This window comes from Nicotiana attenuata, unplaced genomic scaffold (genome assembly GCF_001879085.1).
Source record: "Nicotiana attenuata strain UT unplaced genomic scaffold, NIATTr2, whole genome shotgun sequence".
NCBI classification, from domain to species: Eukaryota; Viridiplantae; Streptophyta; class Magnoliopsida; order Solanales; family Solanaceae; genus Nicotiana; species Nicotiana attenuata.
In genome coordinates this window covers 59,009-114,000 of record NW_017672013.1, presented here as the reverse complement: position 1 = coordinate 114,000, position 54,992 = coordinate 59,009, and the positions used below count along the sequence as shown (strand labels likewise).

The 54,992-nt window shown below is 37.6% G+C and overlaps 2 protein-coding genes and 1 long non-coding RNA gene across 6 annotated transcripts; 2 read left to right on the top strand and 1 right to left on the bottom strand.

The window, feature by feature from the left end:
- Positions 1-13,720: 13,720 nt before the first annotated feature.
- Positions 13,721-20,474, bottom strand: LOC109211335. 4 transcript variants are annotated; one of them, XR_002065685.1, is made up of 5 exons: positions 20,274-20,474; positions 17,332-17,492; positions 16,293-16,608; positions 15,957-16,204; positions 13,728-14,503 (listed from the first exon to the last, which is right to left on the bottom strand). It is a non-coding gene; the product is annotated as an uncharacterized LOC109211335 (long non-coding RNA). The 4 variants fall into 4 exon arrangements; XR_002065684.1 differs by lacking the exon at positions 20,274-20,474 and adding an exon at positions 17,814-20,260; XR_002065686.1 differs by lacking the exon at positions 20,274-20,474 and having other exon boundaries at positions 13,721-14,503; positions 16,956-17,807.
- A 972-nt stretch (positions 20,475-21,446) lies between these two features.
- On the top strand, positions 21,447-23,381 carry LOC109211334 (gibberellin 2-beta-dioxygenase 1-like). Its single transcript, XM_019374868.1, has 2 exons — positions 21,447-21,844; positions 23,015-23,381. The coding sequence occupies exons 1-2, from the start codon at positions 21,447-21,449 to the stop codon at positions 23,379-23,381; spliced, it is 765 nt and encodes a 254-aa protein (XP_019230413.1).
- Positions 23,382-23,696: 315 nt separating this feature from the next.
- On the top strand, positions 23,697-27,273 carry LOC109211333 (gibberellin 2-beta-dioxygenase 1-like). The gene is made up of 3 exons (XM_019374867.1): positions 23,697-24,155; positions 25,407-25,758; positions 26,995-27,273. Exons 1-3 carry the CDS (start codon positions 23,758-23,760, stop codon positions 27,271-27,273), a joined length of 1,029 nt encoding a protein of 342 aa, XP_019230412.1. The 5' UTR covers positions 23,697-23,757.
- Positions 27,274-54,992: the final 27,719 nt, after the last annotated feature.

Here is a 54,992-nt window from a genome sequence, read left to right as displayed (position 1 = left end):
AGACTAAACGCTGTCTCCATCTGCATTTGCATTGCATAAGGCTACTATTCTGCCTTCTAATTTGCATAAGGCTACCATTCTGCTTTTCGAGACTAAACGCTGTCTCCAGCTGCATCTTCATTGCATAAGGCTACTATTCTGCCTTCCAATTTGCATAAGGCTACCATTCTGCCTTCCGAGACTAAACGTTGTCTCCATCTGCATTTGCATTGCATAAGGCTACTATTCTGCCTTCCAATTTTCATAAGGCAACCATTCTGCCTTCCGAGACTAAACAATGTTTCCATCTGCATTTGCATTACATAAGGTTACTATTCTGCCTTCCAACTTGCATAAGGCTACCATTCTGTCTTCCGAGACTAAACGCTGTCTCCATCTGCATTTGCATTGCATAAGGCTACCATTCTGCCTTCCAACTTGCATAATGCTACCATTCTGCCTTTCGAGACTAAACGATGTCTCCATCTGCATTTGCATTGCATAAGGCTACCATTCTGCCTTCCGAGGTTAAGCTCTACCTCCATCTGCATTCGCATCTTTTCATAAGGCTACTCTCCTGCCTTTCGAGGCTAAGCTCTGCCTCCAATTTTCTTCGAAACTAAGCGCTATCTCAAGCACTATTTATCTCGCTTCTCTTACGGGCTAAGCTCTACCCTTCAATTAGCAAGACTAAGCTATGTCTTGTCCGCACCATACTACTGCATCCTTCATGGGCTGAAATATCACCAACTCATCCAAAGGCGTCATCATTCGAAGGCACCATCTTCATAGCCCGAGAACACCATGTCATAGCCTGAGGATCTCTTTCAATCTTTTGCATATCATTATTCAAAGGCGTCATGGTTCGGAGGCACCATCCTCAAAGCCCGAGAACATCATTTCATGGCCCGCTAATCCTGCACCAAACAACCCATGGCCCAGGACATCATGGTCTGAGGACGCCATTCCTAACCGTCCAAAGACAGCATTCATGGTCCGACGAGAATTTGCATCATGTTTAAATTTATGCACAGTATATGCTTGTATTGTTCATTGGCAGGTAACCCAGTGAGCAATGGCTATCCCAACAGAAGCGATCCCGCTCCAGTTTCCCAGCCATATCAAACCTCACCATTCCCGTAAACCGTTCACTCCCCGGCCCTAGATGTTGTGTCCGCTCTTGAGATAACTTCACCGGTATACTTCGCCGATGAATCCAGAACTTCATAGGTCTTGATTCTTGTAGAACCAGGGGTATGTAGGCAGCTCAGAAACCAGGGTGCGGCCTAATCTCTCAAACCGTTTCGCTTGGTCAAAATTGGTCATCATTTCTTTACCCGAAAATTCTTTCATCCTTCTCGGGTAAAGAGGGGCAGCTGTTGATACCCAATTTTTCCCTATCTATTTTAAATATGCAAAATACATATATAAGCATGCCCAAGATTTTTATTATTTTTGTTTCATAATTTTAAGGATTTAAATTGATTTATTTTCTCCCTTTTTATCCATAAGACCCCCAATAGTTATTTCCAAAATTATTGTTTTAATAATTCATCTATTGGATTTCTATATTTATGCAAAAATATGGCTAAGGTAATTTTTATAATTACTTTTGGTATTTTTAAAGCTAAATTGCACATAATTGCAATATTAGCCCTTTTAAGATTTAATTATGTTCTATATGCATAAAATTGGACCCTGTATTTTTAAATTGTTAATTATGTATTTTAGATCATTTTGGCACCATAATTTATTTTCCAGAAATTGCCTATTATTTTTTATAAATTAAATGGGGGAAAATTGGCTATTTAAATAACAGCCAAATTTGGCTTTCAATTATAGCCAAAATTGGACACCTTTCCAGCCCAATTTCACACCCAAATGACCCGACCCATACCCTATTAACCCTTACCCAAACCCGGAACCCACCTATCCTTTTTAATCTCGACCATTGATCTCCCAGATCAACGGTCCAAACGTACCCTTTCCTTTTTAATTTCACCCGACCCCTAACCCTAGTCTCATAATTCAGAGACAGCCGCCCTCAAACCCTCTCATCTCCCCTCTTCTCTCTCGACCTAACCCTAATCATCTTCAATCGCTGCCTTATTCTCCTGCCTTCTCCGGTGACCAACACCTCAACTCCTAAGCCTCCAATGGGTCTCTCATCGCCTTGCTCATCATCTCTAAGATCTTCAAGGGTCCTTGTCCATGCCGATTTGGATCTAGGGTTTCTGCTTTCCTGTTCGAGGCTTCTCTGGTGTGATTTTGAGCAAAATCACACCATATGTGTTACGTTTTGTGAAGTTTCAACAGGTTCTTTCAATTTTATTTTGGATTTCCTTTGTGAAACCCTAACTCTCGTCTGAATCTTTCAAGAGCTGTGCTATTTTTTATGCTTTAGGCATGTTCCCTTCTACGATTTGTTCGTTCGCGAGCTTCTTCTGAAAGATCTTTTACTTTGAACCGTTTTACTCTCTCTGAAAACTATGGGTTTCTCGGAGTTTTTTTACGCATGTTCTAACTTATTTCTTTATGATTAAACCTTTTTACTTGTTTGTTTTGACCAATTTTGTTCTCCTATTGCTTTTAACTTGACTCTGTTAAAAGCCCTATTTTTTTTAAAGATATTCTTTACTTTGTTTCTACGAATGTTAGCATGATTTTCCTTACTTTGCTTCTATGAGTGTTAGCATGCTTTCTTTACTTGGTTATGTGTGTTAGCCTGCTTACTTGAGTCCTGTGATTACCCTGCTTTGAATATGTTTTTCCTGAGTCCCTAGCCTACTTATGTCGCTTCTATGTGACTATGCTCGCTTTGTTTGTTCATCTCTTGCTTATTTTTTTGACTAAGCTTCGAATATGCTTTCTTGCTACGTCTGTGGACCTCCTCTATTTATATGATTGATAGTGCAGAGTCATGACTCCCTTTTGAGTGATTCTGGTTTTCTTAATTGATGGTGATTGAAAAATTTTCTTTCAAAACCCTAAAAGCTTTGCCCTGTCTGTTAAGCTGACTGATTTCCTTATCATATTTGCTATGATACTTATCTCTACTGAGTTGTGTCCTTAATCAAGGATTTATGAATTTGGTCCTAATCGATTACTCTATGCTACTGAATCTCGACTCCTACCTTTCCACTTAATTTGATTAGCTGCCTGCCTTAATTAATTCTCTCTTGCCTTGTCTGCATTACTACTTAATTCTTACTGATTGTTTCCTTAGTTTGAAAACTTAATGAACCTAGCCTTAATTACCTATTCTATACTGGTACTATTTTGAAATCTTTCCTTATTTGTTATACTCCAGCCGTGTACGATTTCTTTCCTTACTTGCCACCTGCTCTTTACCGTATACACTAAATCCCTTAATTAAAGGGAGATTCGAACCAATTTTTATACTGAGTTCTATACTTACTGAAGAATTGATTCTTGCCTTATTTTAACAAGTTTTTCAAACTACTATATAAATGACTCTCTTCTACAGTCTTAACACACGAACACAGTTCAGAACACACACATACATTCAAACTATCTCTTCTTTCTTTGCTATTTGTGCTAACTGTTGGCCTAGCCGGCTGAAAGCCAAGGCTAGATAGTGGAGTTGCACCTGTTTTACATTCTGCATTTTTCTTCTTTAACTGGTATGTCTCTAGTTTAAATTTGAAACTCAACTTTATGTGTTCCACGCCTATATATCCATGATTATTCCTGTACTAGTTATTCAATTGGTTTCTGTGTTTGTTGTTATTAAGCATGTCTACGTTCTGCCTTATGTGTAATCATCATATCAGACTTTACTTAGTTCTTTGATACTTGTCCAGCATGTTCACTTAGTTCCCTTACCTCTCCCTTAACTGGTATGACCATGTAGTTACTTAGTCTTCTAGTGTATTCTATTAGGCTCTAATGGTATGCCAAACTTTGTTCAACAAAACTCTTGTCTTCAACATGATCCTGCTGCATTCTTCCCTATGTTTTAAATATCTGTTACCATGACGGATTTGTTCAATAGACTCATAGTTGATCTGTATATTTGCTGTATCAAATGTTTCCCTACTTATGTGGTTTCAAACCTATATGTTCCCAATCCCTTCACCCCTGTTTGTAAGTTTGCTCGTCAAGTAAATCTGGGTATTCTATGGTTAATTGGTTTGTTCGCTGAGTATACTTTTCTCAAAGATTGATTTCAAAACTGCTGCTCCTACTCCTAGCATTCTTCTCAAAATCGATAACTCCTAGTTTGTTTAAAAAAAACTATTTCTGAACTTTTTCACTTCTAAACTGCTTTACTAAGTCTTTCATCATTATTTCAAGCACTCTCACCTTACTCTTAGACCACTGAGTTCTGCCCCTTTTGTGTGAGCCTTGCCTTGGCACCCTTGAGCTCCCTCTGAACTTGGACACACAAAAGCTGGCCTTTCCATACTGCACTTACTCTTTCTTGGCTATGAAATTTGGGTGTGAGCACTGCCCGGGATCCCTTGAGGTCCTTAGGGAACTTTGACACCCATATATGAGAAAGGCTATGAAACAAACTTGGCATTTGAGGTGTTGGAGTTAGATTTTATTACATAACTCAAAGAGGAAGTCCAAATCAGGTGTTGGAAATCTGGGCCTATTTTCAGGCGCTCTATAATGTAATGTTTTTTTATTTTTTCTTTTCAACTTATGTAATTCATTTCAGTATTGGTCTGTTATAATCTGTTGCAAACAAGTATTGGGGCTGGCTAGTGAAAAGGGGAGGGTAGTTAGATATGTTATCAGCATCAATGGGTAGAAACCATATCTTAGGTTTACATTTCCTATATGTGCATTAGAATCCATGCGTAAGATCAACCCATTCAAAGCATATCATGCAATAGATACCATGTTCTTAGGTTTACTGTTTCAGCATCCCATTTGGCATCACTTTACCACTTAGAAATCCTGCTTTAGGCTAAATAACAGCATTAACGTAAAACTGTTGCTCCTGCATGTCTTGAAGTCATGCTGTAACTCTTTTGCCATTTAGAAATCATGCTTTAGGAATTCTGCGATCATTCTGCATTTTCATGAGTGCACGTTGGATACCCTGTTTTAGGATCTTGTTCACACTCGCTCAGTCACACCTAGTTAAACTACTGATGCATGAAAAATGACATAAAACAATCTCGTGTTTGATTATCTTGTTTAAGTGGAACTGGTCACAATCCCTGCATGTCTTTGCAACATTTAGAACAACATGCTTTAGGTAAAATAACTTCCAAACTGTTTTAATAATTCTTGTAAATGCTGCATATTATATTACGCTTAGACAAGTCTTAGGCAATCAACTTTAAAATAAGAACCGTCTTTGTGATTAATGTTTAATTGTCAGCATGTTAAAATTAGTAGGCAAGCTTGATTAGGACTTCTTCTCTGAGTCATGTGATCAATCTGACTCTGCTGTTATCACTTAGATATCATGCTTAGGATCTGGATTTAGATCTTGGTTGTGTATAAGTCATGCTGTTTATGTGTACTGTGTGTGGAGGTATATCTAAGCCTTTCATTTGTCTTCCATGCTCCCCTTAATTGAATTCCTACTTGTTTATTATATGTCGCCTTAGTATTTTACCTTTAAACTTGAGTGTCTGCCTAGAACCCCCCTCTTATAGGATAGGAGTCCTAAATTCCTCCGGGACTGATAGGAAGGGACGGGTAAAACATACAATAGGGGTCAAGACCAACCCTCGCTTCAATTACCTTCAGGGGTGGGAAAGGGTAGATATGGATATGATGACCGGTGCATTAATACCACGTGTAGCCCCTCTTAGAGGAGTGTCATACCGGGTATTGCATTGATGTGATCCTTGTTACAAACAAACCTAGGATACCCTTTACATTCCCGAATATGCTTAGATTGTAATTCATTTCAAAATCTCGTTTTTCCCTAATTTTTTTTAAACACCTGTGTATTTAAACATAAATCCCCTACTATTTGAGCCATACTTGTTTATTTGCTAATTGTACAAATTCAAACAAAACTGTTTGGCCGGGAACCACACTAGTGGATCCTGAGGGGTGCCTAACACCTTCCCCTTAGGATAATTTCAAGCCCTTACCCTGTCTCTGGTTACCAAACCTAGTTATAAATGAACCCTATAGGTGCCCTAATGCACCTTAAATCGTTAGGTGGTGACTCTTCAAAAAATGCAAACCCCCTTTCCCAAAGGAAAGAGTTGTCCCAATCAAGAATGTCATAAACCCGATTTCGCAAGAAAAGGGGGGCGCGACAAGAACCATCTCAACCCGCCTGGCCACATTGGCTGCATCCTGGAAAGAAATCTCGCTCCCGGTCTCCTTAGCCATCTACAATCGAATAGGCTGAGCGAGTCCCTCAATGAACCTCCTCACTCTCCCTCTATTGGTGGGGAGTATAAGAAGAGCATGACGAGCCAAATCAACAAACCTAGTCTCATACTGGGTGACAGTCATGGAACACCGCTGGAGGTGCTCAAACTGCCTCTAATAATCCTCTCTCCGAGTGATAGGAGAAACTTTTCCAGAAATAACTGAGAGAACTGATCCCATGTAAAAGCAGGCGACCCGGCTGATCTAGCCAAACAAAAATCCCTCCACCACTTCTTGGCGGAACCTGACAGGCAAAAATCAGCAGAGTCGACCTCATTGGTCTCCACTACCCCCATGCTCCGCAGAACCTCGTGACAACTATCCAAATAATCCTAGGGATCCTCTGAAAATGTACCGCCATAGGTAGTAGTAAAAAGCTTGGTGAACCTGTCCAGCCTCCACAAGGCATCAACAGACATAGCTGACCCATCACCGGTCTGTGCTACAACACCCGGCTGAACTACCCCAACTGGCTGAGCTGCTAGAGTCTGAAACTGGGGAGCCATCTGCTCTGGAGTGCGAGTAGCAGTAGTCTGGGCTCCTCCTCCAGCCTGAGAGACAGCTGGTGCTACAGGGAATATGCCTGCATGAGTGACACTCTCCATAAGGCCCACTAGATGGACCAGAGCGTCCTGGAGTACCGGGGTGGCGATGAACCCCTCTGGAACCTGAGCTGGCCCCGCTGGACCTATCTGGGCCGGAACCTCATCATCGAACTCAAACTGAGGCGTCTCACAACAGGAAAGAATAGATGTGAAGTTTTTCCTAAACTCTGTAGCCTATGGGGGACAAGCATAGGTGTCTCCGTATCGATCCCTCAGACTCTACGTAGCTTGTTCGTGAATTGTGAGACCTAGGCAACCTAGTGCTCTGATACCAACTTGTCATGACTTAGATTTCCCACCTTCGGGAGTCGTAATGGCGCCTACTCGTGAAAGCTAGGCAAGCCAACAGTTACAGTTTTACCACCATTATTATTAATCAAACAGGAGCAGATAATAATGAAAAACAAAATAATTACGAAATGCGGAAGTGATATAACAGTGCCACAACTCAAGTACATAACTACCCCATAGATCCGGTGTCACAATCCACGAATGACTAAGATTTACTACAAATATAAGTCTGGAAAAAAAAGTCTCGAAATAGAAGATACAGAAGAAACTAAAATAGGGAAAGGGGACTACAGGCTCTGCGAACGCCAGCAGATCTACCTTGGTCTCCTTGGACTGAAGGCAGCAACCTCGAATCTACTCACAAGGGTCCAGCACCGAAATCTGCACAAAAAGTGCAGAGTGCAGTATCGGTACAACCGACCCCATGTACTGGTAAGTGTCGAGCCTAACCTCGGCGAAGTAGTGACAAGGCTAGGACACGACAACCATATAAACCAGTGCAGTTAAATCATATACGAGCAGAATGATAATAACAGAAAATAATAGATAAAGATGGGAAGGGGAACATGCAGCGGGGAATATCAAATTCAAATAGTAATTCAACAGACAAGCATAATGAACACCATATTTGTATCAACGGGGATAATGAAACAGTAACACGTGCATGGCATCACCCTTCGTGATTTTACTCTCGTCCTCACTGTATGAAAAAATAGAAACGGAACGGCATCACCCTTCGTGTATTAACACTCACAACATCGGCACGGCATCACCCTTCGTGCATTAACTCTCAAATATCAGAACGGCATCACCCTTCGTGCATTAACACTCAAATATCGACACGACATTACCCTTCGTGCATTAACACTCACTCACAATATCATGCACGGTATCACTCTTCGTGCTTTATACTGTTCCTTACCCAAACATTAAAAACAATACATCCCAGCAAGGGAATCAACAATAGAGACAATAACATCACGGCAAGGGAATCAACAATAGAAACAATAACATCCCGGCAAGGGAATCAGCTATAACTTGCCTCGTTTCAACAGTTAACTCAATGAAATAAGTCTCAACTTGAGTCAATACTCAACAATGATCAAATACTCAATAATATCACAAAACTTGCTCAACATAGAGAAACGTCATTTTCGCATGAATAGTACCTGATAAGTGACATAACGGTCACAATATAAGACTCACGTGCATGCTCAATATCAATGTATAGATACTCGTCACCATGACTATACGTCGAACTCAGTACTAACACGTAGCAATTAAGACACAACAGCTATTCCCTCAAGCTAAGGTTAGACCAAACACTCACCTCAATTCCATAGACAAAAACGAGCCTCAATTACCGCTTTACCTCTCGGTTCCACTTCCAATCCGCTTGTATCTAGTCATAATTTACTTAATAACATCAATAAATGCTAAATAAACCAATTCTAATGCATGAATATAGATTTCCCAATGTTTTCCCCAAAAGGTCAAAAACGACCCCGGGTCCGCTTGGTCAAAACTTGAAGTTCGAACCAAAACCCAATTTCCCATTTACCCACAAACTCAAATATGCAATTGGTTTTGAAATCCGACCTCAAATTGAGGTCCAAATCCCCAAAATTCGAAAATCCTAATTTCTACCCAAGAACACCCAATTTCCCATGAAAAACTTTAGATTTTGAAGTGAAATCATGTAAAAAAGATGAAATAGATTGAAGAAAAAGGAGTTAAGATTCATTTACCTATGATTTGGGGAAGAACTTGCTCTAGGAAAATCTCCCTTTGGAGTTTAGCTTCTGAAATTTTGAAGAATGAAGTGAAATCCCGTCCAATTGATGCTTTGATTAGGTGCAGATGTCGTAATTGCGACAGGAGCTTCGCAATTGCGAAGCTTGCAAATGCGAGACATGTTTTGCAATTGCGAACCTGCTGCATGTCTGCCCCTCTCGCAATTACGAGCAATTTGTCAGTGGGATCATTCACCCTCCCTGTTGACTTTGCAACCGCGAAGGGATGTCCGCAAATACGAACAATGCAGGCCTGGGCTTCTTCGCAATTGCGATAAAGCCCTAGCAATTGCCAAGCCTGTTAGGCTTGCAATTGCGAAGCCTGACCTCGCAATTGCGAGATCAGAGCCTGCAACAATACCAGATGCAGCAACAATATTTTCTAAGTTCAAACTCACTCTGTGGCCTATCCATAACTCACCCGAGCCCCCATGGCTCCAAACCAACCATGCACACAAGTCTAAAAATATCAAACGGATTTGCTCGCGCGATCAAGTCACCAAAATAACATCTTAAACAACGAATTTCACACCAAAACTCATGAATTCCTCTAGATAGTTCAAAATTTCTATTTCCTCAACCAAGGGTGCGATTTATATCAAATATCTTCCGTTTTTCACCAAATTTCACATATATGACTTAAATATTATAACAGATATGTACCGGGCTTTGAAACCAAAATACGAGCCCGATAGCATCAAGTTCCAACACTATTCAATTTCTAAAAATATTTATATTTTCCATCAAACAATTTTCTTTAAAAAATCTTCTCTCGGGCTAGGGACCTCGGAATTAGATTCCCAAGTCCCATATTTTACTACGGACCATACGGTACCGTCAAATTACGGGTCCGGGTCCGTTTATCAAAAATGTTGACCGAAGTCAACTTTAATCAATTTTAAAAGCCAAATTCAATATTTTTCTTAAATTTCACATAAAAGCTTTCCAGAAACGCTTCCGGACTGCGCACGCAAATCAAGGAGAAAGAACATGAGGTTTTCAGGGCCTCGGAACCCGGAGTCGGATTCTAAAATAAAAGGATGACTCTTTTGGGTCGTCACAATATATATATATATATTATATTATATATATATATATATATATATATATAAAGAACTTTAGATAAAAATTAGATAGATAAAATATGTTCTTATGGTTGTATATTATATTCTTCTTCTTAGATGATTTGATTGATGATATGGTAGTATTAAAATAATCAAATGAAGTTGTTTTCTGTATTTGTCTGAACAAATTCTCTTATTTTGTTCTATGTATATAAAATGTATGGCTAAATCTATTATAGAAAATAATTCGGTTTCTATGTCTAGTTTAAACTCTTCTAAACTTTTGTTTAGGCTTCTAGCAAATTCTTCTGGATTATAGTTAGAGACATTAATAGGCATTAACATTTTTCTTTTTATTTTATGGTACGGTAAAATTTTTAAGGTAAAAAGGTAAGAATATTTGTGGTAAAAATTTCTTTGTGATTAAAGTCTTATGTTGTAAAATCCTACTCGTTACTCTCTATCTCTTATTCTGTAAACCTATATTGTTACATTATTATCAAAATTATGAACTGAAATTACCCCTTCTATACTCTTTTTTTTAACAATTCACTCTGCTCATCTCTTCTTCACAACTTTTTAAAGATAAAATAAATTTCTTCTTAACTCTTTTTTCTTTAACCTCACCCTGGACACGGTTAAACATATATACCCATTTCTGGTTAATTTTGGGTTTGACCTAACCGGTTTCTCCTAGGAATTTATAGGTTAATCCATCAAAATTGTTAAGAGATTGGAAAGATAACCATATACTAAGAGTGATGTCTAGTTATTTACAAACTAATAATTGAGGAATAAAAAATATAAAGCTATACATAATAACATAAAACTGTAAAAACAGGGGAAATATATATATATATTTCTGCACACTATATTAAATAATAAGATAAAAACTAAGATTTATTAAAATAATATGATATATTAGATCATAATTTTATAAGATTAATATTCTATCATATTATTCGCGCATGGTGCGGGTTCTAACACACTCCGGATGGCATAAACTGCCTCGCAAATACAGAGGCGGATGCACCTTGGTCGAAGCGGTGTCATCCGACACGCTTCATCGGAAACTTTTAATAAATTTGTTTATCTAATTAATATGTAAATACCACTACAAGAGAAGTGATTTTTAGCGACGGAAAATCCAGTCGTTAAAAGCCCAAATATGGTCGCTATAGGTCATTAACGACCACGCAAAAATTGGTCGTCACCGGCCACTAAATGCACCGTCGTTAAAAGTTAACGACCGGATTGGAATTCGGTCATTAAAGATTCTTTAGCGACGACGTAATTTATAGTCGTTATTCTTACTCTTTTGCGACCGAATTTTTCCCTCGTTGATTTGTCATCCGGTCATTAAAGCTCTTTAAAAACAACCACAAGTTCGATTACTATAATTATTTTTAGCGACCGGAGTTCCCTTTCGTTAATTGTACGTTAGTTTTAACGATAATATTTTTAACAACCAATTTTTTCGCTAATACCTGTTTCACAATCTGACAATCCAATCATTAAATAATTGTAAAGGCCATATTTTTCTTCGCTAATATAAATTTTTAATAAATACAATTAGTAATTCATAATTTTTTCCCTGTGTTTGCGCAATAATATTTGTTATTCCATATAATTTTACACACACACATCAGAAAAAATAATAAATAAAACATGTATTCACATAAAATTAATCTGTCAATTAGAAAGAACTAGTAAAATAATACATTGCTAGAATATATACCCATCTAAACTGTATGACTTTCTCACTATCAATTCCTGAAAGAGAGAAAATGAAATTTCAACATATGTACAAATGCCAACATCCCTACACAACCACTAAGAAAGCTATAAAATCTAATATGCATCAATTTGCTTTGTACTTTCTTCAATGACATCTTCATTCTTCAACTTTTTAATCTGTTAAAAGAACAAGCTCATGTCAGTATAGTAAAAACTTCTCTAACTAATTTATTTAAAAAAATAAATGAATAAATTTAATCACCATGTTAATTGAACAACTGGAGTAAATAATTCAACCTTGGCGATTATAAATCAAATGCATAAGACACAAAAGTTTCTGCAGTTCAAATAATTTTGATTAAAAAGTCCCAAAAATAGCTAAACCACAATCAAATGTAAGCACCATCTCCAGTGATGATATGTCTTTGTTGACACCTTTTTCCTTTTTCCCCTAATAGTATGGGGGGTGGGGGTTGCGAGGAGACAACAACAATAAAGAGACAAGTTCCTAAAACCAGAAATTATTAAAAGCAAAAAAAAATATATCAGTACACATAATTACATTGAGAAAAAAATATCAAACAAGAAATAATTCATTTTAGCCACTTAAGCTGCTAAAAAGCCTTTTGACATGAAATCATTTTGGTCTTGAAAGACGTGATAGTATTTATTAAACTAAGAGTTATCTTTGGGTTCTATTGTTATGCTGCAGTTATACTTGAGAAAGAGCAAACAAATAGTGCAATAATTTGATGTTTCTGAGTAGAGAAAATATTGTGCAAGTAACCGGTAGCTCTGTGATGGAAAGGTTATGCTAACAATGTCTTTAGGGTCTCAAATGTTGTGGTACCCATTTTTGAGCTCGGGTTATATATTGTGTACCTGATGAAGTAGAAACCTAATTTAGTAGTGGAGGAAGCCGATTATCTAAAGTAAATAGGACACTTTTTTACTAAGCATTGCTTTCTTCATGATAAGTTATAGTAGATCGAAAAGATATGTGCTTTGCCTATGCTATATGAACTCGGGTAAATAAAGCAAGAATGCATGTTGAGGCGGTTGATTTGCCTAGGTCCCTTAATATGGATATAGGGATACCGAGAGTTGCTGCAAGGCTATTGATAACAAATAAATGCAGTTTCCAGTATGTATTGATTTACAAGTTTGATGATTAATTAGCATTTCTTTTGGGAGTTAAAAAGTTAGTAGTGGACTTGTCTTGTTTTGCATACTTATTCTAGACATTTAGGATTAGCACAAGGTTAAGTTATCCTTTTGTGTTCTCTCCATTTTAACCTTCTGGGGTATAGCCGATATATTTATGGCAATTATTGATCATGCCTGAAAAGGCTAGAGAAGGCACCTATGTGTGTATCTCAGAAGCTGATCTCAACCGTAGCATATCAAGTCATTTAGGAACCCAGGGTGTGCCAGGTGAATTTAACGTTCTCAGCCTGATTTAGCTCCTTTCTAATCCTGAAGTTTCAAGAAGCTTTCTAATCGTAGACAAAATACAGATAACAGGATTATTTAATCTTTTATTCAGAATCAAATGATGCCATGACACTTTAGTTTTCTGCAGTTAAATTGCATGACAATTGAGTGATGTTGTGATTCTAATTTAATCTAATTGAAGCGGCAGTGCCACTAACCTCTTTTTCTCTTAACACAAACTTAATCTTCATACATATACTTAATCTCCCGTAAAAGGCAGAACATCTTCTACTGTTAGGTGACAAGAATACAATGAAAGAAAGACATGGCAATAGAAAGTGATAAGGTGGCTAAATAAATGAATATGACATATGATAACTGTAACAAGTTGATAGATTTTCTTTTCGAGTTGCATTCAACTCATCCAACAGTGCAACCCTAGAGGAATTACCGCCTTTTAACTCCTTAGCGGTTATCCCGCCTCCAAATCCAACCACATTGCTCTTGCATTGAGGTCCAAAGCACCTTTCTACAACCTCAATGTTTGTAAGAGACGGCTCGGATTGCACCAATTCTTGAATTTCAGCCTAAAAGATTATAATCTTTGAAATAATGCAATACTTTGATAAAATAAAGGGTGTAAAATGAAATTTATCAATCAACATACATATTTTTCGTTGGTTTCAGGTTCGACAAGCTTATCGTCCTTCCTATGAGTCTCAAAGAAAATAGTCGCCATATCTGGTGGATTACCACCTTTGCCTCCCTTTGCATTTAAATAAACAAGTCAAACAATTTCTTTTAATCAAAGAGGGGGTTTCTTAATACAATAGCACGATTTACTTACCAGCTCATAAATAATCTCACTGATAGGCTTGCTACCCGTACGATGAGGCATAATCAACTTAGACCTATTCACTTAGTTTCTCGTACTTCTTTCCTATAACAACAAAAAAAATAGAAGGTGTAGTCTACCGCTTAAAAAAATAAGATGCTATAAATATTTATGAAGTCATACATTAAACTTTTCAGATAAGAAGTGCTCCTTGACCAACCATTCCCAATCACTCTTGTCGACCCCCTCTGACACATCCTTTAGAACATCGCGCAATGGCTTAGACTTCACAATCATGTGCAGCGTTCCTCTCCAATTGTTCCATAACCTTCTCATATGTTTCAAGACATTATCTCTTTAACCATTTATGTCAGCACGATCAAATTTGTCCTATAATATTTTAAAAATATCATCAAACATGTAATTCAAAAGTTTTAAATAAACAAAAAAGAAAAACTGAACCAACAATATAAAATAAAATATTTAAGAATTACTAGTGACAACTTAATTTATCTCTTAAGATGACGTGATTATTAAATGTGAAAACATGCTCGACATCATAATTTGGTCATATATAAACATTTCCAATACAACAGGAGAAGAGAGCAGATTCATCGATATGATTTGTAGATGTGTCCTTTATATTTGTCGGTTTCCATCTCTAGCAAATACTTTCACTGGGAGGAAAAATCTCATTCTGGATCTTAATTATTACTCAATAATGGAACTGATCTTTGGATGCTATCCTTAATCATTTCTCTATGTCCTCTAACTTAAAGACTAAATGAATGAAAGCATCAAATATTATCATTGGTCGATCAGTTTATGCACCAAACTATCATACAAAAAAATAATTTACTCAAAGCAATATGAATCTTAAGGAACAAATGTTAATAAATGAGAAAAACTCTATGGAAAGGAGAAGGCACATATTCATTAGTGGTTGTACAACAAGCACAACTTTCTCTACATACATTTCCACTCTATCTGTTGTAGGAAAGCAGGATGCTATAAGAGTTAGCAGCAAAGCCTTCTTTTACTAATTGACAAATTTGGTAGGCAAAGTATCAGTGACAAGTTTCCAGCTTGGTCCCTACATGCGTACTGTAAATGAAACTAAAAGACTGCACCTATATATGCTGAGGAGTTTCCACTTCTGCATATAGAATTCCTAGTGGCATTCAGTATTAAGTAATGTCGAATGTCAATCAAGTCACCTAAAATAACTATAAAGAATCATGTCACCTGAAATATATTCTAACATTGTACCAACTGACAGCTTACTATAAGTGAAATAGAAGACAATATGCTGATGAATTTCTACTTTCAGCTTACTATTCCTAGTGGTATTCGGTATGTCTTGCAAGGCCATAGTTGAATTACTCTCAATGAGAGTACACCATCTATAACTTATCCAAGAAAAATTGGATATGACTACAGAGAGTGAAGTCAAATTTATCTCATACAGTTTGTCCAAGAAAGTTTGATGTGTCATTACAAGCACATAAAACTTATCTTACACAATTGCTTGTCCATCTCCCTAAGTCTCACTTCCTGCCCAGTGAGGAGGAATTTCATGTTTTTAATTTATTTATCTTTGGATGCTAAAGATAAATGGATATTTTTCTCAATTTATGATGCAGAAGAAGTAGGATATTGGGGTTTTTCTAAAAAGCACAATAAACTATATGTTTCTACTCATTTAATTTTCTTTTTGAATTCTTACAAACCAGAAAAAAGAACTCGATAGATGCAATGATGTAAAGTCACTAGTATTTTCTTTTTATTTTTGAAAGAAGAAAAGGAAAAGGCAAAACAACAAGGTAATACTTTAAATTCTTACAGTAACAGCTTCCCACATATAGTCCAGCTTATATTCTTCGATGTCTGCCCATGAGTGTACCCGCAATGGGCACATATTACGGTCACGAACTAATATACCTAAGTGTCTCACAAATGAGGTTGAATTCTTCCCAACAACTCAATTGTGGTAGAAAGTGACGCTCAACTTTTCTCCAACTTTGAGTCCAAGAACATTTTTACACCTGTTCTTTCCTCTCACTTTTTTTGCCTTTTCAGATTCACATGGACCTGCTAATTTCAAATTTAAGTCAAACAATAAAAAAGTGCCACTGCAATAACAAAAAAAAATGTATTACAATTTGAAACAGTGAATTACTTATTTCGTTTCTCTGAGTGTCTTGCATCACTTCAACTTCTTGCGGGAGGGAAACATCATCTTCAACTGGATCAAAACCAGGAGGTGCAAGACTTTTATTCTGAGCTAGCTCGTTCAGATAAGAAACTGCTGCATTACGATTTTTACTTTTGCCAATCGGGAGTCTCTATTCAGCATTTACTCTTACCGAGCCCAAAATTTTGAAGCTTTGCCCTCGTCCCCTTGCTAAGGCGCCAGGTGTAACGTATGAATGCTTAACAGACTTCGAAGTTGATTCCATTTCAAACTTCTGAGATTTTGATGGATTCATCTCAACCTAATACAACAAAAGAAAGCAGAGTATTGTTAAGCTACCTCGACAAGAAAAAATAGTTTAGCAATTTGTCAATATGAAAGTGCTGCCAACTAGCACTCTAACTATTTTTGAGACATGGGCAAGCATCTCCTTTGATGCTGCTTCCATCCCTCAAAACCACTCGATAGGTATACATAACTTCAAGTTAGAAAGTATAGACTGTTCAAACTTTTGAATGTATAGCCAAATATTCTATCTTACTGAAGTTCTTTCTAGGCATGCCCAAAGTAGAGTTGCTACATTCAGTTTAAGACATAGGGATAGCAAGTGAAAAAGATATAAGAACAAATAGCAGCAGAATAGCTCACCTTCTCCTTTGTCGAACCTTTAACAACTGTCAATCGAGGTAGGGCCTTAGAAGTAGCCAAGTACTCAATTGCAGGTTCATAGTAAGACAAAAGCCAGACACAGAGACATGTCTCATAGAGAAGTTGTTTCAAAGAAGAAAAGTGAGTCAAATACATCATAGTTAAAAGTTGCAGAGGAACTTCTTATAATTTGGCCTAGGTATGGTAAGCAGGTCAAAGATGGAAGCACTAAACTTTTTGTCAACAATTACGGGAGTCGCATGATACATGGAAAGAAATGATAACCAACTCAACAGTCACTTCCCAGCGCTTCGAGAACAAATTACAGAATTTAGAAGTAGGTCTAACATGTGGCAGATTTTGTGTAAAGATGCACCTGAATGGACTGTTGAGTAGATGCTAGTGTTATTAAAGCAACAGCAGCTTCACTCCGTCAGGTAGAACAAATGAAGATCGAACAATAGGTTCCTTCAACAGAGTTGCAAGGCAATTTATTGCAATGGGAATGCTACAACTAGGATGAGAAGGCTTTCTCAGCTGCAGAGATATGGACAAATCAGGATTGATACAACAACAACAACACACCCAGAGCATTACGACCTAAATGTATTAACAAGAAATAATATTTGGAAGATATAAGGATATTTTTTCCGATAGACCCTCGGCTAAAGAAGATGAAAGAAGCACTGATAGTAAGTAATAACAATATTTACTCCTACATAAAATACCATCAATACTAAATAAAGCTAAAATACTATTGGCACACAAAATATTTAAAGTATGTTCGTTACTAAATAAAGTTAAAATACCATCAGCACACAAAATATTTACTCCTACATAAAAAGATAATGTGTTTACCAATGTTAAAAGACTAGTGATGTTTTTCCAACAAAATAATTTTTGTCCGCCTTTATTGTAGCGGAAAGAGAGACCCAAATATTCATTTTGCACTCTAAGCAAAGTGCATCAATCCCTTAGCAAGAGCATATGCACAAGAAAATGAACATAGGTAAACAAACATACTTGAAAAATGTTAGACGAAGGAAAAAAAAATACAACATTATCATGACACACAAAAGTGATGGAATAATAAACCTGAAGAAGCCCCTGACTAGTACAAGGAGCCTGTGAAAGTGAAACAATTATCCATTCGCGAACAGCCCATTGGTACAAAGAGCGAATAGTAGCAACACAAGCATGAAGGTGGATCATTGTGCACAGAAAATAACAGTGAATCTTGACAATTAAGAATCTATGAATATTCATATAGTTGAATTAATTAATTTAATAGATCAATTAAGAATTTATGAATATATCGGATTGTCAATTAACTTATGTCAATATAATCTAACACAACTTGCACTCTGTGTTATTCATATACTGTGTGTTATTCCTAATTTTTATCTTTGCCAGGTAGAGAACTTCTGCACCCTTAAATATTCATTTCTAATCCTCAAAGAATCAATCCTGAATCAACAATATATAATTAGTCAACAGTAATGATCACCTTTTATTTCATTTTTAGTTCTTACAATTTTTGTTGCAATTAAAACGACTTTCCATTAAATCGGGACAAGATTGTTGTTTCCACAATCAGCTCCATGATATTTCATTTAGCCATGGTCAGTAGCCTACTGTTATTGTAACCAAATGTATAAAATATTATGTTAGGTTCTTAGTAGCAGTTGTCAAGCTTTCCTCTTTTACTTCACATAGATTTTCACTTCTTTCCCTCATAGCAGACCAAGTCACTCTTCAGCATTGAGAACTTAATTCTGAAAAATGTCCAACTTTTGTGCTGTCTATTTTCAAAATCTTGTTGCAAAGCCGCGGGGCAACTACTTTTTATCATGAACTTTGATACTAAATAATTGTAGAAGGAACTAAGTTGTTGGAGTTTGATAAGAATCTAGCTATCTCAGGTTTGTATGACATAACAAATATTCTTTCTGTTTCTACATAAACTATCAACTTCGTATTGAGAAACTCAGATGCTTAGAATCACCAAAAGATGCAGCACATTTGTCACAATTAACTGCTGGAAATGACAACATTATATGTATTCTAATTCAAAAACTTTTAGGTATTGTCAATAAGTGCAGAAATTAGCCAAAAATACAGAGCAATCATTTCTAACAGTACCACAATGATGTCTCAAACATCCGAGTGCATAGCACAACCTAAACCATTTTACTGAATAGAACAAAAAGACTTTTTTTTTTTTTTTTGCAGCAAAGACAAAATTATATTGTTCCCAGATTTCAAATAGGTCGATTATAAATAAGTAGATTGTGAGAATGGAAAATAGCCAACTAATGCCTTGCAACCAAAACCTAAGAGCAGCAAAGCGAAATCACCAAAGAATTCTTCTACTAAACAATTACCACATTAGCAGGAACATGAACATAAAAAAGAACAACTGCTAGTATCACAATTACAGTTGCTTTAGATAAAAGATCCAAAATTAATAACACAATTATAATCTTAATTATTCTTGTCCTCCATTTCCCTTTTCTTTTTCATTTGTAAAATTTGAATAGCTAACTGAGATTGACATAATGAATTAAGTCTTTATGTTCCCAACATATACGAGAAGTAGTGCTTCGAGCTATCTTCGGCACTTTGTTATAGTAGATAGACATGGGACAGAAAATATTTAAAGAAATTAAACTAGATTTTCTATTTGAAAAACTATATAGCTGATTCTTGCCCATCAAATTTGCGAGCAAAATATTTTTAGGATTGTTGTTCTGTCCATATCTTATATAAAAGTCAAAGAGATAACACCATGTTTATCCACAGAAAGAGAACAAGGAAAAGGAAAATAACACAACAGGAGGATCCAAAATCAATGCAGAAACATAGCTTTGACGATAGAGGAGAACAAACCTGAGACCTGTTTTACAATACAATCACGACCAGATCCAAAAAATTGTTTCTTTTGTCTCCGGTTTATATAATTAGGGAGAAAGTTAGCAAATTCTTGTCTCACTAGACAAAGTTTATAATACAATCATGACCAGATATATATTGAGAAGCCTTTTTCCCCAACAACGATATGCAATCAAACCCAATTCCAAAAAACAATCTGCTCTGAAAATGAATACACATAGCTATTATATAACGAGCAAAATTCTAAAAAATAAAGAAACAACTTCTGCATATTCAACAGCAATACTCCTAAAACCTACATGTAACTATATATTTAAAGCATATGTAATTATAAGAAGAAACGCAATATTTGAAAAACAGGGAGAGAATTGATAACATAAAAAATTGCCCAATTTCACAATAATTTACTACAAGTTTAGAGCTTACCTTGTTGAGAAGGAGAAAAAGGAGAAAAAAAACCTAGGTTTTCAGAGAGGAACCCAAATTCTGATTCTTCGTAGAGTCCAATTTGTGAGATGTTAGCTATCTGCTCTGTAACTGTAAGTTATTGTATAGTTCTAAAACATAAGATACGTACTCTTTTGTTTTTTGGGGGAGAGGGAAGAGAGTTGAGGGGTGCGTGGGCTGATTGTGGGTGAGAAAAAAAAGAGGGAAAAAATAGCGCGCACTTTTTTCTATTTAACGTCTGGATTTTATGATTTTTAAGGACCGAAAATTATCCATTCGTTAATATTACTCTTAAAATTGGTCTTGATGACCGGAAAAAAAATTGATCGTCATAGATACACTTATAAAGACCGGTTTCAAATCCCTTCGTTAGAATTTGATCGTTAAAAGTCAAACTTCTTGTAGTGTACGAGATATAATACAAATGACACTCATGCATCTTGTAAACGGCTCTCTTATACGATCTTAGCTATATATAATATAAATATTCTTTTGACCAAAAAAAAAAAAGGGACAACGCTAGTGACAACTTACTCGTCAGCTCGCCTGTTTAATTGCCCGACCTTTTTATATAGAGGTCGTGAGTCTAGCCAATGGACAAAGAGCTCCCCTAAAATTCAGTTTAGACAACTTAAAACCCTGTTCTAAAAAAACTACTCTCTCGCTACAATTTGCAATTTCTGCTTGCTGCTTGCGTTTGCATTTTAAGTCACTTTGCTAATACTAATTTACTGAATCAAATGATTGTTGGTTTTCTGAATGGTTATTTGGCGCCTTTTTTGAAAAAAAAATTCTAATGAAGTTATTAAAAAAAAATTAATAGTAAAAACTCTGAATAGACTTATAGTAATATACTTGAATTGCATTTTATTATTATAACGGGTTTTGTTAATACGATGGCGTTATATAAAGATTTGTTTACTTATTTACTTTTTTAAATATCGACACCGCTTACGAAAAATTTTGCGTACCCACTGAGCAAATACATACACTCCACCATTATATACATCTGTCACTAAGCCAGAGATGGTTTTACTTTATATATAGTTTGTAACGCCTCCATCATTTGTACCCATGCAAGAAAACCAGCAATCTTTTTCCCATTCTTGTTCTTCCTCGTAGAAAAAGAAAAGAAATCTTGAAAATACAAATATGGTGGTTTCATCTAAACCAATTCTTGAAAATTCTTCTCACATTAAAACATGCAAACCCTATACTTCTGATGATAATATTCCAGTGATAGACATGTTAGACCCTCAAGCTAAATTCCATATTATAAAAGCATGTCAAGAATTTGGATTCTTTAAGGTTGTCAATCATGATGTTCCTAAAGAAACAGTGACCAAATTAGAAGGTGAAGCTGTTAGGTTCTTTAATTTGCCGCAGTGTGAGAAGGACAAAGCTGGTCCTGCTAATCCTTTTGGTTATGGCATTAAAAGAATTGGCACAAATGGTGATGTTGGTTGGATTGAATATCTTCTCTTTACTACAAATACTGAACTCATTTCAGAAAAATCCGTTAATATTCCTGGAAATTCTCACCTTTTCTGGTAAGTGCAACAAACTCTTGAAATTTCCGAATGTGTTTTATTTTATTTTTTTTATTTTTTGACAAAACAAAGAACGTGTTTTCTACTATGTATTTTTCCTTTTACCTAAGTATGCTATTTTTGTCCACGGGTATTGCCGTTAGCAAATCTATTTTAGCAACCATACTCTTTTTTTAGTAAAAATTACGAATAGCTCAATTTTTCACGTGTCATTTATTCGTATACTCACATATATACGACTTTCTTGAGTTGCTCTATGCTGGAAAAATTCGGTTAATATTTAGTGTGTGTCGATGTGTTTAGCCATGACTTCACTTGCGGACACCGCATTATTATTTGCAAGTTGAAGTATACAAAATACTGAATTTTAGTATTTAAAATATCATTGAAATATCAAATAATTTGTCTGAATTATATTTCAAGTGAAATAATAATGATTTTCACTCACAAAATTTTGAATTACTTTCGAGTGGAACTCATGTTAAAACACAACTACAACATTGATATACCTTCTTTTTCAAAAATAAAAGAGAAAAAAATCAACTTCAGATACAATTTTTCTTGGAATCTCATTTTTTCCCACTTTTTTAAATAGTAAGAGAGAAATTGAGTAAAATATCTTTTGTGTTGCAAACCTCAACCTCATATTCTGTACTCCCCTATTCTTGAAAAGATCACTATACACCTTGACCTTTGACTTTTCGTTCTTTCTGATGCAAACTTCAGCCAAATATCTTCAACACAAGCCTACTTATATCTTTTGAGGGAGAATGTTCCACCTTCTTTAATTTCTACATTTAGGATTCGAATATATAATATTATTATTCCTTGGGTTCTAGCTTGTGTGACACTCTTCTCTTTTTAGATAATTTGAAAAAGAATAAGACATTTTTATATTTAGTGCTAAGTAAATAATTTAAGTTTAAACTCTCTCTCTTATCCTTAATGTGATTATTTATGGCGACAGAAATAATTTATGCCTTACTTTGAGAACACAAGCTTCAAATATTATTCTTAAATTCCCTGCACAATAATTAAACATCATCACATAAATTAGGACGGAGTTAGGAATATATACTACTCCGCAAAAAGTGAACCCTAATTAGACAAGGAAAAGCACCATTTCTTTTATATTTTTCTAACTTTATTTTCCTTCCTGTTTGTATACAGGTCTGCTCTCAATGAATATGTGTCAGCAGTGAGAAATATAGCATGTCTTGTGTTGGAAATGATAGCAGAAGGATTAAAAATGGAGCCAAAGAATGTGCTAAGTAAGCTGCTAAGGGATCAAAAGAGTGACTCTTGCTTTAGGATAAATCACTATCGACCATGCACACAACTTGAAACATTGAGTGGAGGTAGAAATTTGATTGGTTTTGGAGAGCATACAGACCCACAAGTAATATCAGTTATAAGATCTAACAACACAACTGGTTTGCAAATCTGCCTCAGAGATGGGACATGGGTCTCAGTACCACCTGATCACTACTCCTTTTCATCATTGTGTGATCTGCAGTATAAAATTTCATGTCTATAAACCAGACNAGCTATCTTTTTTTAGATTACTAGTATTAATTGGTAACCTAGAATAAACTATAAGTCAATTTATTATATCTTATAAGTAACATGTTAGATTACATTAATAATATAAGAAATTATTTACACTATCAATATATATAACTTAAATCCAAAGAAAAATATAAAGAACGAAAAAAAAAAAGAAACTCGGCGCCAGATGGCATAAACTGCCTAGCAAATACATACACCAGTATATACATGTGTGACTAAGCCAGAGATGGTTTTACTTTATATATAGTTTGTAACGCCTCCATCATTTGCACTCATGCAAGAAAACCAGCAATCTTTTTTCCCATTCCTCGTAGAAAAAGAAAAGAAATCTTGAAAATACAAATATGGTGGTTTCATCTAAACCAATTCTTGAAAAATTTTCTCACATTAAAACATGCAAACCCTATACTTCTGATGATAATATTCCAGTGATAGACATGTTAGACCCTCAAGCTAAATTCCATATTATAAAAGCATGTCAAGAATTTGGATTCTTTAAGGTTGTCAATCATGATGTTCCTAAAGAAACAATGACCAAATTAGAAGGTGATGCTTTTAAGTTCTTTAATTTGCCGCAGTGTGAGAAGGACAAAGCTGGCCCTGCTAATCCTTTTGGTTATGGTAACAAAAGAATTGGCTCAAATGGTGATGTTGGTTGGATTGAATATCTTCTCTTTGCTACAAATTCTGAACTCATTTCAGAGAAATCCGTTAATATTCCTGGAAACTCTCACCTTTCCTGGTAAGTGCAACAAACTCTTGAAATTTCCGAATGTGTTGTTTTTTGACAAAACCAAGAACGTGTCTTCTAACTATTTTTCCTTTTAACTAAGTATGCTATTTTTGTCCACGGATATTGCCGTTAGCAAATTTCTTTCTGCAACCATACTCTTTTTTAGTACTTCCTCCGTTTCATATTATTTGAGGTAGTTTGACTCGGAATGAAGTTTAAGAAAAAAGAAGAAGACTTTTGAAACTTGTGGTCTTAAAAGCTTAAGGGGTAAAAGGTTTATGGGGCCATGCCATTTGTGTGACTATAAAAACATCTCATTAAGGGCAAAAAGGGTAAAATGAAGAGTTTAAAGTTGAATTATTTTCAAATTTAAAAATGTTTCATTTGTTTTGAAACAAACTAAAAATGAAAGCACCTCATTTAATATGAATTAAATGAAACGGAGGGAGTAAAATTAAGAATATTGACTGGAATAGCCCAATTTTCCATAAGTCATTTATTCGTATATTCACTCATGCGACTTTCTTGAGTTACTCTATAGTGGAAAACATCGGTTAATATTTAATGTGTGTCGATGTGTTTGGCCATGACTTTACTTGAGAACACCGCGTCATTATTTGCAAGTTGAAGTATACAAAATACTGAATTTTAATATTTAAAATATCAATGAAATAGTAAATAACTTGTTCGAGTAATATTTGAAGCGAAACAATAATGATTTTCAGTCACAAAATTTTAAATAATTATCGAGTGAAACTCATGTTAAAACACAAATGCAACATTAAATACGTTTTTTTTTAAAAAAAAATCAACTTCAAATACTATTTTTCAACTTCAACCTGATATCATGCACACACCTACTTATATCTTATGAAGGAGATGTTCCACCTTCTGCGGTTTCTACATTTCGGATTTGAATATATAGGACTATTACTCCCTCTGTTCCAACTTATGTAACACTCTTTTCTTTTTAGGCAATTCGAAAAAGAATAAAACGTTCCTATATTTTTCAATAATTTAATTGTGAACTTATCATTTTATTCTTAATTTGATGATATATAGCCAAATAAAAATTTTACGCCTTATTTTTAGAGAAATTTTAAATCATTCTTAAACTTCATGCATAATCAGATATTACATAAATTAGGACGGAGTTAGGAATATATACTACTCCGCAAAAAGTGAACCCTAATTAGACAAGGAAAAGCACCATTTCTTTTATATTTTTCTAACTTTATTTTCCTTCCTGTTTGTATACAGGTCTGCTCTCAATGAATATGTGTCAGCAGTGAGAAATATAGCATGTCTTGTGTTGGAAATGATAGCAGAAGGATTAAAAATGGAGCCAAAGAATGTGCTAAGTAAGCTGCTAAGGGATCAAAAGAGTGACTCTTGCTTTAGGATAAATCACTATCGACCATGCACACAACTTGAAACATTGAGTGGAGGTAGAAATTTGATTGGTTTTGGAGAGCATACAGACCCACAAGTAATATCAGTTATAAGATCTAACAACACAACTGGTTTGCAAATCTGCCTCAGAGATGGGACATGGGTCTCAGTACCACCTGATCACTACTCCTTTTTCATCATTGTTGGTGATTCCTTGCAGGTAATAAAAATTTTCATGTCTATAAACCAGACAATCCCCAAGTAAATTAATCACCAAATGTATTTTTAATTGGGGAACGTCAACTTTCACAACTTACATTCTAGTGATACTAGCATAAGGACAGTGCAATGCACAAAGCATTTCGCATTCATGCACGGTCTAAGGAAAGGTTACACCTAAAGGGGTATGATGTAGATATTCTACCCTAATACAAGCATTAATGACTGCTTTCATCGTTCGAACTCATGACCTACAAGTCACAAAATAACTATATGTCAGCTGTCACAACTTACAGAGTCTAGTGGTACTAGTAGAAGTATTTCACAATACGTTGAATTCTCACTATTTGCCATCCTTTTCTAATCCTTACAACAATAGTAAACCCAGTGTAATTTTAAAAGCGAGGTATTGGGGAAGGTAGTATGTACACAACCTTTTTCTTACCTTATGAAGATAAAAAAAGTTATTTTCGATAGACCTTCGCTTCACTATTCGATTTTCTTTTGTGATCCTTGTGTAATAAAAAGAATTTAAATTAAAAAATTATAAAATGTCTTAGCTTATCAAGAATTTTTAATCCTAGAAAATGCTTCTGTTTCTTTTTTCCTTTCCTCCCGACGTATAGCGTTTGGACATAGATTTGATTGAAACTTGAAAAAATAGTTTTTGAAGTTGTGTTGAATTTTTTTTTTTTTTTTTTTTTTTTTGAAAGTTGAAGACATGCATTTTATTTGAAGAAAAATTAAAGTTTTATGAGTGGATCGAAAGAAAAAAATTCACTCAAAATGGAACTTGAAAATTTTTGAGGTTTTTTCCCCAAAACATGATCATATTTTATAAACAAATAATGTTTCAATTGAAAAAATGAAGACAATCTATGGCCAAACTGGAGCTTAGTTGTTGCTTATTCTTTACATCCCATATGACGGTTTAGTTTCTTTCTTCTGTTTTTCTTTCCTTTCCCTCTTACAATAATTATTGTTTTAATTTTTATGCAGTAACAAAGCAAAAGATATTTATACAATCAAATTATTTATATGACAATTACAAGTAAATATCTATATAAGCACAAAATTTTGAAAATGGTATAAATGGTAGTGATCTTCTATAATTGGTTAATTTATACTGATTTGGTAAAATACTTTTAATGTTATCAGTGTATACAACTTAAATACTTTTATCTAATTGAAATTTTTGGGTTTATTTTAACTTTGTTTCTATGTGGTTTAATGGCAGGTAATGACTAATGGGAGATTTAGGAGTGTAAGGCACAGAGTATTGACGAACAGTTTGAAATCAAGATTGTCAATGATATATTTTGGTGGACCGCCTTTGAGTGAAAAAATAGCACCTTTATCTTGTATAATGGAGGAAGGAGAAGAAAGTTTGTACAAGGAATTTACATGGGGTGAATATAAGAAATCAGCCTACTTGACCAGGTTGGGTGATAATAGGCTAGGACTGTTTGAGAAGAAAATTAAAGTACGACAATATGGTCGTAGTTTGCTAATTTAGGGAAGATATTTTAGGATTTTGTCATCCAACAGACAGGTTTGGAAAGATTTTGGCCTTGGTTGGAACCCCTAGGTAGAGAAAACCAAGATTTTGTTTTGTTGTTAATTTCATCGCCTACTTCTTTTATTTTTTTGTGTGTGTTTAATTAAAAAAGATACCCTTGTATACTATAATAAATACATCATTTTATCATCCTCGTGTCGCTCTCTTTGTATATGTGGTGAACAATGTTTTAAAAGGCGGGCGTGAGGCGAGGCGTTTTACCTCTGACGAGGCGAGGCGTAAGTCCTGAGACATGGGGCGTAAGTCCCACGGATCTTTAAATTTTACTGATTTCAAGAATTTTAAGATAGTATAAAATAAAAAATAATTACAAAAATTACATTAAAATCAAAAAATTATAACAATTAATCTATTTAAAATATTTATAAAGTATAACTCAACTATGAATAATACGAAAAGTATGACATACATCATAATATGCAAATTAGCTGCAATGTCGTTGCAACTCAAATATCAAAAGCAATGTATTCGATACGAAATCTTATATGTATCTCCTAATCTTGAAAGAATTTCGATATTATAATTGGATATTTTTCTTAAAATGCTCCTTTTATTTAATATGCTTTCTATTTGAAAGAGAATTTATATAAAAATATAATTCATAATTTAAATATGATTCTCTAGCATCATTTATTTTTAAGTTTCAACAAGTTAATAAAGCGACACATAATTTATCATACAATACCATGATAACTAATTATTTGTAAATAGTTACTAGCTAATACCGAGCTATTAAATTAATAAGTATTGTATCTTGTAAACGTGAAAAAAAAATATTTAGAAAAATAATTATAAAAAATTATGGACTATTATATTGTAAAGACATAACAAAAGTTGATAAATAAATACCTTTTAAATGAAAGATTTATTAAAAATTAACTATCATAGCAGTCTTAGTGGATAACGTGCAATAATTTTTATTTTAATTATGACATAAAATACTCTCAACTTAAAGATTTATGATAAAGAAAAAAATAATTTTGAATAGTCAACGATTTATTAAGCAAATTTGAGAATTTACAAGGTTAGTTACATAGAATTGCATAAAGTTCTATTAGGCGAGCCCAGTACGCTGGGCGTTGGGCGTGTACGGGGCGTAAGCCCCGATGGCCAAGGCATAAGTCTCACAGAACTAAGCCCCACACATAAGTCCAGGGGCGTTTTACGAGCGCTCCGCCCCGAGGCGAGCCCCGGGCGAATCCCAATTCTGCCTTTTAAAACAAAGGTGGTGAAAGCTTTCGATTTCTTAGCTTGTTTAATTTGTACGCATGTTCAGTAAGTCCTACTGCAAATAGAAAGGATAAATTGTTGGCAAGAGAGAAGATCTTAGGCCGAACAAATCATCGGTTCCGAAAGCCTGAATTGATATCGTTAATTCTAATGATTCGCTTTGCTGCTGGGGTGCAATCACATTTTGTGACACTTCGAATGTACGTAATGTACAATCTTTTTCGCACCATAGAATTAAAATGTCTTACAACTTGTAAAAGTCCACGGTATGTGTCACGACCCCAACCCCGGTCGTGATGGCGCCCAACATACTGTTAAGCAAGCCCGACCATGTACACAACCTTAGCCAATTAATCTAGATAGATAAATAAATATTCACTAATAAAATACCAAATTTAAGTGCGAAATCTCTGAAATAATCTCTAATATTCGAAAACCCCCAAATAAAATACTAGTCAGCCCACAAATCTGGTGTCACGAATATGAGCCTCTAATACAGAATATTCACCTAATCACAAATCTGTCTAGGAAAGAAAATACGAATAAAAGGATAAAGATAGATGGGAGAGATCAAGGCTGCGAACGCCATGCAGCTACCTCGATACTCCCAGATCCTGCTGCTCAGCTAACAAATTCTCACTCACCCTGTGGTGTACCTGAATCTGCACACAAGGTGCAGGGAGTATTGTGAGTACTTCCAAACCAGAAAGTAATAAACATAAATAAGGGTTGAGAGTAAGAAATCCTGGACAGGCACAAAGGAAGCTATAATTACAGCAGCTCAATCTAGATAATATAAACTCAATAAACTAATGAAAACAATTATAGAATATCACAGCAGGTATATAAGTAAATGGCAATCAAGTATGCAATGCAACACATAAACCGGTACCTCCAGTAACCCGCTGCGGCCGTGCAGCCCGCTCCATTTATTTAACGTCGACGACGCTCACTGGGGGTGTGCAGACTCCGGGAGGGGCCCCTTACGGCCCAAGCGCAATAATAAGTCATCTCGTGGCATCAAACAGGCCCTTGGCCTCATATCAATATCATTATCATACCACTGCGCGCGTGCAGCCCGATCTAATAATCAGTTCAAAATCACATAAGCCTTTCGGCATAATAGTATAAAAATATTCAAGCCAAACTTTATTTAAAAATATTAATTTAGTTTCTGCTTTAAGAAAAAATGGCTGAGTTTACAAAACAGTGTCAAACACCAGGACTGAGTTTAACATATAGAAATATGGTAAGAAACCAGTAAAAATAATCCCCGAAGGATTCAAGTAATTGGCACGAAGCCCAATTATGACAATTAATCCATTTTTATAAGGATATCACAAAACTACAAATAATTAGGTAGTAATTTTATTAAGCGGGACGGACCAAGTCACAATCCCCGACGGTGCTCTACCCCACGCCCGTTATCCGGCATGCAAGTCACCTCACATAGTACTACATTGTGCAAATTCGGGGTTTCAAACCCTCAACACAGCATTTACATTTATTACTAACCTCAAGCCGGCCAAAGTCCTAGCTTGCTATGCCCTTGCCTTTCGAATTCACCTCTTCGCGCGTCGAATCTGACCAAAACCACAATGTATACGTCACAATATGCCAAGGGAATATAACCCAATCGAAAAGACTCGAAAAACATCGAAAATCACGAAGTTTGCAAAACCCGAGCCCCGGGCCCACGTCTCTAAAAATTACAAAATTCACATCACCGGATTCCTCGTCTCGCCACGAGTCTATACATATCAAATTTACCACAATCCGAGTCCAAATGACCCTTCAAATTCTCATTTTTGTTCTCTTAGGTTTCAAGCCCTAAACCACCATTTTTGACCTTATTTCCTTAAGTTTTCAGCCTAATTTCATGTATTTGCATGATAAAATTGTGTTCTAAGTCCAAAAATGCTTACTTGATCGAAGACCTTGAATTTCCTCTTCAAAATCGCTCAAGAACACCCCAAGTCCGAAGTTGATATATGTATTCTGTAAATATTTCGCGAAGGGAATTAAAACCCTTTCTGATCAGTTATTTCCGCTTCTGCGGTCCTTTGTCGCTTCTGCGACTACCGCATCTGCGGTAATTTTTCTGCTTCTGCGGAATTTCATTTAAAATCCAAGGCCGCTTCTGTGACATAATGTCCGCTTCTGCGGAACTAACTCTCCAGCACAAAAATCGCTTCTGCTTTCGCCTGTCCGCTTCTGCGGACTCGCTTAAGCGGAAAAAGTTTCGCTTCTGCGAAACTACCCTACTAGGCCATAAGCCGCTTTTGCGACCCTCCTCACGCTTCTGCGGAACCGCTTCTGCGGTCCGTTTCCGCAGAAGCGAAAATACCAGATATCAGATATGAACCTGCAATCTCCAACTTAAATTTTCATCCCGTTAGCCATCCGAAATCACCCCGAGGCCCCCGGGACCTCAACCAAAGACACCAACATGATCCAATACCTTATTCTAACTTGCTCCCATTATCAAAACACCTCAAACAACACTAAAACCATCATTTCTCATCGAATTCAAGCCTAAGTTCTTCTAAAACTTCCGAAACACGCATTCGATCAAAAACTCAACCAAAACACCTCTGAATGACCTGAAATTTTGCACACACATCGAAAATCACCTAACGAAGCTACTGCAACTCTCGGAATCTCATTCCGACCCTCGGATCAATATCTCACCTATCCGCCGGAATTCGCCAAAATACTAACTTCGCCAATTCAAGCCTAATTCTACACCGGACCTCCAAAATTACTTCCGATCACACTCCTAAGTCACAAATCATCCCCCGAAGCTAACCGAATCGTCGGAATCCACATCCGAGCCCTCTAACTCATAGGTAAACATCGGTTGACTTTTCCAAAACAAGCCTTCCTTAAAGAGACTAAGTGTCTCATTTCTTATCAAAACCATTCCAAACCAACTCTAACACATCAAATACTGATAATGAAACATGAAGGAGCATAACATGGGAGAAACGGGGCGGTAACTCACGTGACGACGGGTCGGATCGTCACAGTATGTATCTTCATGCACATTCATTTGCAAGAGAAATTTTTCATTTGCAAGACTCGACCTCAAGACCTGTGATGAAGGTCGAGGGAATCCTATCCCTTCCATCACAACCTTAGTATCTGTCGTACCAAAGAGTACATGATTAAGATGCCAGTTTCTTGCTTCAAGTGGTGGTGTGGCAGGAATTCTGTGAACCATGAAATAAGAAAAACATTGTGGATAAAACAAGTAAATTTCCATACTTGAGAAAGATGCTGAAAAACTCATCTTGATATTTCAATGTGCGACTAGATTCCATGAATGTTTGAGAGTTTAAAATATTCTCATAATACATAAACCCAGAAGAGGAATTGCTCAGATCTAGAAATGTATCTTCCCAAATCAAGAAAGAAGGTTTAACGACACAACGATCTGGATTCAAATTATCGTGGCAGGAGAAGAATTATGCCACTCAATTTTTTTAAGGATATAAATTGGTTTTGAGAAGCACAAAAATGAGGAGTGAGGTAGACACATGCCCCAGGCGAGAATGTAACACGCATCATGTTTAGGCGGAACATTTAGTTCCTACATTTTAGCCACCAAACCAAGAATCTGTGTTACACCAAATCGAACTATTAGCTGGCCAAGTGTTAGTTGAAAATAGAAAAGTTACACAAGTTTAGAAACTGTATCATGAGTTTGAAAGGCGTTAGTCCATATTCAGTGACTAAAGCGAAAAGGGTTGCTATTCGAAATTGAACAATTTTATTATTCGTTAAATTTTTGGCTAATATTAACTCCGATTAGTAAAAATTTTGTTTTTGCCGTTGATCCCTAAATGAGCTCTAATTTAAAGGTAACTTTAAACTATAGTCACAGTTAAGAGTTAATTTTTTCTTGAAAAATTTAAACGTACGGAAGTCTACAAGTTTTATGTTGGAGTTCACCTAATGATAAGGGAAATAGGGGACTATTCGCTAGCAAGAAAATGATGGACAAATAATATAATGAAGAAGGAATTAAAATTGAATAATTTCGAATAGTACGAGGACAACAAAACCTTAGACCACTTGTAATCTTGCCCAAGAAATGTCCTCGGGTTGAACGTCTTCTCTTGGTGTTGCCTGCATAGCGAGACACAAAGCAAGCCATGGCGGACTTTAGCTAAAGCATATTGACAGTCAACCTAAAAGTAATGAGACGTCCGAGGATTGATATATAGGAGGCCTTGCTAATATCTACACAAAATCTTGTTGAGATTAGTGCAAATGGTTAGTAGTATTTTAGTATTGGTAGTAGATAGTAGTAGAATTAATTCATTCTTTGATTCTTTGTATTGGGCCTCGAAGCCCATTTGTAATTATTCAGCATCTTGTAGTTAGAGATTAGTGTTTAGGCTATATATATATATATATATATATATATATATATATATATATATATATATATATATATATATATATAGAGAGAGAGAGAGAGAGAGAGAGAGAGAGAGACAGGCCCATATGTATTAGAGACGGACAATTATTTCATTTTCTTTCTAAGCAGTAATGAAAGGATCCCAATTCTCTCTCTCTCTCTGAACCTTTCTAACCCTAGCTATGGATTCTTCAATTTTACTTCGAATCTCAGTCTTAACATGGTATCAAAGCTAAGATCCAGTTAAAGCTCGTGATTTCCTTTCATCTGATCTTACCCTTGAGGTTTTTCATTGGAGTTTTCTGTTCCGATTCTCTTCGATGTGGTTGACTAATTTTGACGAAATTTATAGTTTTTCGTCAAAGTTATGCGTCTTTGATGCTCATTCCTTTTATACTCTGCTTCATCTCTTTGGATTTCCCCCGTTGATTTTGAGTTTCATCAAATTCAAGCCAAAGTTAGGGTTTGATGTTCGTGATTTCATCAGTGGCGTTGTTGCTTTCGCTTCACAAAGGAAATTTGGTAAACTTACTTACTTGTAGATTGCATGCATAGTGTTTGTTGATATCTTTTCCCTTATAATTTGAGAAAATGCCAGACAAAAATTCATCTACCCCTACCCCTATCCTCTCTGATTCTAGACCTGCATCTTCTCGTTCTGCTTTCCATGAGGATGACTATGCACATCCTTGTCATCCTCTGTATCTGCATCCTTCTGATGTGCTAGGAACCTCTTTAGTTTCAGCACCATTTGATGGCACTGGTTATGGGAGCTGGATACACATTATTCTAGTGGCACTTTCTGTCAGAAACAAACTTGACTTCGTCAATGAAGTCTCTGTTAAACCCCCTGATACCTCTCCTCTAGCGATAAACCCCCTGATACCTCTCCTCTAGCGAGACAGTGGCAGAGATGTAATGATCTGATGGTTTCGTGGTTAACCAACTCTTTGTATAAGGACATAGCTCGTAGTGTTGAATATTTTGAGCTTGCCAAAGACATTTGGGGGAATTGGAAGAGAGATATGGTTAGGGTGATGCTGCCATAATTTTTGAACTCAAAAAGGAATTAGCCCATATATCCCAAGGATCTCTTGACATTGCATCCTACTTCAATAAAATCAAGCAACTATGGGATGAGATTGTTGCCTTATCAGGTACTAGAGTCAGGAGTTGTAGTAATTGTGGTGTGAAGTCTGATTATCAGAAGGATGAGGATGTCCAAAAGGTTTATCAATTTTTGATGGTTTTAAATGATACATACATACATACTAGGAGCAACATCTTCATGATTAAACCTTTTCCTTCTGTTAGCACTGTTTACAGCATCTTACTCTCGGATGAAAAACAGAGACAAGTTTCCACTTCTCCTCAGTTTCTCCCTAGTTCTGCTTCAATCAATGCTGGTGTATCCAAGCAAGTCTACCCTTCCAAAGTCAATTTTGATTCTTCCAAGCCTCCAATCTGTATGTATTGCAGGAAATTAGGACATACCGTTGACAAGTGTTACAAGTTGCATGGGTATCCTCCCAATTTCAAGCTTACTAAGGGGCCTCCTCCAAGGAAAATTGCTGCTCATGTTTGCTGGAGCATGATTGCTCTTCCAATGCTATGGTTCGTGGTGGAGGGTCTCGATATGATACTTCTTCTGAGAGTGTTTCTAACTCACTGGTGCCTGGTTGTCACGATCCAAACCGGACCCGGCCGTGATGGCGCCTCTCGTGAAGACAAGGCCAGCCGACACAATTTCCCAAGTCAACCAATTTCCATTAAAAGTTATTTTTATACCATTTATAAACCGTTAATCTCATAATGAACATTTAAAAGAAAAATGCAGAATAATTACACAAGCCCAACATCGGGGTGTCACTAGTCATGAGCATCTACCAAGGTCTGAATACAATAAAAACAGTAAAATGTACTAAGTACAGAAATGAAAATGAGAGGAAGGAAGCGGTGTTGCGAACGTCGTGCAACCATCTTGCTAACTCTGATGACTCCGCGTTTGAGCAACCAACACCCGCTACCGGGTTCCGAAATACCTGAATCTGCACACGAGGTGCAGGGAGTAATGTATGTACTCCAACCCAGTAAGTAATAAGAGTAAATAAAGACTCAGTAGTAGGAAACAATGAATCCACATTTATGTTAAACTCAATAAGCACACAGGCTGGTAAATCAGAATACGAGTCAATCGCCTCTTTTAAGATCAAGCTTTTGATAAAAATTATTTAAATTGCCTTCCGACAGATTCAGTAGGGGTTCAATGCCATTTTTTAATAAAAGAGCTGAAAACCATAATCGGCCCTCGGGCAAAACATAGTTCATAAATAGCCCCTCGGGCAAAACAGGAGTCATAAACACCTCCTAGCAAGAAAATCTCAGTGGAAATAACAAAAGCCAAATCAGTGATTAAGTTCTGAACATCTCAAAAACCCCAACTTAAATGAAAGTTGCTTAAAAGCATTTATCTAACATTTTCGACAGAGGCTCAGTATAAAGATGAGTGAAAACAGTAATTAAATCAACATATTAGATAGAAACTCACTCTAAAGAGAAGTGAAAATCAATAAGTTCATAATCAGGCCCCTCAGGCAAACATCACTCATGTGCATGTATATAACTATCGCCCCTCGAGCTAGCCTCTCAGTCACTCGTGACTCAACTTCTTCCATTCAGCGCTCACACTCAGCACTCACGCTCAATAGGTACCATATAGTAACCGCTGCGGCGTGCAGCCCGATCCATATATCGCTGCGGCGTGCAGCCCGATCCATATATATAGTCGACTGCGCTCACTGAGGGTGTGCAGACTCCAGAGGGGCTCCTACAGCCCAAGCGCTATATCGCTGCGGCGTGCAGCCCGATCCAACATATCGCTGCGGCGTTGCAGCCCGATCCATATATCGCTGCAGCGTGCAGCCCGATCCATATATATAGTCCTCACAACCAGGCCCTCGGCTTCTCTTAGTCATTAACCTCACAATCAGACTCTCAGTCTATCTCAGTCATCAACCTCACAATCAGACCCTCGGTCTATCTCAGTCATCAACTCACGATCACTCGGACCATCAGTAAAACAGGGAACCCAGCCCAAACAGTTGTCATATTTTTAAGAAATATAGTGGTAAAACCAGATTTAAACAATAACCAGGTAAAAACATGACTGAGGATATGCTTTCAAAACAAATAGAGTGCGGAAAAATAGTATAAAATTCTCTTAAGGGTCTCAACAGGTCGGCACAAGGCCTCAAACATGGCATACAACCCAAAAAAATAATATCAATCTCTATAACATGGAATATCATAAGGTTTCAAATGAAATATGCGACTTAACAATCGTACGGGACGGACCAAGTCACAATCCCCAACGGTGCACAACTCCACGCTCGTCACCTAGCGTGCGCGTCACCTCAAAATAACACAACGATGTGTAATCCGGGGTTTCAAACCCTCAGGACAGTATTTACAATCATTACTTACCTTGATCCGGTCCAAACTCTAGCCTGCGATGCCTTTGCCCGTACGAATCGACCTCTGGATGCTCCAAATATAGCCACAATCAGCACATAACCATTAAAATATGCTAAGCGAACAAAGCCCACTCGAAAATATCCAATTTACATCAAAAATCCCGAAATTGCTCAAACCCGGACCCCGGGCCCATGTCTCGGAACTCGATAAAATTAACATCAATGGAATCCTCATCCTCTCACGAGTTCATACATATCAAGAACATCAAAATCGGACCTCAAATGGCCCCTCAAATCCCCACTCAATGGTCTCTTAATCCCAAGCCCTAATCCCTTAATTTCCTCTAATGCCATGATTTAACAATGGAAAAATAATCATAAACATGAGTAATTAGGCTTAGGGAACTTACTCAACTGTTTCACTTCGATTCTCCCTTGAATTCGCTGCCCTAGCTCGCTTCCCGTCTTCAAAAATGGAGAACTTAGCAAAATTTCACGAAGGAACATTATATACTTTCTGGCCCAGGTATTTCCGCACCTGCGATACCAAAAGCGCACCTGCGCTTTCGCTTCTGCGGAAAAAGACCCGCTTCTGCGGATTTCACTTACTCCTTCAGGTTCCGTATCTACGACCCAGGTACCGCACCTGCGGTTCCGCAGATGCGGTCAAAGTCTCCGCTTCTGCGGCCATCACCGCTTTTGCGGTCTCCTTTACGCACCAGCGGCATCGCACCTGCGGTCACCAATCCGCAGGTGCGGAAACAACAGAGGCAGCAAATTTTCTACTGCAAAACTTCAAGTCCGACTTCCCGATAACTATCCGAAACCATCCCGAGGCCTCAACCAAAATCACAAACATATCCCATAACCTTATTCGAACTTGTACCAATCTTCAAAACACCTTAAATAATATCAAAACCACAAAGAGGCATCAAATTCAAGTCTAAGGTTCTAAAATCTTTCGCATTTCGCTTTTGGTCAAAAAGTATACCAAACCACGTCCGAATGACCTGAAATTTCGCATACACATCCCAGATCACATAACGAAGCTACTACCACTCTCGAAATTCCATTCCGACCCTTTTATCAAAATCTCGCCTACCAACCGGAAATCGCCAAAATCTCAATTTCGCCAATTCAAGCCTAAACCTTCCACGGACTTTCAAAATGCATTCTGATCACGCTCCTAGGTCCCAAATCACCTAACGGAGCTAACAAAATCATAAAAATGCCAACCCGAGTTTATACACAAGCAAGTCAAATCTTGGTCAAACCTGTCAAATTTCAAGCTTCAAACTGACAACTGTTCTTCCCATTTCATTCCGATTACCTTGAAAACCAAAACCAACAATTACATGAGTCATAATACACCACACGGGGCAAGTTATGTCCGAGAACTGACGAACAAAGTGCAAAAACTCAAAACGACCGGTCGGGTCGTTACATCCTCCCCCACTTAAACGTACGTTCGTCCTCAAACGTGCCCAGAGTTGTTCCAAAAGCCAACCACTCGCTGAATAGCCTTACCATGCATATACCCGGGGGTGATCCCACGTGACCCTATCTCATATAGGTCCGATAACACATATAAACTGAAATTTTACAATACAATCTAGCCCATAAACCATTGAACCACATTTCCACTTCTGAAATCCTCGATGCAATCAGAATCTCACATTTATACTGCGTATAAGCCCGAACAAGCTGTAATAACCCATACCTGCTATCTCAGGTGCAATCACATGATATACCACATAACTCAAACACTTGTAGTGTTAACTTCTAATCACAGCAGCTGCACACAACACCCGAATACCGATAGAAAAACTCTTATCACTAAAGTCTCATTCCAACACCTCCATATGCTGCCAATGATAGCTAAAACACGCAGTAAGCCATAACCATTTCTCAGATTCACCATTCCTGAAGCCACTTCTCCTTTGGCAAAGGCCATAGCAACTTTCTGAGCTGAACCTCGATATTATCCTTCCAGCATGCTGAAATCAAATCCGTTCGTATTCATTAATGATCCTAACGATCTCCTCTAATCCAACACACTACTCTGGTGACATGACACATCAATACAGGCCTAAGCCATAACTTGCGCAATACGCGTACCAATAAGCAATGGTCCGAACATACTCGATCATGAAAATGACTCAAATGAAAGAGCTGTACTACAAGCTCACCAGTACCACTACAACACAAGGTCGAGGACCCGTCCCACATCATAGAAACCGATCACACGAATATAACCCGTAAAGTCATACCTCCACATAACTTCGCTGCACTGCGCGACCCTACCCAAACACTGCTCCACATGAAACACCTTAAGTCACTCTGCTCGAAATTGACGACCACGCGCAATTGATGTCTAGAACCAAAGTAAATCATCATAACCACGGTGAAGCAAATACATAACACCGCACAACCCGAAGGACATAATCGATGCTCCATCCGCCAAGCAATATCCAATACTCCTCCCGCTCGACTCCCACTATGAGACCCCAATAGAACCGCACCATATGTGCCTATAACCAACAAATCATAACACCTCGCAACATAGAAAGATGACTCATAGACCTCCCAGATTACTAATAAGCTCAATAACAATCGAATCAACACATCCCTCAACAATACAATTCAGGGTCAACAAAGCCGTCCCGATGCAGAACATGCATCCATATAAGTCTACTAATGAACCATACACCAACTCTAGTCACTCACAACAGATAAATAACCCTCCGAAGGTTCACATTGACTGAATTATAGCACATACTATCATCTGATTAACTTACCCACATCTTTACCGTCCTCAACCACGAGCTAACCTGCTTATGAGAACTTCCAGTTTCCAAGTCCATAAAGCACATGAATTACCATATCTGATCCCAATTTCGCCGCTGGAATATACAACACACCTCTAATACTCAATCATCCTACGAGAGGTACACCTATAATTCTTCTGTGCCATCTGGCAACTAGCATATCCTTAGTCGATAAGACAAGATAGTGCCGCAATATCAATAAAGCATCCATAACTCAAACACATCGCTGTTTCTGAAATGTATACCCTCATCAAGCCAAACCAATCAGTAGTACCTTTCCCTTATTCATCCAAAATTGCCCGTGCTGCCTAAGAATTTATGTCCTTCCTTTCAGAACTGAACCGTAGCCTTACACACGCAGATCTCAATCGTCCACACATGCCGCATATACCAAACCATCCTAAAATAGCATGAGAATTTCATATCCTTTCCGAGCCACAAGCAACTATGTACTCAGCCAAACAAGAACTTTCCATTGATCCCATTCAGAAGAAAATCTCTACACATTCCTTGCTTCTTACACTCGCAGAAAATACGCATCTCTAACCGCAGTAGAAATCATCAAGAACTCCCCGTCTCCCCTTTTGACGAAACCAAAGCTGACATGAATGAATCCTTCTAACTCAACCAAGCTATACAAGCCACCCAAAATCTAAGAGCAGTGCCGTGAAACACCTGTAGAAGCTCATTACCTCGCAAACATCTAAAGAACTAATCATATCTTTGCCATACTGGTTCGGCATACTACCAAACTATCCCATCTACCCGAGCTCCCTTCCGATTTTCCTTTAACCTGATACTGTTTCTTGCTATAACATCGCGATTCCTCAACCCAGGCTCACCACACGAGACCCAAGCATGATACCACACAGTCTAAGGCTCACAACCCGCTGAATTCTCTTTCAAATATTCCCCAAAAGCACCACATTCAGAATACCTACCCTGAAAAGACTGCGAATCTGAAGACATTATTTTCCTAATGCTGATGTATAGAATTCCATAATTGATGTAGAAATGACTCAAGTCTTGACACCCTCCAGATGCAAAATCTCAGTTTCTAGCCAAATTATACACCTGAAAATCTCCAATTGTTACATGTAAAACCCAGATTGCATTAGAATCATTCTCTATAATCATCCACTCTACCCAATATGCAATTAGTCCGATCAAAAGAACCGAACGACCTGTGCCTCATTAGCACTCCCGACACCGCGAAATGTCACCTTACCTTAGTCGAATTTTTTTTCCTTTACTCGAGCCATCCTCGAGCTCAATCTCCGCAAACCATAACTGATTCACCAGCACGCCTCGAACTGGGACCAACATAGCACATAACCGTACAATCAGATAATCAATAGCAAACTCCCCCACTTGGCTCGAAGCCATAGATCAAAACACACACAATAACCCATAACGCATATACTTAATTGCTGCCATAATACCACAGTGAGATTAACTCAATCCTTCATACGCTCGTGGAACACAGACCATCTGGTACTTTATAACTTCTGCAACTCTCGCATTTCCTCACGTAAAAACTAAACCCACCCTCTTAAGCGACCCTAACTAAATTTCAACACATATATTTTACTTGTAAATGGGATCTTCTAACGGACAACATAAGGATCACACAACTCCAGAACACTTCGCAGGAGATAACCCACCTGCTTCGCCTTAAACTAATATTTATGTATACCTTCCACCGTCATAACCATTACGCAGTCACTTAGTCTTCCTGAGTCTCGACTCATACCGTAACATGAAATTTACTTTACTCCCAACTAGGAAACATGAAAAGATTCTTCACACACCCATAACTCAGGGCTATACATCCAATCACAATAGAAATCAAACACCTAATAGATCATCTATCCTCCAGCAGATCCTTCTCGTCGCTTCCAAATCATATGATCACATCTCGCAGTCACATCACCCTCATCACGTACTAACCAGTCATCACTTCCCTTAATAGGGGCACAACAGCACATTTAGATCCAGAAATAAGTGCTCACGCAAGCAACCGCTCAGGGCTCAAGCAATAGGTAATAATCCGGCCTCAAGTCTTTCTAGACTGGCCCAACATCAACACACAGAGATCACATCTCGCCCCTCGATCAGGGAATCACAAGCCATCGATGCACATCTGATACTAAGCGCTCATGCGCGCATATTAACGCGTGGAAGGAATTTCAAGAGTTACTTTTCAAGCTGAATCAAGGGCGCACAATAAGAATTCAAGAATGTGAAGTTTTCCTAAAGGTTCTGCAGCCTCTCGAGGATAAATACAGACTTCTCCGTACCGATCCGCGAGACTCTACTAAACCTGCTCATGACTCGTGAGACCTATGTAACCTAAGCTCTGATACCAACTTGTCACGACCCCAAACCGGACCCGGTCGTGATGGCGCCTCTCGTGAAGACAAGACCAGCCGACACAATTCCCCAAGTCAACCAATTTCCATTAAAATTTGTTTTTATACCATTTATAAACCGTTAATCTCATAATAAACATTTAAAAGAAAAATGCGGAATAATTACACAAGCCCGACATCGGGGTGTCACTAGTCATGAGCATCTACCAAGGTCTGAATACAACAAAAAAAGTAAAATGTACTAAGTATAGAAATGAAAATGAGAGGAAGGAAGCGGTGCTGTGAATGTCGTGCAGCCATCTTGCTAACTCTGATGACTCCGCGTTTGAGCAACCAACACCCGCTACCGGGTTCCGAAATACATGAATCTACACATGAGGTGCATGGAGTAATGTGAGTACTCCAACCCAGCAAGTAATAAGAGTAAATAAAGACTGACTAGTAGAAAATAATGAATCCACATTTATGTTAAACTCAATAAGCACACAGGCTGCTAAATCAGAATACAACTCAATCGCCTCTTTTAAGATCCAGCTTTTGGTAAAAAACATTTAAATTGCCTTCCGACAGATTCACTAGGGGTTCAATACCATTTTTTAATAAAAGAGCTGAAAACCATAATCGGCCCCTCGGGCAAAACATAGTTCATAAACAGACCCTCGGGCAAAACAAGAGTCATAAACACCTCCTAGCAAGAAAATCTCAGTGGAAATAACAAAAGCCAAATCAGTGATTAAATTCTGAACATCTCATAAACCCCAGCTTAAATGAAAGTTGCTTAAAAACATTTATCTAACATTTTCGACAGAGGCTCAGTATAAAGATGAGTGAAAACAGTCATTAAATCAACATATTAGATAGAAACTCACTCTAAAGAGAGGTGACAATCAATAATTTTATAATCAGGCCCCTCAGGGAAACATCACTCATGTGCATGTATAGAACTATCGCCCCTCGGGCTAGCTTCTCAGTCACTCGTGATTCAACTTCTACCATTCAACGCTCACACTCAGCAATCATGCTCAATAGGTACCATATAGTAACTGCTGCGGCGTGCAGCCCGATCCATATATCGCTGCGGCGTGCAGCCCGATCCATATATATAGTCGACTGCGCTCACTGGGGGTGTGCAGACATGTACATGCTGATGCAAACTTGAACAATTAATGGAGTTTGTTTGGCACTATAGACTTGGGTACATTCCTTTTTCCAGAATGAAACATATTCCTCCTCTTGCTCTACATTTTTCTCCCAAACAGTCATTTCTTGCCCAATTTGTCCCTTAGCAAGGCAAATTAGACTGCCATTCCCTGATAGCAGCATACAAAATACAAAATCTTTTCAGTTAATACACATTGACACCTGGGGTCCTTATCATTCTCCCACTTAGAATAGCTCAAAGTATTTTTTGGCTATTGTAGATGATTTCTCTAGAGCCACTTAGACCCACCTAATGGGTGCCAAAAGTAATGTCTTTGACCTCTTAAAAGCCTTCATAGCCATGACTGAAACACATTTCCAGTTAAAAGTTCAAACTGTAAGGAGTGATAATGCCCTAGAATTAGGATAAAGCACTATTGGTTATGCATACTTCTCTAAGAAGGGGATCATACATCAAACATCATGTCCTCACACTCCACAACATAATGGAGTTGTAGAAAAAAAGCACAGGCATCTCTTAGAAACTGCTAGGGCCCTTTTCTTTTAGTCTGAACTTCCCATTAGATCTGGGGAGAATGCATTCTCACTGCCACCTATTTGATAAATAGGTTCCCTTCCAATTTGCTAAAATTTAAATGTCCCTATGAAATACACTATAACAAACTTCATGTTTATTCCAATCTTAGAGCCTTCGGATGTTTATACTACTCTACTATCCCAAAACCTCATAGAGACAAACTTCAACCAACGGCTACCCCCTGTATTTTTAGGATATCCCTTTGCAAAGAAAGGATACATATTGTATGATTTGAAGCACCATACTTGTTTTGTTTCAAGGGATGTTATCTTTCATGAACATATATTCCCTTTTATTCAAACAACATCAAAGGGTTCTCCCATGTGTAACATGCCTCTTTCTGCTTGTTTCAACCATTCTCCTCAATCTGACTTTTCTGAGCCTACTCGAATATACCATGCTTCTCCTAGTTCACCAACAACTTCATCCTCTATTGGTTCCTTTCCAACACTTGTCACCACTGATCCCCTGCCTTCTCCTTCTCCCTCCTTACCACCCGAGCCCATTTCCTCCCCTGTTTCTAGTTAAACAGCTCTTGTGGATAGAAGGTCCTCCAGGCTTCATAACCCTCCTTCCTATCTACAAAACTATGTCTACCATCTTCCTTGACAAGGCCTTAAATCTGCTAGCTCCACTTTGTTTCTACTCTTGATAAGCATACTGTTTTTGAGCCTAACACTTACTCACAAGCAGCATCTAATCCTGAGTGGCAGGATGCTATGAAAATGAATTTGAGGCCTTAGAGGCCAATGGCACTTGGGACATTGTTGAACTTCAAATGGGTGTAAAAGGTCAAATACAAAGATGATGGGACTATAGAGAGATACAAGGCTAGACTTGTAGTTAGGGGGGAAACTCAAGTTGAAGGGATAGATTTTCATGAAGCCTTTTCACCTGTTGTAAAGATGTCCACCGTTAAAACTCTAATTGTTGTGGCTATCAAAAAGAAATGGCCTTCGTTTCAATTAGATGTCAACAATGCTTTCCTACATGGGGATTTGGATGAGGAGGTCTTCATGAAACTTCCACCTAGGTTGTCTGTTTCTTCCTCTTCTTCTTCAGCTCCTCTAGTTTGCAAACTCAAGAAGTCTTTATATGGGCTAAGGCAAGCCTCTAAACAGTGGTATGCCAAGTTGTCAACTGCTTTGAATTTTAGGGGATATGTGCATTCCATAAATGATTATTCTCTGTTTACTTGGGGTTCTGGAGAGTCTTTTGCCATTTTGGTGGTGTATGTATATGATATAATCATCACTAGGACTGATTTAGCTGAAACCTCTGCTGTGAAAGCATTGCTCCGTGATCAATTTAAGATTAAGGACTTAGGCAACCTTGGTTACTTCTTGGGGATTGAGGTGCTGCATAATGAGTCTCGGGTTTTACTTCATCAAAGGAAGTTCATTCATGACCTTCTCAAGGAATTCCATTCTTCTGATTGTTCCTATGTTGTTTGCCCTCTTGATATGCATGAAAAGCTAAAGGCCACTGTGTCACGACCCTAAAATCGACCCGGTCGTGATGGCGCCTATCGTGAAACTAGGCCAACCAACTAAATTCCCAAACACTCCAGATTTAATTTAAAACTTAAGTAAAACCATATTTTAACAGAGTTCCAATAGAAGACATAAAGTAAAGATCAAAATAAAGCGGAAAATACATGCCCGACCTCGGGTGTCACTAGTCATGAGCAAAATACTACAATGGTTCGAAATAAGACAAGACTAATATAGTCTCAGAATAGCCAACAACAAAATGAAAGGAAGATAAGGAAGGAGAAGGCGGGACTGCGATCGCCCAGCAGCTACCTCGCTATCTCGAAAGAAGTCCGCAAATACAATGATCAGCAACCGCTACCGTGCCCTGAGATACCTGGATCTGCACATAGGGTTGCAGGGGGTAACGTGAGTATACCAACTCAGTAAGTAACAAGTCCAAATTATGGACTGACAGGTAGTGACGAACCAAACCTCAACAGGTCATATAAATTAAACTATACAAAAAAAGTAGACACGCTTGCAGAGTCAAATAATATCTCAGTAGTAAATAAATGCAGTCTAAACTGTACGAAGTATAATGCTCAGGAAATCTCTATGTACCAAAGCACATACAACACGATCAATGTTCCGTGTACCTCTACTCACAAGTGCTCAACTACTCGGTACTGTATATGGCCATCAGGCCCAGGGAAGATCCATCCCGGAATATATATATATATCATTGACCGCAATCATCCAGTACTGAGGAAGGCCATTCCAGCCTTATGGAGAAGATCCATCTCCAGGTATAAATACTCCGGACAAGATCCATGTCGAGGGAAGATCCATCCCTCAATATCATCAACTGCGCTCACTGGGGGTGTGTTACAGACACCGGAGGGGCTCCTACAGCCCAAGCGCTATCATAATCATCAACACAACCGCTGTAGCGTGCAACCTGATCAGATATACTGTCGCTTACAATCAGGCTCTCGGCCTTACTCAATCATCACTCTCCAGTCTCACTCACACGGGCACAAAATGTCATGATACTAGCCCGAACAATGATATGATATGTCAAATAACAATAATTGAGACTGAGGCATGATACAATATGCATGAACAGGACTGAGTATAACATATCAATAAAGCAAGTAAAATGACAGAAATAATCGACCCCTAGAGTCTCAACAGTATTGGCGTGAAGCCTTAACATGATAATTAGCATGATTTACATCTCATCAACTTAATCACATAAGTGCGACACAAATATCAGCAAAAAAAAAGTCACTAAGCGGGGCCATGGAATGATCCAGGACGCAATTCCCACGGTGCACGCCACACGCCCATCACTTGGCATTTGCGTCACCTCAATAGTAATCGTAAAACACATAGTTCGGGGTTTTGAACCCTCAGAACCAAGTTTGGAAGCGTTACTTACCTCAATCCAAGCCAAACTCTAGCCCGCGACGCCCTTGGCTCTCGAATCGGCCTTAACAAGCGTCGAATCTATCCAAAATCGGAATCATAACATCAAAATAGGCTAAAGGAACAAAACCCACTCGCAAATAACCAATTTACACCATAAATCCCGAAATTGACCAAACCCGACCCCCGGGCCCACGTCTCGGATTCCGATAAAAATCACAAAACTAGAATCCTTACACTCTCACGAGTTCATACATATCAAATACATCAAAATCCGACAACAAACGACCCCTCAAATTCTCAAATCAAAGTCTCCAATTTCAAGCCCTAACTCCCCAATTTTAGGCTTTATATTCCACAAATTTCATGTTTAAACCAGTAAGAATCAACATAGGATCGAGTTTTAGGTTCAATAATCTTACCTCAAAGAAGCTCTCTTGAATTACCTTTTCAATCTCCCCCAAGAAGCTCCAAAACCAACTCAAAATGGTGAACTTTGGCCAAAAATCGCGAAAATGGCTTTTTAAACATTCTGCCCAATGATTTAAAATTCCTTCACCGTGATCGCAAAAATAGCCCTGCGATCGCGAAGCACAAATGATGACTGGCCCCATTTAACCCTACGCGATCACGAACACCTCCATGCAATCGCGAAGCACTGGTTTCACAAACTCATGCGATCGCGGCCTCTCCCACGCGATCGTATAGAACAACCTGCCAACTCCTCACCAGCTCCTTTCCTTCTACGCGAACGCGACCCTGACCCTGCGTTCGCGAACAACAACTTCCCAGCCAAACACGATCGTGCCCTTACCTATGCGATTGCGTAGAACAAATCTCACCCCTGATCGACTAAGCCTATGCGATCGCGGACCATTCTACGCGGTCGCGAAAAACAAAACTGCCTGCAACAGAAATGAAGAAAATCTGTAAATTTTCAAACATGAATTTGATCTGTTTAACCACCCGAAACTCACCCGAGGCCCTCGGGAACTCAACCAAATATGACAACACCTCCCATAGCATCATTAAAACTTTTTCCAACATTCAGAACACTCAAAACAACATCAAAACATCAAATCTACCACGGATTCAAGCCTATGAACTCCAAAAACTTTCGAATTCTGACTTCGATCAAAACGTCTATCAAACCTCGTCCGAATGACCTGAAATTTTGCACACGCGTCCGAAATGACACAACGGACCTACTGCAACTTCCGTAATTCCATTCCCACCCCTATATCAAAATCCCACTACCAACCGAAAAATGCAAAAATTGCAATTTCGCCAATTCAAGCCTAAATCTACTCCAGACCTCCAAAACAAATTATGATCACGCTCCTAAGTCCAAAATCACCTCCCGAAGCTATCCGAATCATAAAAACAAAATTCCAAGATCGTTTTCTCACAAGTCAACTTCCGGTTGACTTTTCGAACTAAAAGACCAACTTAAGAGACTAAGTGTCTCAGACCTTTCCAAAATCATTCCGAATTCAAACCGACTAACCCGATACCATAAAACATAGATGAGCAATGAATAAAGAAGCAGAAATGGGGGGAAACAGAGCGGTGACTCATGAAACGGCCGGCCGGGTCGTTACACACTGAAGGTCATGTCTTACCTAACTCTGAGAGTTACAGATGTCTGATTGGGAAGCTGAATTTCCTCATTCATACCAGGCCTGACATCTCTTTTGCAGTCCAACACCTAAGTCAGTCCATGAAAAGGCCTTGCATCCCTCAAATGCAGGCAGCTTTACATCTGTTGCAATATCTCAAAGGTACCTCTGATTTTGGTATTTTCCTCAATGATCTTCCTGATTTTTCCTTAAGTATTTACTGTAACAGTGATTGGGGGGCCTGTCAGAATAGTAGGAAGTTTATATCTGGATTTTGTGTGTTATTGGGAGGAAGTTTAGTGGGCTGGAAATCAAAGTAGTCTGTAGTTTCCTTTATCTTCAACTTCCTTTATCTCAGGCCCTCAGCCTCATAATCAAATCAGTGTATCACCGCTGCGGCGTGCAGCCTGATCCCAAAGATATGTATTACCGCTGCGGCGTGCAGCTCGATCCCAAAGATATATATCACTGCTGCGGCGTGCAGCCCGATCCCAAAGATATCCTCACAACACAGGCCCTCGGCCTTACTTAGTCAAAAATCACATAAGCCTCTCGGGAAAACAGTAAAACAGTATTTCTCAGCCCAAAACGTCATTTAAACATCATTTGAGTATTAAAACAGAGTAAACATGGCTGAGTTTTGAAAACAGTGGAAATAACATGGCTGAGTTCAAGTATAAAGTAAAAACAGTGAGGAAATATCAACGAAAATCCCCGAAGGGTTCAAATAGTTGGCACAAAGCCCAAATATGGAAATCAGCCCAAACCATAATGATAACAAATAAGTTTCAGTCAAATACGTGGTAAAATCATCAATCGCGACGGACCAAGTCACAATCCCCAATAGTGCACGACCCCACGCTCGTCATCGAGTGTGTGTCTCGCCTCAATATAGCACTACAATGTGCAATCCGGGGTCTCAAAACCTCAGAGCATCATTTACAATCATTACTCACCTCGAACCGGCTACATCTCTAGCTCGCGACGCTTTTGCCCCTCGAATCGGCCTCCATGCGCACCGAATCTATCCAAAAAATCAGAACGAATACGTCACAATATGCTAAGGGAACAAAGCCCAAGCGAATCCAATTGAAAAATACAACGATCCCGAAATTAGCAAAACCCGAGCCTCGGGCCCACTTCTCGAAATTCAGACATTTTATACATCAACGGGTTCCTTATCCCCCCACGAGTTCATCCATACTAAAAGTTCTCCAATCCGACCCCAATTGGTCCTCCAAGTCCCCAAATCAAAATCCCAAAATTCCAAACCCTAGTTCTTCCATTTTTAGCTTAAGTTTCATGATTTTCTAGGTAGATTCCACAATAGAAACGAGTTTTAAGTTAAAAAATCTTACCTCCAATCGATTCCCTTTGAATCCTCTTTAATCTCCACCAAGAAGCTCTCAAAATGATCAACAATGGGTGAAAATAGACCCAAAATCGCAGATGAAATGACTTAAAACATTCTGCCCAGTTCTGCCTTTCCTTCATCGCGATCGCGGAACTAGCCTCACGATCGCGAAGCACAAATTTTTAATTCCCATAAAAGAAAAACACTATGCGAACGCGACATGGACCCCGCGAACGCGATGCTTCCTCCACCCAATCCTTTGCGAACGCGATAACACCTACGCGAACGCGATGCACTGCTTACCAACCTTCCGCGAACGCGAAGCACCTCTCGCGAACGCGAAGACTTATTTCCTGGCCTTCCTCAATCCTTCTACGCGATCGCGATACACCCTACGCGATCGCGAAGGGCAATTTTTATGCAACACTGAACCTGCAATTTCTGCAACTTTCAAACTCCAATTATGATCCGAATGACCACCCAAACCTGACCCGAGGCCCCCGGGACCTCAACAAAAAGCACCAACACATCTTAAAACCTTATGCAAACTTGTTCCCATTATCAAAATACCTCAAACAGCATCAAACTACTCAAAACACATCAGATTCAAGCCTAAGTTTCTAAAATCTTTCGAAATACGCTTTTGATCAAAAACCCAACCAAATCACATTCGAATGACCTGAAATTTTGCACACATATCCCAAATGACACAAAGAAGCTACTTCAACTCTCAGAATTCCATTCCGACCCCCGGATCAAAATCTAGCCTATCTACCGAAAATCGCCAAAATATCAACTTCGCCAATTCAAGCATAATTCTACTCCGGACTTCCAAAACCCATTCCGATCACACTCCTAAGTCAAAAATCACCTCCCGAAGCTAACCGAACCATCGGAACTCACATCTGAGCCCTCTAACCCATAAGTCAACATCCGGTTGACTTTTTCAACTTAAGCTTTATTAAAAGAGACTAAGTGTCTCAAACCTCACCAAAACCAATCCGGATTCAATCCAACCAACCCGATACCCCAAAACGCAGATGAATAAAGCAATAAGAAGCAGAAATGGGGAAAACAGAGCGATAACTCATAAGACGACTGACCGGGTCGTCACACCAAGGAAGAAAAGAGGAAAGGGAAGTTAAAAAAAATTCCTTGAATTGTTTGAACTCTTTCCTAGTTGGACTCCACAAATTAGTCCAATTATATTTCAAACAAATTACAAATAGATTTTGCAGTTATATGCATTAATAGTACACCTTGTTCGAACATTGTCAAGTTCTTTAGAGACCAGCTACAAGTACCGTTCGAAGTAAACATGAGTGATAACTTCAAATTTTTGGTGCATAGTATATTTTAAATTTATTAGTTTCTCGACACATGCTTCGCACGTGGATGTCAAGTTTTGTAGTAAAAAGATACTTACAATAGTATTAATCACATTAAAATAAACTTCAAAAGAAAAAGGTACAAATTTCTATGAATGATCAATGTTGATCATAATGTGGTGACCTTTTTATCGAGGTAAAAATGATTGGATATCATCTAAACCTATGATATGAATAATTAAATTTTAAATTTAGGAAGAATGAGACATTTTTATAGTAGTATTTGTTGCTATACCGGTTACTATCATAGTTTGTTGTTCTACACATCAACTGAGTTGGTAACACCTTTTCTCGCTTGGTTATTCATTGGCAAACTAACGTAAAACACTCCTAAATTTGGTACGGATTATTGGTTGCATATTCGAATAATTTTAATTACCCCCCAGAACTTGATTATTCGATAGTTGTTACCCCCTTGGACAATCTCATCCTAGGAAAAGTGGCATGCACTCGCCTGACATGTGGTTTTTTCCTAACCATGTGCCATTTTTGAACAATAAAATATATATTTTGCCTTTTTAAATGTATTTCTTTTTTAGATAATATTTTTTAAATAAAAGTAATAATGAAACTTGGCTAGAAATTTTTTATTTAAGCTAATTTTTCTTATTTAGCTAATAATAATGAAGTTTTAGTTATTTTTTTTAGATTTGATATGAAAAAGAATAAATACACAGTTAAAATAAATGGTCATGGCATCTAAAAAAATATAAAATACATATCTTAAACTTTATTATTTTGGCTAAAAAAAATTATTTAGCTAAAATTTATGGAGCTTGAAGTATTTTTTTTTTTAAGATTTTGCCCGGGAAAAAACAATACACAATTAAAATAATATAGTCATTGCATCTAAATAAGAAATTAAAAAAATACACAATTGTAAGTTTATTATTTTTTCTATACCTTCTTAGTGTGATAAAAATATTGGAGATGTAGCCAAAAAGATTACTGATTTGACTCGAAAAGATTAAAAAAATAACCATTATATCTAAAAAAAAATAACAAGAAATACACTGCTAGTACTCTACTATTTTGTCTAGAAATTTATTTCTCTAAAATAATGGATATCCCACAAAAATTTTCACAAATTTTTCCGAAAAGAAAAACTACGCAGTTGGAACAAATAGACATTATATCTATAGAAGAAATTAAAAAAAATGAAAGTTGGGGTAAAGTACACATCTTATAAAAAGATGAAGCAAAAAAAAAAAAAAAAAAACATAATCATAACAAATAAATCATTATATATGACTATCTGATAATTAAAAGTTAAAAAAATAACCCACTTGAAAGTTTTCTTTTTCTTTGTTTTTTCTTCACTTTCACGCGCTTAAAAGATAATATATTCATACTCTTTGCCACATCAATATCAAAGGGGGTAATGGCTATCAGGGGGTTAATTGAGGCCAGGAGTGTAACTAATTAATAATCCATGCCAACTTTAGTGTGGTTTGAGGGTATTTTGCCTTATTCATTTTTGGTTTACTATATGTGTTGTTGCACATATATTTTTATTATTGTATTGACGATAAAATTTAGTGCAGCAAAGTAATATTCAAATAATATTAATTATTCTAGTATATCAAAATTCATCTTGATCGTTTCCTACTTTTAGATATTTCAATATCGATTATAATTGCAAATATTTCAAGTGTTAAAGTTTTTGCCTTGTTTTTAAGAAGTTGTAGCCTCTTTTTTACAGCCACATACATATCAAGAGGCTTTTGTCAAAGAAAGTATTATTTTTGTATAATAATCCGTTCATCATATGTCTTCCTTACAATGGCTAGTATATTATTGTCAATTTTATGACATATACTTATAAAGATAGAGATATTATTAGTGATAGAAAAATTTAATAATTACATTATTTACTTTTCAATGTCGATGCAATATATATTTTTCACATGTCTTTCCTAATGATAATTTACTTTAGCATAAAAGTAAATTGTCATGCCCAAACTCGGGGAGCGCGACCAACACTCAATCTAGTGGACCCGCTCAAGCAAGCCTGTTAGACACTTTCTACCTGACTCACTTATGAACAACGGAGGGCATGTTTTCACCAATTATACAATAGGAAGATCATATATATATATATATATATATATATATATATATATATATATATATATTACTAAATCATTTCATTAGTTACCCCATCGTTAAGTTTCAAAATACGCACATTCTTATGATTGAGTGAAACAAGAGTCTAAAACACAACATAAACCGTTTACCTTTCCAACACCCATATACAATCACATAGTGTCTACAAAGCCTCTAAATAGATACAAAAGAGTACTACAAAAGTACCGTCAGCAAGGCCCCAATTATGCCTGTAGTACAATACATAAGAAACAAAAGATGTACGACCTCGAAATGAAATGGGGCTTCCCAACACTGCTAGGAGGAGTATACCTCTAACATTGGTCGATGACGTCTACTGTGGAACCACCTGTATCAATTAAAGATATAGCTCCCCCGGAAAAAGGGACGTTAGTGCCGTTGAATAGTACTAGTATGCATAACTAAACACCATCTCATTAGAATGAACAATAATACAAGAAGGAAGTAATCATAAAATCAATAAAAGCGTTAAATAACACCACAACATCAAATTCAGAATTACATAAGCTTTCAAGTAAATTTTCATGACTTTAGATTTGGGATATCTTTAATATTGATACTCCATTATCCATAATACCACCGCATTCTCACGCGGAGTCCGATCACGATCCGATCGACCCAGGTCGTATCATTTAAGACATCAACCATAATCATACTTTCATTATCAAATTCCAGTTTTAATTTCCAGCATAATTACCACCATGTGTGCGGTATGGTGTCCGATCACGGCTCGTTCGGCTAGGTCGTCTCGCCCGAGACATTACCATTTTCTATCAATCATCTTATTTCACACTTCTTTCACGTTTTTCACTTCATTGACAGTAGTGGCCACAATTATTATATCATACTTGGCACTTGGCCGCATTTCATGATTTTTCACATTTTCATATTATTATCATGTCAACAGCAACAAGGCTTTTCATTCATGACTTGATTACACACGTGAGAAAATTAAAGACTAAGGCACATAGAGGCTTTTCACACCATTTGGAATAACAATCTTTATTCAAATTTGACTTGACGTCTAGGCATTTGTAGCAAATATTATGTATTTTTAACACATCTTCAAATGATAATATAACATGATGAAAGCATTGTGTGACGACCCAAAGGGTCATCACCGGATTTCTCTCTTTTTGTGCTTCCGAGGCCTTGAAAACCTCATTTCTGCTTGCCTCGATTTGCGTGCGCAGTTCGGGCGCGTAGCCGGAAAGCTTATATGTTAAATTCTGTGAAAATTTTCAAAATGTGGCTTTAAAATAATTAAAGTTGACTTTGGTCAAAATTTTTGGTAAACGGACCCGGACCCGTGATTTGACGGTCCCGGAGGGTCCGTAGAAAAATATCAGACTCGGGCATATGCCCGGAGTCGAATTTCGAGGTCGAGAGCCCGAGAAATGAATTTTTCTGTGAAATTGTTTTTCTGAAATTATTAAGGAAAATGAAAATGAAAATTGATTAAAAGACTATGGTATCGGGCTCGTATTTTGGTTTCGACGCCCGGTACAAGTCTTAGATATATGTTAAACGCTTTCTGTAAAGTTTGGTCGAAATCGGATGTCATTTGACGTGTTTCGGACCTAAATATCTAAAATTTGAAGTTATGAAGTTTGAAATGAAAATGATGATCTTGAGGCTTGATTCAATGATTTTTGATGTTATTTTGGCGATTTGATCGCTCGAGTAAGTTTGTAGGATGTTATTGAGTTAGTGTGTTTGATTGGTTAGGAGCCCCGAGGGCTCGGGAGTGAATTGGAGGTGGTTCGAGGTGTTTTTACACTTAGGAAAGGATCAGATTCCGCTGCATTTTTACACAGGCATTTTGTTCTTCGCGAACGCGGCCTCAGGCTCGCGTTCGCAGTGCTTTGGTGTTCCCCTCTTACGCGTTCGCGTCCTACTTCACGCGATCGCGTAGTTCTAATTCCCCCTCCTTCGCGTTCGCATCCTCACTATCGCGAACGCGTAGCTTTACCAGCGTCCTGAACGCGTTCGTGTGGCCCCTCACGCGTTCGCGTATAACAGTCCCTGGACCCCCCAACATTTTCTTCTACGCGTTCGCATTCTATTTCACGCGTCCGCGATGGAGTGTCCAGTTTACCCTTCGCGAGCGCGTCCCCTTTCTCGCGAACGCGAAGGGCAATTTTGCCCAGCAAATTTTTAAGTTAAAAACAGAACAGTAGCTCGGGATTTTCATAAAA

Bases quoted from the DNA above. Each gene is read 5' to 3' on its own strand.
- LOC109211334 (XM_019374868.1), top strand. From the start codon at position 21,447: ATGGTGGTTTCATCTAAACCAATTCTTGAAAATTCTTCTCACATTAAA. The intron at 21,845-23,014 runs GTAAGTGCAACA...GTTTGTATACAG, and splicing joins GGAAATTCTCACCTTTTCTG to GTCTGCTCTCAATGAATATG.
- LOC109211333 (XM_019374867.1), top strand. From the start codon at position 23,758: ATGGTGGTTTCATCTAAACCAATTCTTGAAAAATTTTCTCACATTAAA. The intron at 24,156-25,406 runs GTAAGTGCAACA...GTTTGTATACAG, and splicing joins GGAAACTCTCACCTTTCCTG to GTCTGCTCTCAATGAATATG. The intron at 25,759-26,994 runs GTAATAAAAATT...GTTTAATGGCAG, and splicing joins TTGTTGGTGATTCCTTGCAG to GTAATGACTAATGGGAGATT.